The 60,044-nt window shown below is 38.3% G+C and overlaps 3 protein-coding genes, 1 non-coding gene and 1 pseudogene across 6 annotated transcripts; 3 read left to right on the top strand and 2 right to left on the bottom strand.

Annotated features, from left to right (window-relative positions):
- Window positions 1-18,854: 18,854 nt before the first annotated feature.
- On the top strand, window positions 18,855-23,369 carry LOC143605615 (zinc finger protein CONSTANS-LIKE 10-like). Of its 2 annotated transcripts, XM_077081667.1 has the most exons (5): window positions 18,855-19,196; window positions 19,861-20,453; window positions 20,632-20,805; window positions 22,314-22,624; window positions 23,103-23,369. In XM_077081667.1, exons 2-5 carry the CDS (start codon window positions 19,938-19,940, stop codon window positions 23,230-23,232), a joined length of 1,131 nt encoding a protein of 376 aa, XP_076937782.1. In that variant the 5' UTR covers window positions 18,855-19,196; window positions 19,861-19,937; the 3' UTR covers window positions 23,233-23,369. The 2 variants fall into 2 exon arrangements, with proteins under 2 accessions (XP_076937782.1, XP_076937781.1); XM_077081666.1 differs by lacking the exon at window positions 18,855-19,196 and having other exon boundaries at window positions 19,613-20,453.
- A 274-nt stretch (window positions 23,370-23,643) lies between these two features.
- On the bottom strand, window positions 23,644-26,703 carry LOC143605618 (uncharacterized). The gene is made up of 2 exons (XM_077081669.1): window positions 26,375-26,703; window positions 23,644-24,758 (listed from the first exon to the last, which is right to left on the bottom strand). The coding sequence occupies exons 1-2, from the start codon at window positions 26,701-26,703 to the stop codon at window positions 23,996-23,998; spliced, it is 1,092 nt and encodes a 363-aa protein (XP_076937784.1). The 3' UTR covers window positions 23,644-23,995.
- Window positions 26,704-26,836: 133 nt separating this feature from the next.
- LOC143605619 (U6 spliceosomal RNA) lies at window positions 26,837-26,941 on the top strand. Its single transcript, XR_013148580.1, has one exon. It is a non-coding gene; the product is annotated as a U6 spliceosomal RNA (small nuclear RNA).
- Window positions 26,942-29,561: 2,620 nt separating this feature from the next.
- On the bottom strand, window positions 29,562-39,942 carry LOC143605617 (uncharacterized; annotated as a pseudogene). Its single transcript, XR_013148579.1, has 11 exons — window positions 39,567-39,942; window positions 36,502-36,545; window positions 35,809-35,911; window positions 35,622-35,725; window positions 35,227-35,551; window positions 34,994-35,119; window positions 33,841-34,234; window positions 32,564-32,864; window positions 32,309-32,470; window positions 30,995-31,489; window positions 29,562-30,185 (listed from the first exon to the last, which is right to left on the bottom strand). The product of XR_013148579.1 is annotated as an uncharacterized LOC143605617 (transcript).
- Window positions 39,943-53,350: 13,408 nt separating this feature from the next.
- LOC143605616 (heterogeneous nuclear ribonucleoprotein 1-like) lies at window positions 53,351-56,160 on the top strand. Its single transcript, XM_077081668.1, has 6 exons — window positions 53,351-53,453; window positions 53,547-53,587; window positions 53,679-53,842; window positions 54,668-54,767; window positions 54,859-55,028; window positions 55,228-56,160. The coding sequence occupies exons 1-6, from the start codon at window positions 53,410-53,412 to the stop codon at window positions 55,816-55,818; spliced, it is 1,110 nt and encodes a 369-aa protein (XP_076937783.1). The 5' UTR covers window positions 53,351-53,409; the 3' UTR covers window positions 55,819-56,160.
- Window positions 56,161-60,044: the final 3,884 nt, after the last annotated feature.

Here is a 60,044-nt window from a genome sequence, read left to right as displayed (position 1 = left end):
ATAATCAACAAACCGACCCGCTTTAACCCGACCCGGATTTAAAACATTAAATCTTGTTATGCTAACTTTTGGACCACAAAAACTGGATTTTGTTACCTTTGATTTAGTCAATTCAGTGTGTTGAATGGGTTACTAGTGGCCTAGTGGGTTTGTTAACTTATCTACTAGTAACAAATGAGAGTTTTTGGCCAATTGAATATTTGTTTAGTTAGCTAATATTTGGTAATCATCTTTGCTTTCGACACTCTTACTAATTGTTTATTCAACTTGATAGTAATCTTTGTTTGCATTGTCATGTAAAGATATGAGGATTAGATTCTCATGATCCGGGATCTATCGCATAACTTTTAAATATCATTTTACTCATTCATATCTGTATTTGTATTTGTATTTATAATAGTAAGTGGTTCACCTAATTACTATAATGTTTTGATTTTATTTGATTTTGTGTTAATTTAAATAACATGTGAATCGTGGAATGTATCATTCCATCGATACGCTGAGTTCAAAATACCGAGAAATACAGACTAGAACGACCAAGTTTTACGGTATTTAGTATTTACAATAATAAATACAACGATCGTGAAAGTGGAAGAAAACGATTTTAACATCCAAAAACGAGGCGCTAAAAAATACCATGATGATCATGGGCAAGCTTTCAAACTCATATATCCGTATTGAACGTTCTTCGACATAGATGAAAGTGTGTGATGGTTCACGAAATGCTTCAACAAGCAAGTGGTTCAAAAAGGACCATGTCGAAGACACTTGATTACACGACTAGCATTTCAGATGCAGTCGTTTCGTGGGTCACAATGAGGATACAACGAAGCACCAAACAAACCATGACATCCGATTGGGAATGACAAGACAAAGAATCTTCATCAACATACGAGAAATTGGATTAGGTGTTGGCAAAGTTGGAAAGTTTTTACACCGCGTACGTGGACAGTGAAAGTAAAGAACTCTAATTATAAGAAAATGTTAATGGCCGAGAGAATTAAAAGTTATTAGCATTGAACACCAATCACCTTTGACAGGATAGGATTCCCTATAAAGGGGGTTCAAAAATGAAAAGTTATTAGTTTTCAAATGGCTCGATTTATAATTTCTTTATCTGTCAGTAGTTTTTTTATAAAATTAAGTCTATTTCAGTTAGTATAAAGTAATGTTTTTTATTAATATTTTATATATTTTTTAATTTAATTATTTATAAAACATAAAAGTGTGATATCATCATCATCATCATCGTCGTACTCAGTATATCCCACAATAGCAAAGCTATAGCAGGGTCTGAGGAGGGTAAGATGTAGACAGCCTTACCTCTACCCCATAAGGATAGAGAGGCTGCTTCCGGTGAGACCCCCGGCTCGATAGTAGTTTTGCATCAAGCCTTGGACATAAGGCACATAGCACTCAATCATCGGAACACCGGCTGATCGGTGCATGTACCCTTGTCTTTCGGCTATCAACGCCACTACATGATGCCTGATTAACCGTCCGTCACTTTTAACGTTATTTTCACGAGATTAGTAAAATAACGTCAAAAAGAAAATAATAACGTGATATGTACTTCAAAAAGAAAATAATAACGTGACAGTGAAAACTCAATAATAATAATAATTTAACTTTGATGTTTTCTCTTCAATTTTATTGATTTTATTTGATTATTTATGTATAATTCCAAAACGTGTGAATATCTAATTTGATTCACACTTTCTACTTTTAACTTTGAGAATTTGATAATAATTGTCAATTATAGATACACCGGCACACCGGCTTTTGACTTAATGTTTATTTCAAGTTTTCAACTTATAAAATAATATTATTAATTCTTCTATCAAAGAATGTGTTTCATAAAATAATATTTTATTTCTTTTAAGAAACTATGTTTGTTTTGTGTTCTCAAGCCGAAGGTGGATAAATTTAATTGACATATTTGAAGAAGTTTTTTCGTAATAGTTTTTTATCTTAATGCGCTATGAAGTAACTATAAATTAAATTAAATTAAAAAAAAAAACTAAAAGAAATGGATTGATGACTTTGGAGGTGGGCCCCACCTAACTTTTCGTGATCTTGGGTGTTAAAAGAAAAAAGGAAACAAGGATGGTGGCTCCCATATGGCTCCCCATTTGTTTGGAGCGACGTGATGTTTGGGGTGTTAACATGCATAGATGGTGTTGCTAGTTAGCTCACAACGGGCGGTCTAAATGTGTCTTAGGTGAGCGACCATACATGACGTAAAAGTGATTATAAGAGTTGGAAAGACCCTTTGCATGCTACATGCAAATCTGTAAGTTTAAGATTCGGCAGAACCGTTTTCGCTTTTCTCATTTCTCCTCCCATTTTTTTTATTTTATTTATTTATTTTTGCTTTTACGAATGAGAATCATAATGCACTTTCAAGGGTCTATCACAACATTAAATAAGGACATAATATTTCAACTACGTATTTTAATGAAAAATTAAAATTTACAAGACTTACATGCTAGACATCTTGCGTTTATATTTAATTAAAATACAATTAACTGTAATCATAGATACATTTTGTAATCAAATAAACTAACATATATATATTATAAATAGTTTATATCCCCCGTATTACGGGGGTTGTTTTATATTGTTTGTTTTAATATTTATTTATTTTTTGAATTTATATTTTTTTATTATATCAAAGTTAATAATATACTTATGGTTTGATGATAAATTGTTTCACATGAAATGTTATAACCCGTTTTGAAAGCTATATGCTTTTGATGAGACCCAAGACCCGTTTATTTTTTTACTATAAAATTGGTTATTTTTAATTATAAATAATATTTATGAAAGTTAATAATATACCTATGGTTTGATAAGACCCAAGACCCGTTTATTTTTTTACTATAAAATTGGTTTTTTAATTTAAATAATATATATCTTTTTTAAAATAAATAAGATATTAATTTTTAGTATATCTTATTTTATAGGATTTTTACATCAATAATTTGGTGAGAATAATTTTTTATTTAATGTGATGTTATAACCCGTTTAAGGAATATCTGGGTTTGGTAAGATCCATACCCATGAATTCGAGTCAAATGCATGAGAAGCCTCCATTTAAAAATCAAGCAAATCTTGTTACTCCAAAAAAAGAGGAAGCGACCACATCGCGACACTTAGGATTTTTGGATCTTCGTTTATATATATATAGATCTTTTAAATCTTGAGAGCCTAAGCAACTATAACTACTAAATACGAATATATACACGTCACATATAGTCATGATCACGTGGCTAATATAAATTAAAATAAATTAAAGCAATTCTTATTTGTTTAAAATTTTGATTGAGGCATATACTTTAATAAAACGATTTAAAAAATGAACAATGATACCAATGCATGAAACAAGCTTTTAAAATTTTTTACTTTTATAGTATACTTTTATCCAAAAAAATTAAAATTTGACACTGGGTTAACTGAGTTGGGGTTTTAATACGACTGGGCAAAATTGTAACTAAATTGAGTTAAATAACAAAATTTAATTAAACCATATTGTTATTCATTTTGAACCACAAAAACTCAATGGAATACTAATTCCAATTCAATAGGCTACATTTTGGTTCGTTTTCGGTTTAATTGGATTGAAACCGAACAGTGAAAAGAAGTAGCAAGTATTAATGGCATTAGGGGTAGACCTTGGAGTAAGAGTAATGTTATTGTCATACGACGTGGAGGGCACATGGTCAAGGTTGGAATCGTGAAAACAACATTTTGCTTAAATACATGATGAAGATATGTACATTAATTCCAAATTGGCTTGACATCTTCAAATCTTACGCATGCGAAAGCCTTACGAGTTTGCCCTTTAGATATTTAAATATTTTTAAACATTTAGTTCTATTATTATTACATTTATCAATTGGTAAACTCTCATTGTTCCAAATCTTTAATTAATAACTTGGACCGAAAGTAAAACAAAACCATAATTATTTAATAACTTGGACGACAAGTAAAAGAAAAACATGTGAACATAAAAATCAAAATGTTTGATGAAAATATTTATTAATAATTAATAATATTTGAATACATAATATATTTTTAATAGTTTTTATTATAAACCTTAGAACCTACTCGTTGGATTTTTCTCTAGAGCAATGTCGAATTATGACGAAAAACTTATAATGGCAACAAACCAACTTCAATTTTCTACAAAAATGGAAATAAAATATGTGTCAATCATATAAAATAATTTTTTAAAACAAGTGGGCCCCACTTAACTATAATTAAATAATCTTAAAGGAAAGAACTTTACAAGATGGTGGGTCCAAAAGGCACCAAAAAGAAAAGATTTTATTTCATTTTAACAATGTATAAAAAAAGTGAAATATACAAAGGATAAGATTCTTAAATCTTAATTGTATATTTTGGCAGATAGATTTTCAGCACTCACACAAAAAAAAATATTAAATTCATTTGTAGTTCTTCCACATAAAAAAAGTTACATTTTGGTCCATAAGTTTAAAAAAGGTGTTTTCTATATTAGGCTGAGGGGTGTGGAGCGTGAGAAAGGGCGCAAGAGGACAACCACTCGCGCCCCGGGGCGCGAGCACCACACCACCGAGGCGCGAGAGGGGCGTGAGAGGGGCGCGAGCGCGGAAAAAGAGGCAGGCGCCAGGGGGTTCGCGGGACAGGTTGAGCGTGAGGGGCATGGGGAGTGGTGAAAATAGCCGTTTGAAAGATAAAATGAGCCGTTGGCTCTTAATTTAAAAAAAAAAAAAAAATTTTCTACTACTATATATTACCCATTTTATACAACACTTTAACACAACTTCAAAAAACACCAAACTTACCCATTTCTTTAAATCAACCCATTTTTACCATATCAAACACAACTTCAATCTCCAAACAACCCATCGTCCCATTTTTTTTTAAAAATAATGTCGTCGTACTCGTCTGATTCCGACTCCTCCGAAGAGGATGATTTGCTTCTTCATGTAGGGGGAGTTTTGACCGCAGCCGTGGTAAATCTCTTACAAAATCAAGCCCATCAACCCCGACTCCCGAGGGTTAGAGCACCACCTCGTGATCGTGATCGATCGGGTGCTAACGATACTTTGATGAGGCATTATTTTAGCCCTCAACCGGTATACGCGGAGTCGGATTTTCGAACTCGTTTTCGAATGAGCAGGCAATTGTTCACGCGTATAGCGAGTGATTTAGAGGCACGGTATCCCTTTTTCCAACAAAGGGAGGATGCTAGGGGTCTTCCCGGTTTTACCCCTCTTCAAAAATGCACGGCTGCTATCCGTCAACTAGCGTACGGCATCTCGTCGGACGCTTTGGACGAGTATTTACAGATGTCGAAAAGGGTTGCACGTGAATCCCTTCATTTTTTCTGCCAAGGTAAAAAACATTAATTTTACTTTTTATTAAATATTTATTAAATTTTTTAATATATATTGTACGTAGGAGTCATATCGACTTACGCTCGGAGATATCTGCGTAAACCTACAACGTATGACATCCAACGCATATATGAGGTGCACGAGGAAAAACATGGTTTTCCTGGGATGCTAGGTAGCATCGATTGTACGCATGTTGGATGGGCTATGTGTCCAACGGCCTGGCGAGGTCAGTTCCACCGTGGTGATCATGAAGGGCCGACCCTCATACTTGAGGCGGCGGTGTCACAGGATCTTTGGTTTTGGCATGCTTTTTTTGGTGTTGCTGGGTCAAATAACGACCTTAATGTTATCGATCAGTCACATTTGATCAACGACCTTATCGACGGGGTTGAACCACCTCAATCTTTTGTTGCAAATGAAGAACTCTTCAAGTACGGGTACTATCTGGTCGATGGTATTTACAACGAATGGGCTGTGTTAGTTCAAGCTTTTACAGATCCAGTCGCCGACAAACGGAAGTATTTTACGAAGAAGCAAGAGTCTCCTAGAAAAGATATTGAAAAAGCTTTTGGAGCTATAAAAAAACAATATTATGTTCTGGCGAACCCGATACGTTATTGGACTCGGGAGAGGATAATGGACGTCGTCTACACGTGTCTTATCCTACACAACATGACGTTAGAAGACGAGGGCAAAGCTATATGCCAAAACTACCAAGGTGACATTCCGCCACAACCGTCCACAATCAGTGATCAACAAAAACTTCATAACATAGCAAATATCAAGAGCCGTGAGATACACGGGGATCTTCGACATGAGTTGGTTGAACATTTGTGGGCGAGGCGACCAGAGGATCTTGTGTTAGATTAGTTTTATTATTAAATATTATTGTTTGTTTAATTTTTAGTATGTTTTTTTTATTATATGAATTTTCAAAAAAATGTGTGTTTTTTTTAAATAATTTCTTGTTTTTTTAATAATACGTTTTTTTAATACATTTATAAAAAAATAAAAAAATAAACCGCTCGCAGCCCCCTCTCGCGCCCCTCCACATCATGGCCCGGGGCGCTATCACCACTACCAACACCCATCTTATCAAGTTTCTCTCTCTGCCACACGTCACAATATTATTGGCTGGCGCCCCTACTCACGCCCCCTCTCGCGCCCCCCACACCCCTCAGCCTTAGTGATTTCTATCAAATTATTATTTCATATTTTTGAAAGTCATTTCAACCTATAACCTAAAACAATGATAGGTTTAATCATTTAGTCACATCTAATAATGATAGGTTTAATTCACATCATTTTTCAACTTTAAACAAACATATGATTTCACACATTTCATTGTCTTCAACACGTGTAAAATATTATAGACGTATATCATTAAGAGATTTATTTATTAACAGACGTATAGAAAAAAATTAATTATGTGAAAATTTAAGCATGTAACCAAGTAGAGGTGTACAATAGTACAACTCAAACAAAAAGCTCGCCCTTTTAGAACAATGAAAAGAGTTGCTATTTTTTCTTTTTTTTCCGTCTCAATTGGGTTGGTCTTCCGAGTAACACAAATCCTAGTTCTAGTAGTACATGGTGGGTGCATGACTTGGGACCGCTAAAATGACTATGTCGGATGAGCCTAAAGGAGCTTCAATTAACCAAGCCACCAGGTTTGAGAATAAGGTACGCCTACAACCAAAAAGTGGATCCTAAAACCCGAGTGAAGAAACACTAACCAGACCCCGGGCAGATTACGGGTAACCTGGGGGTTAGATAGATGTTTCCCACTAGGGGTTAGACCCGGCAAAGATGGTTCTTCTGATAACCTGCAAAACAGACACCGTGAGCTTGTCACTGAGAAGGGGGGGGTTCCTCCTTGTGACCACCCTCCGGCGTGAGAATCAGACTAGATTTCTCTTTAAATATAAAAGTATATTAAGAGATTGCTAGAGCAGATATCAGGTATAATATGATGATAATATGATAAGATACGATAAGATGAGATGGTCATACCATTTGTGGTATTTATAGCCGAAGGTAGGTTTCCAAGGAGGTGTGGCCGGCTGCAACAGTATTCCTGTTCCACCAACAGTGGCCTACGCACGTGCCATGCTGGTAGTTGGTGGGTAGGCAGCGGCTGATAGTGACCAGGCCTGCTGTGTACTATTTCTTTTCCACCAACTGCCGGCTATGCACATGGTATGACAGGAGTTGGTGAGTAGGCAGCGGCTAATAGTGACATACAGTACAGGAGCATGCTGCTCGCCATACTGTTGTCAATAAGCTGTCGTATCTTTAGTCAGATCTTTTGCCCATACCTCATCAGGTACGGTACAGAAGATCTTCCCGTATCGTACGGACTGGCTTATGGGCGGGAGTATTCCCCCTCCCGCCTTTGTGCGGGATTGTCCCCGTCTTTGCTCATTCCTTCAGGTGACACTGAGTGATTGAGAGCTAAGTGCCTTGTGCGTGTAGCCTTGCTGCGCGGGTGGCCTTCCCTGATGGCTTGTATCCGAAACTGCGGGAACAGGCGGAGTCCTTCACCATTGGGAGGCATTTCCTGCGGGAACAGCTTGCATACTGCGCGTAAGGACGTCACGTCTCTGAGCATGGTTGGTCCTGCGGATCCAGTTGGTTTCTGCGCAGACGTCCCTTTTCAAGGTGAGTCTTGCGGGTCCAACTGGGCTCTGCTGGGACCTACCTCTTCAAGTCCCCCCAGTCCAATGTTCTTCTCATGAGTGTTTAATAAAGTGAGGTGAACTTTTGGACTTAAGCAAAGGGTTTTGAAAAGGGTTTTTTAAGGTTTTCCATGGGGATTCTTCCCGCGGAAGTCCTTGTCACTTGCAGGAATTCCCGAGTTTCCTGCTTGATCTTTGGGTATGATGCGGGTAGGTCTGTAACCTCCTCGCAAGTCAGGAGCGTTGAGTCCCACTTGTGTGGATTTTCCATGAGGTTTTGGTACTTTTGAACATAGTGATCAATTATGTTAAAACCACCAATTCCATCCTGGAGCTTCAAACAATGTAGTTCTCGACGTTCCCGCTATGCGGGGATGTTATTTCCGTTTCCGCAAGCATTGCCCAGAAGATCCTTCTTGGTTTCAATTCCCAGCGGAGCGCTAGGTATGTGAAGGGTTTTGCCTTAACACTGTACCCGCGCTCGTCTTACGGTTACTTTACTTCCAAGGTATTCCTGGCGTCAATTCCCTGCGGGTGCTAGGTATGTGAAGGGTTTTGCCTTAACACTGTACCCGCATCCGTCTTACGGTTACTTGGTTGCCAAGTAATTCTTGGCTTCAATTCCCTGCGGGTGCTTGGTATGTGAAGGGTTTTGCCTTAACACTGTACCCGCATCCGTCTTACGGTTACTTGGTTGCCAAGTTATTCTTGGCTTCAATTCCCTGCGGGTGCTAGGTATGTGAAGGGTTTTGCCTTAACACTGTACCCGCATCCGTCTTACGGTTACTTGGTTGCCAAGTTATTCTTGGCTTCAATTCCCTGCGGGTGCTAGGTATGTGAAGGGTTTTGCCTTAACACTGTACCCGCATCCGTCTTACGGTTACTTGGTTGCCAAGTAATTCTTGGCTTCAATTCCCTGTGGGTGCTTGGTATGTGAAGGGTTTTGCCTTAACACTGTACCCGCATCCGTCTTACGGTTACTTGGTTGCCAAGTTATTCTTGGCTTCAATTCCCTGCGGGTGCTAGGTATGTGAAGGGTTTTGCCTTAACACTGTACCCGCATCCGTCTTACGGTTACTTGGTTGCCAAGCTAAGGGGTATTTTCCCGCTTACTTTTGAATCTTTTTGAATTTTTTTGAAATTCGAAGAGTTGGTGAAAGGATAAGAACAGTCCAAACCTCTGAAACGTCGTGCGACGGTTTCTTCTGACTGTGTCAGGACGTGCAGGAAGTTATGGTGACGTGACAGTACATGGTCATTCCAGACGCTTTTTCAGGCGCGTGGGCGCTATTTTTCGGGCGCGTGGCCGCGAAATTAATGGTATGCGTCCTGTCAACAGCTGGTGCCAGCTTGCTCTCTGCCACGTGTCATAGTTTCATTGCACCTTCGATTTCTCTCTCCTCCGCATTAAATTCATCGCATTAATTGCGATTAGTATATAAAGGGGGAGAGGGTTCTTTGTAATCCACACTTTCACTCTTCTCTTCATCTTTAAAACGATTTCCGGCGAATACTCATCTTTCAGTCGAGCATTCTCTTGAAATCGTTTTCTTCTTTTGCAAGATGTCGTCTCGTGATCTTGAGTCTACAGCCGATGACAAGAGTACTGCTGGCGAGTGCCAGTGTGCTCTGCCCGGTGATCTGTATCAGTACATCGTCAGGAAGTTCATGCTCGAGTCTCTCGAGCCTGAGTTTCCTGAACCCCACCAGACGGTGTATGATGCCCCCAGAGGCAAGATCGGGGTTTATGCTGCATTCTTTGTTTATGGGAATCTTAGGTTCCCATTGACAAAGTTTGTTTTCCGTGTCCTGGAGAGGCACGGTGTGCACCTGACAGAGGTGCACCCGATGGCGATTGCCAAGATTCGGCACTTCGAGTGGGTGTGCCGGATTCTGGGCATTGAGCCCTATGTTGACCGCCTGATGACCTTCTACACTTGGAGGTGCATCCAGGGGTGGTACACGTTGATAACCCGGATCAAGGGCTTGAAGATTTGCGCAACCGAGCGCAGTCTTCGCGCGTGGAAGCGGGAGTTCTTCTTCATATCCGCTCGCGCCATCCCCCTTGCCATGAAGTTCAAAAATGGGCAAGCACTTCCTAGCCTTCACGCCTCCAACTACGAGGAGGCGGAATGGATTTCGAAGATTTCCCGGGTCCAATCTCCGGTTTACCGGTTTGCGGAGTCCGGGATGGTGATGCTGGGGATGAGCCGGGTGTGGAAGGAGGCGGATGCGCAAAAGGTCCCAATCGTCCTTGAATACGGTTCGAACTCTGTTCCTTACGGTATGCTTTGTTTCTTATTGTTGATTCTGAATTTCTTCTAACTTTTTTCCTGTTTATTTCAGAGGGGAACGACTTGCAGTCGCTCCTGAACCCGCGGGAGGCTGACGGTCCCGCTCGGATGGGTACTCGCGCTCTAGACGAGAACGAGTTGCCCATCCTAGAACAAACTGCGGATCGGTTCGTGGAGGTCTACCCGCTAGGCCACGAGATCCTGAGCGCCAGGCGGCCAGGTAAGGCGCTATTCAACCCTCGACCCCTCAATGTTGAAACCGCTTGCTGGAATTCCTCTAATCGTATGTTCTGATGAGGAATCCGCAGATGGTCCTCCGTTGGTGCGGAAGAAGAAGGGCTGCCGGCGGGAAGGGAAAGGAGAAGGTGGCCTCCACTGCCGATCCGGCGCCTCGGTCTGATTCGGAGACCGAGAGCGAAGAGGTGGCGGGGAATCCCGGTAGTGATAAGACCACCGCTCCGGAGGCTGCAACTGTCACCTCCGGAGAGCCCAAGAAGACGACGGTAACCGGCGCAAAGAGGCCGGCTCCATCGGGTTCGTCCCCGCCTCTCCGTACCTTTAGGCTCAAGAAAACCCGTAAGTACAAACTTTACCTTTTAACTTCATAGTTTAATATCGTTTAACACTTATCTTCTTTACGCAGGCGTGGATGTTGACGCATTCCAGGGTGGAGCGCAGAGGAGTACCTCTCCGCCAATGACGGTAGGCTTGGTCAGCCTACCTGAGGCGACGACCCAGGCGCCTGCGCCTGCCCCCGCTGGTTCAGTTGCTCACTCCTTTGAGTCGACTGTTCCAGCCGAGATGACGTCACCCGCCGGCTGTGAGTGCCATTTTTACGGCATCTTTCACCGAGCCGGCGTTTAGTTTTGCTGCGGATTCCGCGGCGGCGACCGCGGCGGCTGCTACCATGCCCCCGTCATCGGCAACGACGGCCGATCCATCAGGTACGCATGGGGTTTCACGCCAATCTCTGCCACCTTCCCATCTGCCTGACCTCTTGGATGGATTTTCCTTGGGTTCAGGTGATGGGTTCGGCGGCTATCGGCCTGTTATTGACCCTACAGGTGCGTAGGGTTCTTTTGGCCATTTTCATATATATTTTTTTTTATATCATCTTTTCCTAACTGCTTTATGTTTTTTGCAGTGTCGGATTCCAATGAAGTGTATGTTCCACGATGGAACATTCGCCGAGGAACAACCCTTCGCACCCCTGTGGAGTGCGTGGAATGGGCTCGTCACGCTGCTCCCAGTGGTGCGTTGGGGGAAGCCATGGCTAGCTACCAGGAGGGTAGGCTAACCAATGAGCTTCGGGTTCTCCTGGCCCGGATGCAGCCGCGCGTCGAGCTGCTTTGTCGTGAAAACGACAAGTTAAAAGCAGCTCGCCTTAAAGAAGTGGCTCAGGCGCGGGCTGTCCGGGAGGAGAACCAAAGGCTTTCCGCAGTGGCTGCGGAAAAGGAGAAGGCCTTCAAGGCCCTCGAGGTTGAAGTTCAGGCTCGACTCGAGGCCCGTTCCAAGGCTGCCCAAGCTGTTAATGAACAGCTTCGGCTGGCTAAGGAAACTGCGAGGAACGCAACCGAGAGGGCCACCAAGGCTGAAGCTGTTGCTGAGCCTCTACGCGTGGAGAATGAAGAGCTTAACGCCAAATTAGAGGCTCTCCAGCAGGCTCATGATGCCTTGGCGATGGAAGACGCAAAAAAGCTCCAGGAGATCTTGGACCAGAGGGGGGTGCTTGACCATACTGAGCGGAAGCTAAAGGGCGTCGAAGAGGCTGCGGCTAAAGAAGTGTTGCTTGCCAACCTCAACAAGAGTGAAGCCGAACGCGCCCGTAACGAAGCTCAAGCTGCCCTCCAAGAAGCTCTGGTTTCCAAGGAATGGCTTCTTCGAGAAGCGTTGTCTCAGGTACGCTTTTTATTTCTTTACGCTTTTCTTTGTAGATAGAAAAGGTTTTGATACTTGTATATTTTCTTGTAGGTTGTGCATCGGGTCTTCTCAGAGACCTCTTATGATGATGCTATGAGCGCAGCCCTCAACGCTTCTCACGAGGATGGGGAAAAGGCCGGCTTCCTGCTTGGTCTAGGGTTCGTTGAGAAAGGCATCCCACCTTCCAACTTCCCTTTGTACAATGTTGATACTAAAGCTGTTTACGACCAAGCAGTGAATCAGTACGCCGCCTTCCCGCATCCGGTGGTGGAGAAGGTGAATCAAGTTGCTGCTGCTGATGATGGGTTAGCTATCCTTAAAGCTTTCCTTGAACTGCCACGATCTACTGATGGTGCTGGTCCAAGTGGAAGTGGCCCTGAAGCTTGATCCTGAAGATCCCTTCCCACTGCTAGGATAGATTTATCTTGTATAGATTTATTTTCTTTTAGGCGGGTAGTTACCCGGCCATTCTTGTTATGAATCATTGTGAAATATAAATCTTTTTGCGGGTAAGACCGCTACTTTCATTGGATTCCTTGCTTTGTAAACGTTATATGACTTGCATACTTTAGTTTAAATTAGCAATTTTCCAAGTGTTTAGAATAAGTTAACCTTTGAACGTGGTAGATAATATGTTGAAGTTTTGCTTCCTCTTTCGTGATTGTGCGGGTAGGACCGTCACTTGCACTTAGTAGGATGGCTAAACTTTACCTATATCTGACCTGCGTGTAGGTTTTCCTCATCCTTAGAAATTTTCTTGAATAAGTTAACCGTTCGACGCGCGGTTGTCAATAGGTTAGTGTTCAGTTTCCTCTATCATGATTCATGCGGATAGATCGGCACTTTCATTCAGTGGGATAACTGAACTTTTCCCCATCAACTGACCTGCGTGAAGGTTTGCCGTTTTTTGGGTTTATGCGGGTTTTGCCGCCTTCCCCAGCCAGCGACTTTTCACGTAATTATGCGGTGAAAACCGGCATATTAGTGTTTAATAAATTAACCGTTCGACGCGCGGTTGTTAATAGGTTAGTGTTCAGTTTCCTCTATCATGATTCATGCGGATAGACCGGCACTTTCATTTAGTGGGATGACTGAACTTTTCCCCTTCAACTGACCTGCGTGAAGGTTTGCAGTTTTTTGGGTTTATGCGGGTTTTGCCGCCTTCCCCATGCAACGACTTTTCACGTAATTATGCGGTGAAAACCGGCATATTCGTGTTGGAAGTTTATAAAAGTATCAGCATCGATGTTCTAAGGAGAATCATTTCCATTAAGTGGCTCTTGGCCTTTTCTTTACAAATTTGGAATTGATTTACATGCAAACTGTGTAAATGAGCTCCCTTCCATGTTGCTGGGATGGGAGTGCCATCGAGCCGATACGCACCTGGTTCGGGATCTCGTTCTTTACGCAGCATGTAGTCTCCTCATTGAAGCTGGAATTTTTATTCATGTTTTCCCCAGCTGGGGTTCTACACGCATCCGCCTGCTCAGCGTTCATTGCGCCACGAGGTGCGCGAGCGTCCCATCTCTGACAAATGCTTCGACCATGTCTTTTACGTCTATGCATTCTTCGGTGTTGTGGCCTTTTGTCCTGTGAAAGTCACAGTATTTGCTCCGATCAGCATTGTGACGATGTCGGATTATTGGAGGCTTTGGCCATGGGAGCTCCTCAGTGGCGAATATCTCGGTGACGCTTTTGGTGAGCGGCGTCCATCTGGAGTTCTGGTTCGACCGTACATTATCCCTTCCGCCTAACCGATGTTGCAACCCGGATGAGGTGTCAAAGTTTACCCTCGACTGCCAAATGCCTAGCTTTCGCTTTTTGTTTAATCGGGCGGTAAGGACGTTGTCTTCCCTTGTTTTCTGGGTGTAGAGGTTTGTGCTCTGAGGGAGATCTCTACCCAGTTGCTTCTCCGTTTCCGCAAAGCGTTTAGCTGCTGTCATGATGGCATCCCATGTGCATGGCATGCCATCTTTACCCGTTAAGGTGCGGATGAGCTCCGGGTCGTTCGCACCCTGGATGAAAGCAGCGCGAACGAGATCTTCGCTAATGTTGCCCAGACTTAGCTTCTTCGAGTTGAAGCGAGTGATGAAGTCTAGCAAAGATTCATCTTCCTCTCGAATGCATTTGAGGATTGTCCATTGCTCCTCGGTATACTTTCTTTGCTGGCTGAAGTGTTGGCTAAACTTCTGTTGGAAGTCTGCCCAGTCGTAGATGTGGTTGACCGGTAGACGATCGAACCACGCTCTAGCAGCCCCAACAAGCGTCATTTGGAACATGTAACACCACGTAGGTTCCGTCCAACTACTGACGGTTGCCCCCGCTATGAACCTGTTCAAATGATCGTCTGGATCAGATATACCATCATACGTTCCCGCATTTGCAACGTTTGGTCTGAATGTTTTGGAGAAGTCACGTGGACTTCCACCTGTGTTTTTTGGTTTGAAGGCTTCTCCAAAATGCCTTCTCGGTTGGGAGTTCGTTTCCTTACGCTTCCCTTTCGCCCTATGGCGAGGGTTCGCGTCGGAGTCAGATTCCTCCGAGTCATCATCCGAGTATTCTTCGAATTCGTCAGCCTGTTGGACGGAACGCAAGCGTTCGTCCAACTCGGCTTGGAATTCCTTTTGACGTGCCTCCGCCCATGCCTTAACTTCATCGAGAGTTTGGCGGGGGAGTCTTGTTCGTTTCTCAAACTGGGTATCGGTGAATCCCAGTGAGCGATTATTTACTGCACTTGCCCCAGCTGGGGTAGTGTTCGTAAAATTTACTTCACTTGCCCCGGCTTGGGTAACCGGGGTAGTGTTTGTAAAAACTGTGTAGCCGGTATTCCCCTCAGTAGCTGGGGTTGTGGTTACCGGAGTTTCTTTAACCATCTTTCCAGAAGTTTGAAAAAGCTGGAGAAAAATGAAGTTCTAGCTTTATGCACGGATGGCGCCAATGAAGAAACACTAACCAGACCCCGGGCAGATTACGGGTAACCTGGGGGTTAGATAGATGTTTCCCACGAGGGGTTAGACCCGGCAAAGATGGTTCTTCTGATAACCTGCAAAACAGACGCCGTGAGCTTGTCACTGAGAAGGGGGGGGGGTTCCTCCTTGTGACCACCCTCCGGCGTGAGAATCAGACTAGATTGCTCTTTAAATATAAAAGTATATTAAGAGATTGCTAGAGCAGATATCAGGTATAATATGATGATAATATGATAAGATACGATAAGATGAGATGGTCATATCATTTGTGGTATTTATAGCCGAAGGTAGGTTTCCAAGGAGGTGTGGCCGGCTGCAACAGTATTCCTGTTCCACCAACAGTGGCCTACGCACGTGCCCTGCTGGTAGTTGGTGGGTAGGCAGCGGCTGATAGTGACCAGGCCTGCTGTGTACTATTCCTTTTCCACCAACTGCCGGCTATGCACATGGTATGACAGGAGTTGGTGAGTAGGCAGCGGCTAATAGTGACATACAGTACAGGAGCATGCTGCTCGCCATACTGTTGTCAATAAGCTGTCGTATCTTTAGTCAGATCTTTTGCCCATACCTCGTCAGGTACGGTACAGAAGATCTTCCCGTATCGTACGGACTGGCTTATGGGCGGGAGTATTCCCCCTCCCGCCTTTGTGCGGGATTGTCCCCGTCTTTGCTCATTCCTTCAGGTGACACTGAGTGATTGAGAGCTAAGTGCCTTGTGCGTGTAGCCTTGCTGCGCGGGTGGCCTTCCCTGATGGCTTGTATCCGAAACTGCGGGAACAGGCGGAGTCCTTCACCATTGGGAGGCATTTCCTGCGGGAACAGCTTGCGTACTGCGCGTAAGGACGTCACGTCTCTGAGCATGGTTGGTCCTGCGGATCCAGTTGGTTTCTGCGCAGACGTCCCTTTTCAAGGTGAGTCTTGCGGGTCCAACTGGGCTCTGCTGGGACCTACCTCTTCACCGAACACATAATACCATATCAATATATTGACGTAGGTTTTGTGTTAACTTAAAGAAGTTTCTTGGACTGAACCAAAATTTCTAGGATGATTATGTATATCTTATCTTTTACTAAAACAACATTGATTCATTAAAGAATTAACAAAACGATTACAAATTGATAAATATCATATAGAACAAAAAATTACTTTAATCTAGGTCTGTTCATGAGTTGAGCCCGAGTCGAGCCAGGGTGGTTTCGAGCTCGGTGTCACGATCCGCCTAAACACAAATCTTTTTATGTGAGTTCCGGACGCTTCCGGAACACTTTGGGTGCATCAAGGGCTGCCCGGAATTCTCCGGACCAGCCCCGAACTTTCTGGACCATGTTGCAACCCACGGAAGTCTCTAGAACAACCTTGAAAGGGCATGGAATGGACTGATGTGATGCTGGTCAAAATCTGCAGCCAAAGACCCATCTAGAAGCTAGATATTGTGATGGAATAATCTAGAAATCATCATGCATAATCATACTTAGAAATCTTTAGATTTAGAAGGGGCTAGACCAACCCCTCACTGGTATAAATAGGTGATAAGTAGGCACATTTCTAATCACCCAAAAACACATCACAAGTTATACACTTGCACTTGTACTAAAAGCCTTGTAATCTCTTCTTGTTATAATATAAAGTAGTCTTTGGTTTACTTAGCTTGCACAATCTGTTTAGCCATCAAGAATTGTTACAAGTGTTGGTCTAAAGGCTGATCTTAGACGGATCTAAGAGCCGCACGCGAGTCAGAGAAATCACTCCGTGACATCGGGCTTGAAATTAAACGAGGCATCTCAGCTAAGGCTCTAGCTTGATTTTGAAGCTAAACGAGATTTAAATCGAGCCAACGAGACGAGCCTAGGTCGAGCCGAGCTTGATTACAAAAATGAGCCAACTCAACTCAGTATGTTTCAAATCAAGTATTTTAGCTAGTTTTATTCGATCTTTTATCGAGCGAGCCACAAGCCCGAGCTTCGAGCCTCAAGCTTTTTGAACAGCCCTACTTTAATCACATTATAGATCGAAAATCATAACGCGCATAACATTCCCGATCCAATCCAAATATAACTTCGATTTTGTTTACTAGTTATACCAGTTTCACATACCCCCCAACCAAGATTTGACTACCGAAACATTCAAGAGCTTCGCGAGCTGTGGAGTTGATGAGCTATCTCCCGCATTTGCGGGACCCTCAATGCGAGCTCCTTTTGCTCTGCTAATGTATGGGAGTTGAAAAGTTGTTTGGTCTCAGAACATGCCAACCTGTGTATGTAGGGGAAACAGTTTCTGTGTTTGACAATGGCCTTCGGGGGGCGGTTGAGGACATCGTGGTTTGTGGTGGTCCCTTCTTTGGAGATTTTCAATGGAGGTTGGCATCACTTTCGACTCGTTTTGGAGGTTTGGGTTTATGTTCAGCTTCAGACGTTTCTACTTATGCGTTTGTGGCCTCGAGGGCGCAATCTTGGGAATTACAAGACCACATTCTTCGAGGTTGTGGTATTGATGGGTTTGACTCCGATTATGGGAGTGCGATAGATCGGTTGCACATTTCACTTCCCGATTTTGACATTAGTTGTTTCTCTAATAAAGACACCACCCCTCTAAAGCCCAACATGCTTTGGCGAGTGCCCTTTATAGTGGAATCATCAAGAGTTTGGAAATGAAGTTTGATTTATCCCCTCGTCAGAAAGCGGTGTTTGAGTGTCTTCGGGCTCCTCGGGCTCAAGATTCTCTTAAGTGTTCTCCCTATTGAAGGATTGGGCCAACATATATCGGCCTTGGAGTACCGGGCTATCCTGAAGTATCTGTTAATGGTCCCTTTGTTTCCGGTAGATGAGCCGTGCCCGGTTTGCCGTAAGGTTTGTTTGGATTCTTTTGGCGAGCATGCGGTTCACTACAAAGAGTTGTCTGGGTTTAAGTACAGGCATGATTTGGTGAGGGATGTTCTATGCGATGTTCTTAAACGAGCCAGAATTTCGGCTAAAAAGGAAGCCCCCGTAAACTTTCTTACGAATCCTCAAGAAGGAAGATCTACATTACGACCGGCTGATATACTTGTTTTTGGGTGGGTAGGGGGAAAACACGCTTGTGTCGACCTCACAGGAGTGTCCCCTCTTGTTGGGGTTAGGGACACTGGATTTGTAGCAGGCCAGGCAGCATTGAAGGTGGCATCGGGCAAGGTTGCTAAACACGAGAGAGCTTGTTTGGAGAATCAACACGTGTTTATCCCCTTCGCCTTTGACACTTTTGGTTTCTTAGCTCCGGATGCCGTGGACCTTTTGAATAGGGTTCAGAAAGTTGTGTATAGTAACGTATCAGCCCATAAGAATCAAAACTTTGTTTTTAGTCGGATTGGGTTTGCTATCCAAAAGGGGGTTGCGGCCCAGCTTGTTACCCGCTTACCTGCCACTTCATTGTAAATCGTTTGGATGTTTCTATGAAATATAAAAAGAGCTGATGTAATTGTAAAAATCTGATTACCCTATAGTGGATATCTCATGCTTAAATCTTGGCTTTCAACAATAATTTCTTAAATTTCTTAGTATAAGTTGTGTTTCATCTGATCCCATTAATTAACATCGTACTGGTTTCTTAACTTTCCCAGTATAGATAAGACTAAAACCATAGTACTCCCATATGAGAAAGGACTAAACTTGCAATTGACCCAAAGATTTAATAAAGAGGGCCTAATTTTTCAGTATCATGAAAATGACATGGGCCCGCCATTCCAACCCACCCATAGTTCTCTCTTCTTCTACTTTTCTCTCTCTCTCTACACTTTTTGCCAATTTCCTTTAGCAAATTTTGTGTTGTCAGATATCCAATCTAACACACACCAACAGTTAACAACAAATCCAGAACCAACCAACACTGGAAGCCCAGAAAGTTTGAACCTTTATCAGTTTTTTTGCAAAACCTTGCAACTAAATCACATGCACTTCATTTGGGTATTCAAGAAAACTAGTAAAGTAGTAAGCTTTCTGGGTTTTGATCCTTTTTTATTATTAAAAATGGGTTTCTTTTTGTTTTTCTTGATCTGTAAGTTATGGGTTTGATTCATTGATTTTAATTTAGTCTTTGTATTGCATAAAGTTTGAATCTTTGTCCAAATTTAAGCTGTCTTTGTAGATTTTCTTGATTGTTGTGTGTTGATCTTTGGTTTAGTATAGGGTTTATAATTTTCAATTTAAACTTTAGTATTTCAAGTTTGACTTTTTGTTTGACTTGTTGCACTTATGAAGCTTTTGTTGCCATTGATTTCAAGCTTTTGAATATGTTATGTATGTATGTGTGTATATGCACATATACACAATATTCACATGCATATGTTTTTTAAGTTTAAGATGCTAAAGAAATTGAAACCTTTTATAACTTTGCTCTAACATTCTACACATGAAGATACCAATCATGTTAAAAGAACAAAAGATATTCACTTTAATCATTACTGGCAAATATACTATACTATATTCGATCGTCCGATGTGTACATCGAATCCTACAATAAATTGTTCTTAAATTGCCCCTTTTTTGTACCTTAGAACATATTCTGAATCAATAAAGTGTATCCCTTTTCGGGTCAAAAAGGACCGAAATTCCATTTTCTTGATTAAGTTTCTCACTTATTGCAGGTTTCGTGTAAGAAATCGAACATTGAGCGAAAAGGGGTATAAAAAATCTCGTTTTGGGCCGATATTTGGTACAAAGAATGGGTTACCATTGTGATCATTGTGGGGATGCAAGATCAATGGTGTATTGTAGATCGGATGCAGCGTATTTATGTTTATCGTGTGATCGTGATGTTCATTCTGCAAACGCGTTATCTAAACGACATTCAAGAGCACTCGTGTGTGATAGGTGCAATTCACAGCCTGCATTGGTTAGATGTGTAGAAGAAAAAGTATCACTTTGTCAAAATTGTGATTGGATTGGTCATAACGGGGCGACGAAGCATACTAAACAAACATTAAATTGCTATTCGGGTTGCCCTTCGGCTGAAGAACTTTCTTCCATTTGGTCGTTTATGTCGGGCTCAGATTCGGGCTTTGTTAATGGGTCTGCTTGTGAGCAAGAAATGGGCTCAATGAGCATTGCTGATAATAATAATAATAATAACAATAACAGTCAAGATTTACTTGCAAGCGGAAATAATTCAAGCGTTTGGACGGGTCCCATGAGTGTTAATGTCGATACTAGGCCGCAAATAGTTCAACAAGTTGGGCCCGTATGTTCTTCTGCATCGAAGGTAAGTAAGACTAATCGGTTTATGTTAATTTAGTTAACAAATCCAAGATTATCTTATTCTGGTTATTAACCCCCCTCCCTATGATTATTTACATAGCTTTATGTAAACTTGTGTTGTTTGTATGTAGGTATCACATTCGGGGACAAAAGACCTTGAGCCCGTTGTTGGTGATGACGGGTTCTATGCTGACTTTAGTATGGATGAAGTCGACTTGAGCATTGAGAATTATGTAGAGCTCTTTGGTGTCGGGCATAATGATCCCAAACATCTTTTTGCGAAAGACGGTATTGATAGTTTGTTCGGTGGTGCTGAATCTTCATATGTCGGAAAGGTATTATGTCATTAACCAATTTTTATAAATATATCGTCGATATGATTAAATTTATCAATAAGTAGCATAAGTTTATTTACATATCACAATATAGTTAATATGTCAAATGTGTTGCATGTTTTGGCTAAACTATTGTATTCAAATTAAAACTAGTGTGCTTAATTGTCCGGGTCACCCCGTCGGGTTCATGTTGGGCCATCTTTGAGCTCGGTAGACGGACATGGTTCGTTGGGTATGCACATATAGAGGTGAATAAAGCCCAAATAGGACCCTTTGGGCTCAGTGGTTCCAAATTTACAACTCCTATTTTTCTAAATAAGTATCCGAATTTTCATTTTAAGTATTGAAATATATATTGTCAATTTGTATGTTTTATCACAGTATAGTCACAAAAATGCCTTTTATTAAATCAAGATATTACAATTTAATTTTGTAAAGAATATTTTTTTATTTAAAAAGTTAAAAACTATATCATAATTTTTTTGTAAGGCATAAAAATATACAAATTTCCATTTACATGTAAAAATAACACAACTAACAACAAAGAATGAATGGTATACAAAAGCTACTAGGTTACATATGTATTATATGAAAAAAAGAAAAAATCAATGTACCAGGCCCAAGAGATGAGACCTCTAGAGCTAGACATTGGGCCTGTAACTGGGCTTTGGACAAGGCCTAGATGTAAGTAGAGTCTTAGGACTGAAGTGCAACCAATGGGCTCAATGGGCCTAGGGCTGGGCCTGAGACCAAAATTGTAATGGTCTATAACATTATAAAATTACTATAACCCCCATATAAGAACAAAATAATGACATCACTATCAAGCTCCCAAGACTGCCAATCCATATACATATTTGCATGTACGGGAGAAGTTCATTACAAAATACTAAATTATTGCGATAACAAAAAAACAAACTTAAAATTGTTTATTTTTTTCCATCAATGGTGCGTATTTCTTACAACTTTTACTTCTTACATACAAATGTTTATGTTATGTACATGAAGAACCACTAAACTTATTTGTTCATATGTTCTTTTTCCTTTTTAAACTTCTACCTACATATGTGTAGGTTAGGTGTAAAAAATATAGTGATTTACACATGTATAGGTGTAGTTTATAAACAAATTTTGTTAACATATTTTTTTTAGAATGCTAAAAGTTTAATAAACACTGCATTACACCATTTCCTTGTATTTTTAAATTTTTTTAAATTGAAAAAAATGAACGGTTTTGTATTGTTCTTTTTGTATTCGCAAAAAGAATGTCTTCTACGTATAACCCTCCACTATATATACACGTATATTACATAAGACCCAATAACCTTAACAAGAGCTCAGACACGAGCCCTAATAAGCTCAAGCTCGACTAGTTATGTTACTTATGTATATCAAGTTTGTCTTTTTATGATCAAGCTCAAGCTTGACTTGCTGTTTTTCGCCTTTGTTTTCTTTTGTGGTTCAAAAAATATATGATTTTGTCTATTTACTTTTGTTTTTGTGATTAGGAATCATCAACAGGACATGCAAATCAAGCACAACCCGCATGCAGTAATGCAGCCTCTGCCGATTCATTAATGAGCTGCAAAACTGAACCTAACCATGGTTATGCAAGGCAACACTCGAATATCTCGTTCTCAAGTCTCACAGGGGAAAGCACTGCTAATGATTATCAAGACTGTGGAGCTTCCTCAATGTTCCTCTCAGGTGAGCCACCATGGTACAACTCGGGCCCAGGCCCGACCCTTGATCCCGCCACCCCTTCTGGTAGCAGAAATGATGCGGTCCAACGTTACAAGGAAAAAAAGAAAATGAGAAAGTAAGTATTTTTACTGCTCTAACTGGAAGTGCAACTTTTTACTAAGAGTGCTAAACGGGCCATGTTTGCGGGTTGGTGGGTCCAGTCCGACACTAACCCGAAATCTGACACGAACCCAAAAATTGTGTCAAGACTTATGAACTCGAACACGACACAAGTATTCGCGGGTTGAACCCTAAACTCATATGTCAGTTGCTCTGTTAAGTTTTAAATATTGCCATAAAATACCAAACAAATGTAATTTATAACATAAAACACATTTAAAAAACTAAATATGAAATAAGTGGAATCAATGGGTCAACCCACTAACCTGGTCCGTTTAGCTAAACGGGATTGCGGGTTCGACCCGCTTATAGTAAACTCAAACCCGCGACGTGTTCAGTTGGTCGTGTGTTTTGTTTCGTGTCATACATTGACACCCTTGCTTTTCACCTCAATACTTACTAACGGGTTGAGTCGTTTTCTTTATGATTTATAGATTTGACAAGAGAGTAACATATGCTACAAGAAAGGAATGTGCGGATGTAAGAAAGCGTGTGAAAGGGCGGTTTGTGAAGGTGGGTGACGCTTATGATTACGACCCGTTGAGTCAAACCCGAAGCTTTTAGGTTTAATATGTGTAACACCCAAAATCTAGAAATTTTAGTACTTTGGATTATAAATTTGGAGTGAAGTTATAATGTTAAATAATACAAATTAATTGTTGCCAAAATTTTTGTAGGGGTTAGGAAAAAATTAATAATTGTAAGCAATGACAAATAATTTATAAACAATTAAAATAAACTGAAACCAGTTATATTTATGTTCCAACAAGGTAAAAAGTAATGTTGAATTATAAATTATATGTTTATATGAACTTAGCCGGCTATCAATATTGCGATTAACACGTACATTGCAACTCTTAAGTCAAATCGTTTTTAAATCGATCGAAATTTTCACTTGTATAATTATCATTTAAAACTTATTACAAATGGATAGTTTTGAGCATTCAAATAACAAGTTACTCTTATACATAAGAAAACCATATGAATCTTAGTGCACCAAAAAACAAACTCTTAACAAATTTACAATTCAGTCCTCCAAGTTTGACTATTTACAAAAACACCCTTCCATTTTGCTTTTGGTGCACTTAAGATCCATACAGTGCTCATATTTCTCATGTATAAAGTTCAAATCATCATTAAAGTCATGCTAAACATTAGTAATAATCAAGTTACCCATCTGCATACTTACATGTAGAAGTAGCAAAACACGAGTCAGTCGAGTTGGTCAACGGCTCAAGTTGACCTTAAGTGAAAATGGGTCATCTTTAACTTCAAGCATGAGTCGAAACGGATAATCAAGTATTCAAGTCGGGCTGTGACTTTGACTTTAACTTGTGTTTCTTTGAACCAAATCTTGCAATAAACAATTTGCAACTTTTTCTGAACCATCAACCTTAACCGCAATATCATAAGCCATCTTCTCAACAACCATCGAACCTGGTTTCTTTTCGGGAGGCGAGTCCCTAAGTAAGTCTAAAAGGGTCCTAGCCATGTCCTGACCTTGATCTGTTCCATACGCGGTTAACCGTAACAAGCCAGGAATAGCACCTTGGTTCAGTATAAGCTCCCTGTATATACTTCTACAGCTTGAACACAATGTAAGTAACGAACTAACCGCATGTTCGGTGCTAATTAAAGATCCATCTTCAACCGTTTCCACTAATGTTAATATCCCATCTACTGTTTTTGCTATCGTTGATCTTCCTTCTTCGGTTTCTAAAACTACTTTGATTAAAAATGTTGTTTTTTCAGCAAATTTTGAGGATTTTTTGCATTCTTTAAGGAGGTTAATGAGAGGCGGGATTGCTTTTGCATCAGGAGTTATGGTTGGTTGTTGTTTTGAATTTGAGGTTGTTAGGTTATAAAGAGCGGTTACAGCATCAACGCGTCCTTGAACGGTCCCACAACTGAGGATTTGAACTAGTAACGGTGTGACACCCGAGTTTATTATGGTTTGTTTGTTGGACTGGGCGGTTGACAGAGTCAAGATTGCAGCAGTGGCTAACTCTCTCAAGGTAGTGTTGTTATGTGAGCTGAGAAGGTCCACGAGTGGAGGGATCGCGCCACATGTCACTATTTGTTCTTTGTTTCTGAAAGTTAATATAGAGGTTGAACTTGTTAGACCGATGATTAAGCTAATAGATTATGATCAACACAAATAAATTTCACAGGCAACAGATAATGAAGCTAAGTAGGTAACAGATTTAAGTTCTTTGATGTGTCATTCAAGTCAAAGAAATTAGTGTCAATATAAAAGCAAAGACAAAGCTGCAAGTTAAACACTAGCTTGAAGACGCAGCATCTATATTAGCAGATCTGTAAATGATCTCACCATACTAATTTAAACATGGATTGATCTTCTGTATAACAAACCTAGATATGAACTAGTAATTGGAGAGACAAAGCTCCTAATTACTCATTTTGTTAACTAAATTTAGCATGGATTGATACGATAAACCTAAGTCTGGACAAGTACTCTGAGAGTCAATATGTGTGATCTCAGGGTATTTGAACTTTGAAGTATAACTTGTTTTTTAACTCATGCAAGAAATGGGCTAAACTACATGACAAATTAGTGATGGTTGTTTTCACCTAATTGTGCAACATTAGCTTGATGCAACTTGTAATCTTTCATGCCCATACCCAGTATTGTAAAAACGTGATTCAGTTAATTGCTGACAAGTATGCTACCAATTCGATTTCACCTAATTGAACCAACAAATCGGTAGTTGGTCAAAAACGGTCCAAATCAACCCAAACAGTTCAAAATCGGTCAAAATATGTCAAATGTCGGTCAAAATATGTCAAAATTTCAAGTTTTGGTCAAAAACTGTCAGAATTGGTAAAACGTCGGTCGAAATCTGTCAAAATTGGTAAACTGTCGGTCAAAATCTGTCAAATTCCGGTGAAAAAAACTGTCAAAATTGGTAAAAATGTCTGTCAAAATCTGTCAAATTTTGGTCAAAAACTGTCAAAATTGGTCAAATTCCAGTCAAAATCTGTTATAATCAGTCAAAATTGGTGAAAATCTGAGGCAATTGAAAACTTATACTTATTAACCCAATCCGATTAATAAGTTTGATAAATTATATATAAAACTTTGAAAAATTTTGTATACATATAATTTTGAAAATTTCCTTATAAAATCTCGGTTCGAATAATCTCCTATTAATCGCTAGCCAGTAACACACCACTCGATTAATGCCTAGCTCGTTCTACAACACAACACTGACCATAGCCACAAGGCTTCATCCACTTAAGCTTCCTTGAAGCCCTAAATCTCATCACTATACACCAAACTATCACACATTCATATCAACTACAATTTAAGCTCTCAATAACAATTCACAACATTAAAAACGATAACATCCTATTCAAACTCTTCTAAAATCTTAACTACCTATCCGTACGGATAAACACAACAATTCGCAGTAATAATTGTATATATTTGTAATTATTTTTATGCATTCTTTTTAATTATAACTTTTTGTATAAAATAATATATATTATTTAGTTATTTTTATTTATTTTTTCATGACACTATATACATTAATAAATCACTTTAAATATATACGTTAAAAATTATATATATGTCAGGCTCGCGATCCAGCTCGAGCTCATTTATTAAACGAGCTCATTTTCAGGCTCCGGAGTTCTACGATTCACAATCACAAATCAACAAAACACACAAAAAACAACAACTAACCGTTGGTTTCTGGAAGCGAGATTAAGAACCGCGAGTAACGAAGCCTGACGAGCGTCATGGTTTCTGGAACAGAGCATGAGAACTAGCGGCTGAATAACACCTGCTTCACCGAATTTGGCGCGAATGTTATTATTATTATTATTATTATTATTATGAATTAAGGTTCGAATGTCTCTAGCGGCGTGGATTTTGGTGGTAATGTCTCCGGCGTGGATTAAGTTGCCGGAGATTTGATTGATTAGCGTTTGTTTATTATTATTATTATTATTATTATTATTGTTATGGTGGTTGTTGTAACTGAATTGTAACGAGGTTGGCTCGTCTACCATGGCTGTTTGTTAGTAAATGAATGAATGAACGAACGATTCACCAGCTGTTATTGTAACTGAATACATACACACACACATAATAATAATAATAATATTAATAAAGTTTAAAATACATATATATATATATATTAAATTAATTAATATATTAAATTTGGAAGTTGGAACGATACAGAGAATATTAGCATGGCCCCTACGCAAGAATGACACGCATCAATCAAGACATGGTCAGAAAATAATTAGTATATTAAAAAAGACATTTACAAGTTTTTTTAATCAATAAAGTTGGGTTACCTTGTGTAACTCAATGTTAAGGGGGATTTTATACGTCCGCGATCACGATAGCGTTGGGTAGTCTAGTCTAGCCCAACAGCTCTTGTTCTATGTGGTAAAAGCTGGTTGAGATTGGATTCGAATCTAAGACCTTGCGGTGTCTCTTGGCCTAAATCTTCACTTTCTTTCTAGTGACAGTTGAGATAAAGCTCACTAACAATACATCTAAAGTAAACTTATTTTTATTTTTATTTTTATTTTTTTTACTGAAGTCACATATTGAGCTAATCAATGAACCGAAAACGTTATATTTTTTAAGTTTATTTTTTATAGAGTTATAACATGCACGTTTGGTATTGCTGGTTTTGACGGTTCATGATAAAAGAAAATGAAACAAACATGTTTTAATACCTTTTTGATTATATTACGATTATATTTTTAGATTAATTTTTCTTTCGTTTACAATAACGAGTATATCAAAACCGAAAAAATTTTGGCTCAGTTTTATCTTGCTAGTTTATATCAGATTTAATATGGTATCCTGATTTATTTTCAGTTTTATTAAAAGAAACAAAAAAAATATCATAATTTGTTGTGTTATTATTAAATGATTAAAAACATGCATAAAATGACAAGAGCATGCAAGGGCAGTATATTACAAGCATTAGAATACAACAATTTCGGTTATACATATGGCTTGATATGAAGTGTTTAAAATATGTGGAATATTCCTTTTTCTTAACCATTAGATCACGTTACGGGATCACGCTAATAAATTGTTAATCAACGTGATCAGGTAAGTCGCAACTTATGTTTAGTTTGTGATCGATCTGTTATCACTTCAAATGGAATGGGGGTGTTAAGAGATAAAAAAGATATTTATCACATAATTTCATTATTGAATATTAAATATGTCATCTTGATTTATTTTATAATTTTATTAATAAGTTTATGTAACTAATTAAATTAATATTAAATGACTTAAAAAACATGTATAAAATGACAATAAAATAACAGACTAATTATAATAAAATATATTACAAACACTAAAATAGTAAAAATACAACAAGTACAGGTATATATACCTTTGTCCTAACATGAAGTGTTTGAATTTTAAAATAGGCATATAATAGTCTTTTAAAATGATAAAAATAATAAAATAATGAATATAATACTATTTTAGAGGGCATTGGTTATTCACACACCCTTTTTTAATATTCATACGCCCTTTTAACACATTTTTTTTTTCTTTTATTCACACACATTTTTTTTTCTTTTATGTCCCTTTTAGAATTTAGACACAAATCCATAAGAGGAAAATGAGATAATGGTGGGACCAGTGGTCAAAATTTAGGTTATGAAGTAAGGAAGGAATCATGTTCAAGAATCTAAACAAGGAACATAAAGCCATTTAAGATAAAGACAACACATGCATATGTACTTTAAACTTTAAAGTAGCAAACAACTTCATTGTGATTTCTTGTTACAATCATATGAATATATTAATAATGTTACATTTGTTTTATGTTTGTTGTTTGTAGTGAAACCAGTGGAGTAACTTTGGAGGATACTCGAAATCAACTTCTTAAAAGCCGGAATTCGGTAGAGTTAAATTCTAAATCAAATGTTATTTTATAAGCTAGTTTGTGCCCGAGTTTGATATGCCGAGCTTCATTAGACTCGTGAACCTAAATGAGTTTAAAACAAGTTTATGGTTGTATATAATGGAGTTAAGCACGATGAGTAATTATGAGTTAAAAAAGACGCTTTTAAAACGTAACATGTAAATTAGCAACAAGGTGTAAAGTTACAACCGTGTATTAATTTGCATTCATGCATAAAACATGCGTAAACTAGCACCTCGTGTGTAAGACGCGATGTGTAAATTGTTGCTAAATTGTAAAACATGAATTGTACGCACAGTCGTAAAACATCACTTGACAAATCTTAACATCTCAAAACCATGTGTAAATATGAATACATAATGTTCAAACAAACTCAATTTAATAAACTTTACCTAAAAGAGACGTGATCTTCACACACCAACCTCGTGTTAACTGTACAAGCCTATTCGACTCGTATACGCCTATACTGGGGTCGTATATACCACACATGACTGACAAACGTACGGAAGGGGCAACAAACAGCATGTATAGGGCCATACGAGTCGTATAAGTCTTCAACAACTCGTACGACCCATACGACCCATATAGGAAAAATGTGATGTGTTAAAATCCATGACACTACTATAATTTAAACATCTCAAAACCATGTGTAAATATGAATACATAATGTTCAAACAAACTCAATTTAATAAACTTTTAACTAAAATGCATTTTTTAAAACAAAATATAACACTACCCATATTAAAAACTATTAAAAAAACTATAAATTTATTATGTAATCAATGTTTATGGTTCCTTTATAGACATTTAGAAGTATATCTTTCTACCCAAATCTCATCATACATCTATTCACACAGATGCATAACTCTACAAAAGAATAACAATCTAACAAGCTCAAGCTTTTAACATGGTCGCAAATCGACTATGCTCTTTTAAACCTAGGCTCTTTTAAACCGCTAATATTAAAAGAAATCGATTTTAAATAACACCCGATACCAATCACAACAGCTCAAATACATCCTTTCTTGCTTTCATAGTTCACTTTACAAGCAACACCAAAAGGAAAGAATTTGTAAACCGGCCCAACTAACTTTTAAAAATTGGTCATTTAACGGTTACAAGAGGATTTCATCAAATTCTTTTTTTACATATATCCTCGAAAACGATAAATATATCGAAGATCCCAGCCTCCTACAAATGATTTACACGCGAATCCAGCCAATTATGTATGACCTTTAATCATCATTATAAACTAATTTTCTTCTCAAATCCATACCTTTTGTTAAAACTGGTGGTTGTTTAATTCCTGATATTTAGCTGGCTTCATTTGTTTGTGATCCTTTTTTAGTAGTTATTAGGCCAGTTGATTTGAGATGTGGGTCCCGCCATGTCAACGCCCGGTCCAGCCAGTGTTTGGGACTGTTGGAGAAGTGGGTGAACCGCGCTGGTGGTTACTGGTTGAGCCGGGTGGTGGTAGATACTGGCAGAGGTCCCGTGACCGCCTTGAGGCATATTATAGAAAGAATTAGCCTGCACACCAGACATGTCTCGGCCCGGTGCAGCCATCCATACACCCGAACCTTCACTCTGCAAATAAACACAAGATTAACAAACATGCTATTTTCGCTGGTTTATATTTGTTTAAGCTTTGTTCATTTACATATTAATTTAATTTTTTGACACATTACAATTTAGTCTTAAAGTTTTAAGAAATTAAAATATCATCCATTACAATTTAGTTGAGTTTCATTAATCATTTGGTGCAACATATCAATGTTCACGTTTACTTTTAGTTGGTGTTTGTTAAATTATGTTTGTTTACGTTCGTGAACCATTCGTTTATACCAAAAACAAAGATAAATCAACATGGATACGTTATTTTTATTAACGAACAAGCACGAACAAAAAAACCTTTTTCGTATGTCCGTGTTCAGTTGTTTGTTCCATTAAAGTTTAAACAAATACGAGCATTCCTTGTAACCAAAAAACGAACCACATAAAACTAAAGATTCCTATTTTATGTTTTTTGCTTCAGCTTCGGTTTTGCTGTCAACCAAAGACTGAAAAAACCAAACCAAACCAAAGAAACCAAAAATCAATAAACAGTACAGCCCAAAAATTTAAGATCTAAATTTGTAATAATCAATAAAACAATAATTAACAAAAAAAAAATGGGCCCAAAGTTTCATGCCCAAATTCATTATTTTGGGCCTTTTTCGGCTCAAATATTTCAAGCCTGGAGGTAAAACCAAAACCAAACCGGATTCATAATGCAAAACTGCAAACCGAAATCAAACGGTTTTCAAAATGTTAGGTTCGAGCCCAAAACCAACTCAAACCGATCCATGCGCAGCCCTAGTTTTAACTTATTATTAACTAGAACAAATGAAACTAACCTGCTGTCCGGTAATGTAGACATTACTTTCCTTGAACTGGTTCCCACCGAGATCTTCATCGGAGGCTGAATTGCCAGCTGTAGCAGCTGAACCAGAATTATACCTGGCTGGGTTTAAACCATACGTTCCATAGCTTCCGGGCATACCCATATTAACCTGGTTTCCAGTATTACCGCCCGTTTTGTATTGTGGGAGTGGGTATTTAGGGCTAGGTACTGGTGGGCCCGGGTACATGCTACCGGGTTGAGGTTGTTGAGGGAATGTGCTGTTGCTTAAAAATTGGTGAATGGCTGGTGGAGGTACATAAAATGGGGAGAAATATGGGGCGTATGGGATGTAATTTGGAGGGTAATGCGGTAAATGAACCCCTGGTGGTTGTCTGAAAACGGGTAGTGGTTGTTGGGTCACGGGTATGGAGGTTTGCATGAATCCGCCAGTTTGTGTGGTGGTGGTTGGTGTTGGACCAGCACCAGATAACATTAGTGAGTTCCCAACCTGCAGTTCAAATTTTAAATATTAGGACAGGTTATGTCTAATCATCTACCGTGCCAAATGAGTTAAATAATAAGATTTAGCTAAAGAAACACGGTTGACGAGATATCGGTTTGAAAGTTGCCCTAATTGTATTTTCAATGCATACAACCTCCTAAATCAGCTAATTCAAAACATTATATTATTACCATAGCAATATGTTTTCTGTACTCAAATTTAACACAAGTTATCCACAATAAAAAATAAAAAATTTGAAAGAAAAATGTTCACAGTCAAAATTTCCTACAGACCAGAACCTGTTTTTGACGGTGGTACATTACACGGTAAATCACTTTATTCAAAAATGTTAGATTATTATTCTAATATCATATATTTTCTGTAATCGCAGTTAACACACAAATTATTTATTAAAAAATTAAAATCTTAAGAAAAATTTTCGTTTTGACTTGTTACATAACAAATCACTATATTGAAAAAAGAAAAACAGATTACCACTGTCATACTTTTTGTAATCACATTTATTTACTGGTAAAAGAAAAACAAAATGTTAAGAGAAGACTATAAATGTTCCGAGTCAAAATTTCCCATTGACCCAAACCCATTTGAGGCTTACAATAATCACTTCATTGCAAAAAATAGTTTGTTACTGACTTACTGTATAATAATATACATTTTCACTATAATCACATTAGACACAAATATAAGAGTTCCTGGTCAAAAAAATTCATATTTAGACCTGAACCAGTTCTGGTTCATCACCTAACCTGTCCTGCCCGACCGCTCACTTCTAAAGACATAAATAAAACCTAAAGAAACACAAACCTCTTGAGAAGAATGAGAAGCCTGTGGAGATAACACAGGAACATTTGCATTAAACTTAGTTGGAATCCCGGGTGAATGAAAAGGTGATACGCGACCATCCACGTCAGCACCTGAACGATAAAACTGAGCATAATAGCTTGCTGGGTCAAATGGTTGCTGAACCTGGAAAAAAAAGAATTGTGCATAAAAACTTAAATCAAAATATTAAAATCCAAAGCCAAAATGAAAGATTTAACTATTTATTCATAGACTTACAACAAAGTTTGGGACTTGAGAACCATCATGGTTATGAGACTCGTTGGGTTCAAAAGATGTGACGTGGGTCCCAATCATTGGTGGAATGAAGCCAAAACTAAAGTTGGGAGATGTCTGAAGAATCGGGTATTGATGATTTGCTGTTGGGAGTGATGTCTCTTGTTTGGTTTCATGCTGATCGGGGCCCGGAATTGATGACATGTCACCTTCGGTTGATAGATTCTCGGTTATGTTATTGGACGATGATGGACGGTCAGGATGATTTTCAACTTCCACACTTGCCAAAGCATCATTTTGATTTCTGAACCAAAAAAAATCAGATGGTGTGAGAGGATATAAGTGGATGATTAGATACGCGTTTTGTAACTGATTTATCTTTAATTAGTTTTAAATAAAACCTTGGAAAAAACCAATTCTGCTACATGAGTGTGATTATTCAGGGGTCAAATAATTAACCTTGGATAATCAAAACTTAATGTCTATAGATAAACCATATTTACAAATACAGGATTACCTTTTTACCCCTTTAAACCTAATTTGTAAGAGTTTTACCCCTGTTTGGCCATAGCCATTACATCAACTAATTCCTTAAATAAACCCAGATTTGTCAAACAAGTCTTAAGACTTCAAACTCAACCGATTATCTGATTTTAATTATTTAATATCGCCTTCTTTTTAAACACTAGAGATGTAAACAAAACAAGCCGAGCCGGAGCTTGACTAATCTCAAGCTCGAATTGTTTTTAACTCATGAGAGCTCAAGCATAGCTCGTTTCGAGCTCTATTTCTAAAACTCGAACTCAGCTTGTGAATAGTTTTTCAGGCTCGTCCTCGACTCAGGCTCAACATGTTAATTATTTATTAGTTTAATAGTATTTAGACTTACCTTTATATATACTTATAATTATAATATTTTATAACATAATATATATTATTTAGTTATTTTGATTATAATTTTATACATAGTGATAACCGTTACTTAAATGTTTACTTAATACACTAAATAAGAATATATAAATAGTACACTCGTTTAGACTGGCGAGCCTACTCGAGCTCAATAGTGCAGCTCATACTAGGGCTTATTTATTAAACAAGATTAGTTTTAGGCTCAAACTCGTTTAAGCTCGACTCGATTCGAGCTTTAAACAAGCTGATATCATGTAACTCACGAGTGGCTTGGCTCTTAAACCCCTACAAAACACACAACACGCATCAAAACACCCACCAAACATCTAAATTAGCACAAATCACTCAATTGAACAGAAATTAACACAAACCTAAGCTGCTCGTCTATACTTTCATCAACCACCTCAGAAGCCTCAGAACTCTTGTCACTCACGAATTCGGGCTCAAGCCCAGGCCCATTTGAGGAGACTGGATTAAGACTGAAACTGGCATCAAAGCTTCCAAAGTAGAACCCGAGTTTTTCAGCTTCGGGAACATGAAGGTGATTTGGAATAATAACATGTTGATTATCTGAAATGTGTGATTCCTCTAACTTCTTCTCGAGCCCGTGGGTCGCGTCCTTTAAATCAAGATTACGGACTGCAAATGGGTTTGGAGTTTGACATTCAACTTGAACAACAGGCATCTTAGTTGACTCGGGTGACCCAGTTCCGTGAGCAAGAACTGGATTTGTTGGTTTTGGTTTCCATTCCATACTTGGACCAACTGTAGAAAATTATAAGGAACATTAGTGGACCATGAAATTGCAGTTTTTAAAAATCATATAGTTTTGGAATTTTAGGTTTTGTATTGTAAAATTCATAGCTTTGTGGAAAGTAAAATAGCATGTTTGCAATTAATAATTTATATTCGGTCATTCTAAGCTTTTATCTAAAATGGTCTTGCGTAAGAGAAGTTAGGCAATCACTACAAAATATAGCAAACTTAACCGTCTGTATTAATATATTATTCTGAGAAATGATGAAAGACAATAAATAAACTTTATGTACCATGTTTTCATTTAACTTATCAGGTAAACAATCATCACAAAAGGTACTGATAACATGAGAGGTTTGAACAATATTATATAATCATGAAAAAATCACATGAGAAGAGCATAGTAATCCATCCATTAAAGCCTTAACGTATATACACAAATTAAAACGTTCTAATTACTATTTCACAATTAAATCAAAATAGATTTTTAAGTGATATTGAGTCATATTTTAACTAAACAAACACGTGTGATGAATGAGTAAAACACACATCTCATTGATGTCACTATGTTATTGAAGTTCTACGAAAGTTCATTATAGAAGCTCATAAAGATTCTAGAAAACTACATTAATTTTTCATTTTTCTGAAGTTAGTTAACTAATCAAAAGATTGTAGAGTTCTATTTGGTTACAGCTTCAAAAAGATTTAAAGAAAAAACAACTCTTTTAAAATCTAACGAAGTAATTGAATATTATTTAAGCTTGATACCTTTTTGAGGCCCAATTGCTTGCTGCGGTCTATTGTTATAATTTGAAGACGGCCGGGACACGGTAAATGGGACATGAGATGACGAAGCCTTGGCTTGCATGGAAGAGTTTCCAACCTCGGAACTAGCTGCAATGGTGATCAAATCAATATTATACACAAATTTAAAAACAAAAACTACATAAAAATTATGCAACATAATGCCTGTTTTAATAAAATAAGAAAACGATACTCACATGCAATTGATTCAATCTCAAGGGGGATCTAATGAATTTGGTCAACCGAAGTTTGTTGACTCCCAACCTCACGTTTGATTGTACCCACGGGGAGTCGTGAATCTTGTGAAGGAATCAAAATAGGATCTTTAGCAGACAAATATAGCCCTTCTGAAGGTGATGGTGTCTTAGAAGCTGATGTGTCATTGAGGGGCCCACGTACAACCCCGCCAACAGCAGGGCCCTTACTTGCCTCAACAACGGGTACCACTTCAGATTTGTTTTCATCAGGTACAGAACGAGAAGAACTGCAAAAGATTACGTTTATATATTTTCAGAATTTAAACTGTGAGCCATATGACACATTATTAATAACTAAAACCAAAAAAAATCTGACGAATGAACTACCTTTTAACAGCTGCCTCTTTATTCTTTTGACCCTGATGAGTTGACTGTTTTTGACCATTATCTGCGCCTTTACTCATTCCATTTTCCTTTGCAGAATGTGATGCCCTGCCATCTGGAGTAAAACAGATATCAGAGATCGTTATTATGCAATATATAAGAAAGAATAAAAATTGCTATAATAATACGATAAATTACCATTAGAAGTGCGACGAGATGGGTAGTTCAACCTGCCACCCCTATTCCCCCTACCCTGCATCCCAGGTCTCCATTTGGGCTCTGTAGGTTCTTTATTCAGAGTCTGCAGAATAACAGAGTAGGTTAATTATAAGAACTGCAAAATATTACAGTAAAATTTGATAAAGATACACTTTAAAGCAGTTCTCTACTTAAAATGAGTTATGTAACGAACATCCCTCTATGTCTATATATCCATGAAGCCAATTAACTACAGCATTCATATATAATAATTCACGATCGCCAGCGCCTTGATTAATGATTTAGAAAATATATTTCCATTTTTACAACAAATAACCAACAATAATCATATATCATTAGTTCACAAAGAATCTTACTTACCTCCATTTACATGTTATCATATCAAAATAAAAAAACAAATACTTCTAAAATTACACAAAAAGTAGAAACTTTCCCTCCTTTTTATGTAACATTATTCACTGAATTAGTAACTAAGCAGTCCTTTTTATAACAAATTGCCTACATTAGTCATGCATCATTTATTCGCAAATTATGCTACTTACCTATGCACAACATCACTATAGAAGTATGTCTAACTAAATGTTAGTCCAATAGTAGTGCAATAGTACCATGTTATCATATCAAAATAAAGACAAAACACTTCCAAAAATACACAAAAAGTAGAAACTTTACCTCTTTCTTGCGGTCACGCTTCCTCTTAACCTCATGAAATGGATCTGTGACACAGATTTAAAATTGTTACAAAATGTAAAAAAAATTATACCAGTTAATTAACCCTGCTACCTATTATAAAGTGAGAAACTATAACAATACCAACTCTCACTATGTAATTGTAGCCCCTTCAAATCATTCTAACACCAGAGATCACAAGCTTAAAAGTTTTAACAAATTCAGCTTTTTAGATAAGTGAGTGAAAATAATAAACAAAATAAAAAAATTGACCTAAAAAGTACAACTACAAAACAAATCACTGAAATTCCACTATGTAATTCAAGTGCCTTCAAACCGAATTAACACTATAGATCACAGCAAGTCTAAATACTTAAAAAAATAAGTTTTTATACAAGCATTTAAACCAGCACATGAACACTAATCAATCTAATTAACAACCAAAATAAAAAAACTTGACCTAAATTTCACAATCACAAACCAAATCCCCAAAATCAACACCAACAGAAGCACACACAAATCAAACAACAAAATCAAAAAAATTGGCCTAAAACACAAGGATTAATTTCATATATACTTTTACAAACATTACAAATATCATATATATCCAAGCAAACCTTAAAATGTCATATATGCCCTTATAAAATAATTAAAATATCATATATGCCCTTACAAAAAAGTTAAAGTATCATATATACCCCCACTCATTAATAAAAATTTAATAAATGACCATTTTACCGTTATTTTTATAAAATTTTAACTTTTATATATGCCAATTTTTTAATGAATATACCATTCTACGTCTTTCCATCACATAATGTGTTTACACCCTATATTATTATTTTAATTTTGATCGATGTTTCTCGTCTTTGACAACAACCAAATTGTCTCTCGTCACTTCTTCAAAATTGCAAAACCTTTAAAGGTTGTCTACAATGTGAACTTTTTATCGCATCTAATCGAACCAGGGTAATATGGTGATTTTTTTTAACTTATTTTTAATGAATTGGGTATATATGATATATTAATAACTTTGTAATGGCATATATGATATTTTTAGTTTTGTGTGGGTATATATGATATTTTCAATATTTGTAAGGGTACATATGAAATTGTCCCAAAACACAATACATCACAAGTTTAAAAGTTTAAACAATTACAATCTAATTAACAAACAAAATCAAAAACTTTGTCCTAAAAAAATACATAGAATTGCAAAACAAAAACATTAAACTTTCACTATGTAATTCAAGCACCTTCAAACCGAATTGACACTATAGATCATAACAAGTCTGAAAGTCTAAACAAATTCATCATTCACATAAACATTCTAACCAACACATAAACCCTAATCAATCTAACTAACACAGTAGGGCTCAAAATAACTAACAAAGTAAAAAACATTTACCTAAAAAACACACAATTACAAAACAAATCATTAAACTTCTCGCGCCTTCAAACCGAATTAACACTATAATCACAAGTCTAAAACTTTAAACAAATTCATCTTTTCACATAAACGCTAATCCATCCAATCAACAACCAAAACCAAAAAACGTGACCTAAAATACACAATTACAAAACAAATCATTGACCTTCCACTATGTAACTAAAGCACCTTAAAACCAAATTTACACCATGGATCACAACAAGTTTAAAACTTTAAACAGATTCAGCTTTTTACATAAGCAATAAACCCTAATCAATCCAATCAACAACCAAAACCAAAAAACGTGACCTACAAACCACAATTACAAACCAAATCCCCAAAATCAACACCAACAGAAACACACACAAAATTACCTAGGATCACAACAAGTTTAAAAGTTTAAACAAATCATTAAACTTCCACTATGTAATTCAAGTGCCTTGAAACCAAATCAACAACAAGGATCCCAACAAGTTTTAAAATTTAAACAGAATAATCTTTTTAAATAAGCATTTAAACCAATAAATAAACACTAATCCATCCAATCAACAACCACAACCAAAAACCTTTGACCCAAAAACCACAGTCACACACCAAATCATTAAACTTCCGCTACGTAACTAAAACTCCTTCAAACCGAATTAACACGAGGATCATAAACAAATTCATCTTTTTCGCATAAACATTTAAACCAACACATAAACCCTAATCAATCAGATCAACAACCAAAATAAAAAAACTTGACCTAAAAACCACAATTACACACCAAATCATTAAACTTCCGCTACTTAATTCAAGTGCATTCAAACCGAATTAACACTATCTTAACCAACACATAAACCCTAATCCATCCAATCAACAACCAAAATAAAAAAAAATTATAAAATTAAAAATAAATAAATAAAAACTTCACTAACATCCCCAAAATCAAAATTATTTACCTAAAAAAACACAATTACAAAACAAATCATTAAACTTCCACTATGTAAGGATCACAATTACAAGTCTAAAATTTTAAACAAATTCATCTTAGCACACACATAAACCCTAATCAACCAAATCAACATCCAAATTCAAACAACTTAACCTAAAATCCACACTCACAAACCTAAACCCCCAAAATGAAACCAGATCGAAGAAGCAGAGTATGGTAATTATTAATTTATTATTATTATTATTATTACTACTACTACTATTATTGCGTAACTGAATCGCGTTCAACCCAAATTAACACTACAGATCATAACAAGTTTCAAAGTTTGAAAAACACATAAACCCTAATCAATCCAATCAACAACCAAAAATAATAATAATAATAATGACCTAAAATCCCCAAAATCAAAAAACTTTGACCTACAAAACACAATTACAAACCAAATCATTAAACTTCCACTTCGTAATTAAAGCGCCTTCAACCCGAATTAACACTACAGATCATAACAAGTTTCAAAGTTTGAAATACAGATAAACTGATAAACCCTAATCAATCTAATTAACACCAATCAACCAAATCAACATCCAAATTCAAACAACTTAACCTAAAATCCACACTCACAAACCTAAACCCCCAATATCAAACCAGATCGAAGAAACAGAGTATGATTATTAATATTATTATTATTATTATTATTATTAATACCTTGCAGTAATAGCTTCTGAGCAGTCTCGTTAGGATCCATGGAACAGTCCTTAAGCATTGCGTAAATGTCATCTTCAGTGTGATTATTACCTGTGATCTCCTTTATGTTCTGGATCGTCTTCCGTACATTGCTCGGTATTGAAGCCCTAGCTCCACTCATTCTTCTTCGTATGGAAGGTAATAATAATAATAATAATATGAGAAAGTAATTAATCAATTAATGATGATGTAACGCATGATTATGTATTGTATTGTATAGATTTAGATGCAGAACATAATAATAATGATTATTAATAATATAGAGAGATTATTGAGATGAATGAATGTTGTGATCTGAAGGAGGAGTTTGGGGTTTTGGAATTAGAGAGAGAGAAAGAAAGAGAAAGGGAGGGGAACTAATGTATGTATAATGTATGTATATGTTTGTATCTGTGTGTTTTGGATAATAAGAATAATCAAATAACAATAATATTTTATTAAATAAATATTACAAGAAAAAATAAAAAAAAAACTATTCGTCGTTGTCGTCGTCGTCTTCGCCCTCTTCGTCGTCGTCCTCGTCCTTCTCGTCCTCGTCCTCGTCCTCCTCATCGTCCTCATCGTCGTTTTTATCGTCGTCGTTGTCTTCATCATCGTCGCCGTCCTCGTCCTCCTCATCGTTTTCACCAGGCAGAGGCCGATACATCCAAAGATGTTGGACCAAATCCTCCTTTAGTGCGTTATGTATCTCTCTTGACCGCACGAAATCCGAGTTTTCGAGTCGTTGCTCCATACTTGCCGGAGTCCGTGGTGGATCCGGGTCCGGTATGAAAGTTGAACATATTGCTCTTCCCTCGTCCTCGATGATCATGTTATGCATTATGATACACGCATACATAGCACATCTCATTCTTTCTAAAGACCACAGACGACAGGGATTTTTAACATAATGTCATCGTTGTTGAAGAACACCAAAACACCTCTCGATATCCTTTCTCGCAGACTCTTGCACTTTCTTAAAATACTGTCTTTTTTCATCCATCGGGTCTCTGAATGTTTTAACAATTATCGCAAACTCTGGATATATTCCATCACCCAAATAGTACCCATGATCGTAGAAGTTATCGTTAGCCCAAAACGAAGCGACGGGAACGGTCCTGTGACAACTGCCCAATCCGACCCGACCCAGGTACCCGTTTTCGAATCCGATTCTTTTTATGATTTAAAATTTGATTATTAATCTTTGTAATTTCAACATTAAATAAATCATATATATATATATATATTTATATTACTTACTAATAATAATAGTTTCTTTTCCGCCGTCCCGCCTCCCTTTTTCTCTCTTGTCGCCGTCCCGCCCCTCTGCTTAACCCTTAAGCCTGGAACCCCCTTTTTTCTCTTAACTCTTTGCTTGTCCTTTGGTTCTTCCCGCCTAAGGATGTCTGCGCAGCTCCACGCGCCAGACTCCTTACAAGGAAGCCTGCGCGAAGACCAACTGTTCCTGCGATACGCGAGGCGAACTGTTCCCGCAGCGCGCTAAGAATTGTAGTTCTTCCCGCGACGCGCTAAGGATTGTAGTTCTTCCCGCGGCGCGCTAAGGATTATAGTTCTTCCCGCGGCGCGCTAAGAATTGTAGTTCTTCCCGCGACGCGCTAAGGATTGTAGTTCTTCCCGCGGCGCGCTAAGGATTGTTCTCTGTCTGCCTTCGCCCTCGCGCGCGCTCGAGTCTTCTCGCGCTAGACCTTAAGTCTTTTCTTCAGTTTATGTCAGCCTGTATGCTTTTGAAATATCTTATCTTTTGTATGAGCACTGTAGGTCAGTTCCGACATCTGTCCGAAAAGCCACTTTCGGCGCAGCATGCGCACCAATCCTATTGGTTGACAGAAAAAGTGACTGACATAATCTTTTGAAATCTTCTTTTGCATGTCTTGAACAGTGCTTTATCTGACACCTCCCATGCTTTGATCTGTAACCTGTCAGCTTTTCCCCATCCCCTGCAGCTGCCGGCATATCTTTTAATATCTTTTGCTTTTGGTTTTTTTTTTGTGCTTTTTGATATCTTTTGCTTGATTTGATAAGATCTTTTCCCCTTTTCAAGGGATTGTGTTCCCTTGGGTTTTCCCTATAAATAAAGCTAATTTCTTGTTTATTAACACTACATACACTACACTTAAACACTCCCCAAATCTCTCTCCCTTTGCTCTCTGCCGTAGTTCCTCAGCAACGCCACTCCTCTCTTTGCCTCCGTCTTCTCTTCTGTTCTGCCCAGAATCTCGGTAAATATAAATATATATATTTTGTTTTAATTTGTTTAACTAACAAAAATCGATACTTACTGCATATATTCAAGACATAAAAACCAATCGTTAAACCAATAACCTCTTATTTATAGGTTAACTTGTGCTTGTTTAAAAATTGGATTCTTGCATTATCTTTCAACGCACCGTTTACAAGTGAGTAATCTCGTACTTAATCCCCTTTTATTTTCAACGTTTTGGGATGTTCATGTGTTCGTACAACTTGAGTCTTAAACTTGTTTATGAAATTTATGTGCGCAAAACCCCATGTGTTATGGACGTTTACTTGGCTGTTTATTTGTATGTGTGAATCATTAACCGCTTTGTTCGGCCTATTCCGAAGTTTTCATGGATCCATTAGATGAACACGGGAGACCTATCGTTTACGGTTTTCTTGTTTTGTTTACACATGCACGTATGATTATTTGTTTTTGTGCTCGATTGGGAGCACGGATTGAACTATGAGCTATGATCTATTTAGGCTTGATCACAATCTGATTACACCCTATGTTAAACCCCAGTTAAGCACATGTTGCGCGCAGTGTTTGTTATTATCTATTTATATCTATTAAACTTGATTTCTCACCGACACGCAAGTGTTGACGTTTTATTTTAACACATGTTCAGGTTTGCTGTAGCTGCTTTTGGAAACTCGAGGACACGTAGGATGTTTTCTTTTTCTTTGGACCTAGATTAAAATGTAACAAGACAAATTTATGTATTTGAATATTTTGAGTTATGATATGTGATTTATGTTACTTTACGATTTGTGTTCTGCGCGTGCGCAATGAAAATGTATTTATTAAATATTGACACCCAAATAGTGTCACGAGTAATGAAACAATACGTGGCGCCCCGATGTATAATCCGCCATCGGTCGGGGTGTTACAGATTGGTATCAGAGCTCCGTGACTTTAGGATAGGTGGTTAGACGTAACGACCTAGAATACCTAAGAGTCCCTTCTCGCGCATGAGAAATATCTCATGTTTACGCGCTAATTGTTAATTACTCGATATTTATAAAATATGCTTGCGCATACGCAGCACATGATTTCGTGTTTTATCCGCGATCTTTCGATTTTTATTGTTAAATTTCAATTTATTTCTTTACTTACATATTCGTTTGTTGTTGGGATTTAGCATTGAAAATCCGAAAAGTCATGGTGATACATGAATAGTTGATTTTCAATCCCCATTAACTTTATGTTTTAAATTGAAGATTTGAAAAGTCATGGTGATACATGAATTGTCAATCTCCAATATTCATTTACTCGATGTTTTAAATTGAAGATTTGAAAAGTCATGGTGATGCATGAATTGTCGATTTTCAATTCATTACCTGTATTAAGTTTGCATTTAAATTCATATTTTACTTCAAAATTTGATAGCATTTAACTCCGCGAAACAAGCTTTACGACGATATACTTTGCGCTAAAACGATTTCCCATACCAAGATATTAACAAAAAATTAAAACTTTTATAGAATGCCTCCGCTATCAGCTCGTTATCAGAGGAGAGAGGCCGCGCGCAGACGTAGGCAGCAACGTTCCCAGGAAATGGCCGCCGCAATAGCCCAAGCCTTAAACCAAAATAATACCAACCCCTCCGGATACAATATTAAATCCTTTAATGCGGGTAACCCTCCGAAATTCACAGGGCTTGAAGGAGCCACCGTAATGCTCAAATGGCTCGAGAAAATTGAGAACACCTTCCTCCATACCCAATGCCCTCCAGACCGACGAACCCTATACGCCTCAAGTGTCCTAGAATCAAGGGCGTTTACTTGGTGGAACGGAGTAGCTCACGCGCGTGGCGCAGAGGCTGCTTCTAGCATGCTCTGGGAGGAATTCAAGGAACTTTTGACTAGAGAATTCTGCCCTCCCAACGAAATAAAGCGCCTTGAGGAGGAATTTTGGAACTTGAAGCAGTACAGTGGCGAAGCGCGCGAGTACGCTACGCGCTTCCACGAACTAAGTTTGCTTGTCCCGCACCTAGTTACCCCTTCCCGCCGAGCCATCGAGAAGTTTCTTGCGGGTCTCCCCATGGAAATTCAAGATTCTGTATGGGCCAGGAACCCAGTAACCCTCTCTGACGCCATCGAGTTGGCCGCTGTGCTCAGCGACAACCATGTCAGGGCAGGAACCCTGTTCCTGCGGGGAGCCGAGAAGACCAAACTCACCAAGACTGTCCCAGAACCAACAGAAACCAAGCCAGAACCCTCAAACCGTAACAACCTCAAGCGTAAGCGCAAACCCAATCATCAAGCCTACGCGCTTACCAACCCACTCGTTGTCCAGCAACCCGCCTACCAACCTCCAGTATACGCTCCTAACCCACTGTCAACCTACCCAACACCCCCTGTAGTCCATAACTATGCCTTAACCAATCCCGCACTCCCTGCCCCGTCAACTAAGAAACCTTACACAGGAAACCAACCCTTTTGCCCAACCTGTAGACTTCACCATCCAACTCAAGTCCCGTGTCGACAATGTAACCGATGTGGCCGTACTGGTCACACTGTTGAGAACTGTAAAGTCCTTCCCGCCAACCCAATCGCGCAAACACCACCAACTTACCCGCTAAACCCACAACCAACATACCCTAATCCACGACCCAGGTCGTGCTATAACTGCGGTGACCCCAGTCATTTCCGGAACGCGTGCCCGAGACTGCAAGTACAAATTACGCAAGCTAATCCGGTTAACCAAATTTCAAACCAAGTGACGCGCGGACGAGCTTTTAATATAACCGCGCACCAAGCGCAAGCGAATAATGACGTGGTTAATGGTACATTTTTACTTAACGGACATTATGCATCTATACTTTTTGATACTGGCGCCGATAGAAGTTTTATTTCTCGCGCATTTGAACAAAAACTTGCGCGACCGCGAAAGAACTTAAACGAAAACTTTTCAGTTGAATTGGCTAATGGTGAAACTATTTTAATAAACTCCGTGATCAAAGATTGCACGCTTAACCTTAATGAGCATGATTTTCTAATCGACTTCATTCCCATGCCTCTTGGAAGTTTTGATGTGATTATTGGAATGGACTGGCTCTCGCAAAATCGCGCCGAAGTAATCTGCGCCAAGAAGTTGATTCGCATTCCTCGGGAAAATGGTCAAGATCTTCATATCTACGGCGAGAAACCATCTAACGGTCTTAAACTTATGTCATGCACTGAAGCCCGAAGACTTTTGAGGAAGAAATGTGTCGCGTTCTTAGCTCATGTGGTCAAACCCGATGAAGGAAAGAAGAAACTTTCTGAAATCCCCATCGTGCGTGACTTTCCTGAAGTCTTCCCCGATGATCTTTCTGGTTTACCTCCCGCTCGGGAAGTCGAATTTCGTGTTGATCTTGTCCCTGGTGCATCCCCCGTAGCCAAATCTCCTTATCGACTTGCACCCGCTGAAATGCAAGAATTAGCAAGTCAACTTCAAGAGTTGACCGATAAAGGATTCATTCGCCCTAGCTCTTCGCCGTGGGGTGCTCCGGTGTTGTTCGTTAAAAAGAAAGACGGTTCGTTTCGCATGTGTATCGATTACCGCGAGCTGAACAAGCTCACCATTAAGAACCGGTACCCCTTACCGCGTATTGACGACCTCTTTGATCAACTCCAAGGTGCCTCTTGTTTCTCCAAAATCGATCTCCGTTCTGGCTATCACCAGTTGCGTATCTGCGAAGAAGATATTCCCAAAACTGCTTTTCGAACCCGCTACGGTCATTTTGAATTCTTGGTCATGCCCTTCGGTTTAACCAACGCACCCGCTGTTTTCATGGATCTAATGAACCGGGTGTGTAGATCTTTCTTGGACCGATTCGTGATCGTGTTTATCGATGACGTTCTGGTGTATTCCAAAACCAAGGCCGAGCATGAACAACATCTTCTGTTGGTGTTGCAAAAGCTTCGAACCGAACAACTCTATGCCAAACTCTCCAAGTGTGAGTTTTGGTCTGATGAAGTACAGTTTCTTGGTCATGTTGTAAACAAGATGGGTATTCATGTCGACCCATCCAAAATTGAAGCAATCAAGAACTGGATTGCACCGTCCACTCCTACCGAAATCCGTTCCTTTTTGGGCTTAGCTGGTTACTACCGACGATTCATTTCGAACTTCTCAAAAATCGCCTTGCCTTTAACAGCATTAACGCACAAAGGCAAACCGTATATTTGGGGCTCTAAGCAAGAAAAAGCCTTTCAAACGCTCAAGCAATTGTTGTGCGAAGCTCCTGTTCTAGCGTTACCTGAGGGTACTGACGACTTTGTCGTTTATTGTGATGCCTCCAACCAAGGTCTCGGTTGTGTACTTATGCAACGAGGCAAGGTTATCGCTTATGCGTCTAGGCAACTCAAAATTCATGAAAAGAATTATACGACTCACGACCTCGAACTTGGTGCAGTTGTATTTGCCTTAAAAATCTGGAGACACTACTTCTATGGGACTAAGTGCATCATTTACACAGACCATAAAAGCCTTCAGCACATTTTTGATCAAAAGGAACTTAACATGAGACAACGCCGATGGAACGAACTCATCAGCGATTACGATTGTGAGATCCGATATCACCCTGGAAAGGCTAATGTGGTAGCCGATGCGCTCAGCCGCAAACCCAGTCAACTCAACTGTATCTTGCCGCGCACGCAGCTTCATTTCGCGCCGATCCAAAACGATCTTGAATCGCGCATTCGCGACGCGCAGCGCGCATCGATCAGCGAAGGCAACCTACGCGCCGAGTTAGCGTGTGGTGCAGAAGCGCATCTAGTCCCTAACCTGAATGGAATTCTCTGTTATCTCAATCGCATCTGGATCCCCAATGATGAGAATCTTCGCTCTGTCATAGTGAGTGAAGCGCACAAAACTCGGTATTCCGTTCATCCTGGTGCTGACAAAATGTACAAAGATTTGCGCCTTTCTTATTGGTGGCCTGGTATGAAAAAGGATATTGCTGTGTTCGTAGCTAAATGCCTAACTTGTTCTAAGGTAAAAACTGAACATCAACGCCCATCTGGTTTGCTCGAACAACCAGAAATTCCTACGTGGAAATGGGAAAGTATAGCAATGGACTTTATCACCAAGTTACCCTTGACCGCAAGCAAACATGATAGCATTTGGGTAATAGTGGATCGATTGACCAAGTCTGCCCACTTTCTGCCCATTCGTGAAACCTACCGTGTTGAACAACTTGCGCATCTATATGTCAAAGAAATTGTCTGCCGTCATGGTACTCCCTTGAGCATCATATCCGATCGCGATGGCCGTTTTATATCTCGCTTTTGGAAATCTCTCCAAACTGCGTTAGGAACTCGTTTGGACATGAGTACTGCATATCATCCTCAGACTGACGGACAGTCTGAGCGAACCATCCAAACCCTTGAGGATATGCTTCGATCTTGTGTTCTTGATTTTGGAGGTAATTGGGATTCACACCTACCTCTGATCGAGTTCTCTTATAATAACAACTATCATTCCAGCATCGGTATGGCCCCATTTGAAGCACTTTACGGTCGAAAGTGCCGCTCACCGATTTGTTGGAACGAAGTGGGTGAAGTTCAAATCACAGGACCCGAACTAGTTCAAGAGACAACCGATAAAATCGCCAAGATCCGTGATCATCTGCTGACTGCCAGAAGCCGACAGAAGAGTTACGCAGATCGCAGGCGGAAGCCTCTCGAATTTCTAGTTGGTGATCTTGTTCTCCTCAAAGTGTCGCCCTGGAAGGGTGTTGTCCGCTTTGGGAAGAAAGGTAAGCTTGCACCTCGTTATGTTGGTCCGTTCAAGATTCTTGCGAGGGTGGGAAAAGTTGCCTACAAACTGGACCTGCCGCCCGCGCTCAGCAATGTGCATCCAACTTTCCATGTATCCAATCTCAAGAAATGTTTAGCTGACGAGAACCTCCACATACCACTTGATGAAGTTCAAGTTGATGAGTCTATGCATTTCGTTGAGAAGCCTGTTGAGATTATGGATCGCGAGGTAAAGCAAACCAAGCGCAGTCGCATCCCTATTGTCAAAGTTCGTTGGCAGTCCAAGCGCGGAGCCGAGTTCACTTGGGAAAGGGAAGATCAGATGAAGATCAAGTACCCGCACCTTTTCTCTGCGCATCCTACTTGGAGATAAATTTCGGGACGAAATTTCTTAAAGTAGTGGAGACTGTGACAACTGCCCAATCCGACCCGACCCAGGTACCCGTTTTCGAATCCGATTCTGTTTATGATTTAAAATTTGATTATTAATCTTTGTAATTTCAACATTAAATAAATCATATATATATATATATATATTTATATTACTTACTAATAATAATAGTTTCTTTTCGCCGTCCCGCCTCCCTTTTTCTCTCTTGTCGCCCTCCCGCCCATCTGCTTAACCCTTAAGCCTGGAACCCCCTTTTTTCTCTTAACTCTTTGCTTGTCCTTTGGTTCTTCCCGCCTAAGGATGTCTGCGCAGCTCCACGCGCCAGACTCCTTACAAGGAAGCCTGCGCGAAGACCAACTGTTCCTGCGATACGCGAGGCGAACTGTTCCCGCAGCGCGCTAAGAATTGTAATTCTTCCCGCGACGCGCTAAGGATTGTAGTTCTTCCCGCGGCGCGCTAAGGATTATAGTTCTTCCCGCGGCGCGCTAAGGATTGTAGTTCTTCCCGCGACGCGCTAAGGATTGTAGTTCTTCCCGCGGCGCGCTAAGGATTGTTCTCTGTCTGCCTTCGCCTTCGCGCGCGCTCGAGTCTTCTCGCGCTAGACCTTAAGTCTTTTCTTCAGTTTATGTCAGCCTGTATGCTTTTGAAATATCTTATCTTTTGTATGAGCACTGTAGGTCAGTTCCGACATCTGTCCGAAAAGCCACTTTCGGCGCAGCATGCGCACCAATCCTATTGGTTGACAGAAAAAGTGACTGACATAATCTTTTGAAATCTTCTTTTGCATGTCTTGAACAGTGCTTTATCTGACACCTCCCATGCTTTGATCTGTAACCTGTCAGCTTTTCCCCATCCCCTGCAGCTGCCGGCATATCTTTTAATATCTTTTGCTTTTGGTTTTTTTTTTGTGCTTTTTGATATCTTTTGCTTGATTTGATAAGATCTTTTCCCCTTTTCAAGGGATTGTGTTCCCTTGGGTTTTCCCTATAAATAAAGCTAATTTCTTGTTTATTAACACTACATACACTACACTTAAACACTCCCCAAATCTCTCTCCCTTTGCTCTCTGCCGTAGTTCCTCAGCAACGCCACTCCTCTCTTTGCCTCCGTCTTCTCTTCTGTTCTGCCCAGAATCTCGGTAAATATAAATATATATATTTTGTTTTAATTTGTTTAACTAACAAAAATCGATACTTACTGCATATATTCAAGACATAAAAACCAATCGTTAAACCAATAACCTCTTATTTATAGGTTAACTTGTGCTTGTTTAAAAATTGGATTCTTGCATTATCTTTCAACGCATCGTTTACAAGTGAGTAATCTCGTACTTAATCCCCTTTTATTTTCAACGTTTTGGGATGTTCATGTGTTCGTACAACTTGAGTCTTAAACTTGTTTATGAAATTTATGTGCGCAAAACCCCATGTGTTATGGACGTTTACTTGGCTGTTTATTTGTATGTGTGAATCATTAACCGCTTTGTTCGGCCTATTCCGAAGTTTTCATGGATCCATTAGATGAACACGGGAGACCTATCGTTTACGGTTTTCTTGTTTTGTTTACACATGCACGTATGATTATTTGTTTTTGTGCTCGATTGGGAGCACGGATTGAACTATGAGCTATGATCTATTTAGGCTTGATCACAATCTGATTACACCCTATGTTAAACCCCAGTTAAGCACATGTTGCGCGCAGTGTTTGTTATTATCTATTTATATCTATTAAACTTGATTTCTCACCGACACGCAAGTGTTGACGTTTTATTTTAACACATGTTCAGGTTTGCTGTAGCTGCTTTTGGAAACTCGAGGACACGTAGGATGTTTTCTTTTTCTTTGGACCTAGATTAAAATGTAACAAGACAAATTTATGTATTTGAATATTTTGAGTTATGATATGTGATTTATGTTACTTTATGATTTGTGTTCTGCGCGTGCGCAATGAAAATGTATTTATTAAATATTGACACCCAAATAGTGTCACGAGTAATGAAACAATACGTGGCGCCCCGATGTATAATCCGCCATCGGTCGGGGTGTTACAGGTCCCAGATATGTAACTCTCCATCACAGGAGACTGCTCTAAGACGGTTATGTCATTGTTGGAATCGGGAACACCAAAGAATGCCGACCAAATCCAAAGGTCGTATGAAGCGATCGCTTGAAGGCTGACCGTTGGTCCCTTTTGGTCACCTCGTGTAAATTGACCTCGCCATGCAGTTGGACAATTAGCCCATTCCCAATGCATGCAATCTACACTTCCTATCATGCTGGGGAAACCATGTACCCTTGTATGTGCCTCGTAAAGACATTGTAGATCGTTAACGTCGGGCTCTCTCAGATAATGTGGTCCATATAGTTTAAATATTCCTATATTTTACAAAATTTTTATAAATTAAATGATCACAGTAAACAAGTGATAAACTATTTAAAAAAAACAATACGTACCGTAACAAAAATACTCCAAGGTGTCCCGACTTGTTTTTTCGGCCATCTTTAAATACTCGTCGTTGATGTCGGTCGTGTTTCAGTAGGCGAGCACGCGCACGGCTGACGTAACCTTCTGAATAGCCGTGAATCCTAGCGTCCCTTGAGCGTCCAGCTTTTGCTTAAAGTAATCAAACTCACGCTCCAAATCATTGGTGATGCGCATAAATAAATTTTTAGACATCCGAAAACGACGCCTAAAGGTCTTCGGGTTCTTGTATCTCGGCGTGTCGTAGAAGTAATCCGCCATCAACCGGTTGTTGGCTTCGGCACGATCTCGTTCGATATATGTTCTTGTTGAAACGGGGGGTGGGGAGCTAATCGCACCCGTAACGGAACTCATATACTATGTCGCGAGCATAATCGCACTCGTAACCGCCCGTTCCTCCTCCACGTCCTCGGCTTGTTGGTCGGGCTCGAAAAACTGTTTATATATAGATGGAGGATCCATATATAGTGAATTTGGTGTAAAGGAATTTTTATAGAGTTAAAAGAGAATTTTTATAAATTTAATGAGGTTTGATTGGGGATGAAATGGTTTAATATATAGGAAATAATTTTTCTTTAAACTCCAACGGCTCATTCAACGGTAACATTTTTTATTCCCGTGCCCGTTGTAGCGTTTTAGACAAAACGCGGAAAAAAAAATTTAACATAACGCTGGGGGGGCGGTGTTCCCCCCGCGTTTTCGTCCTTCACGCAGCACATAACGCACCACTACAGGTGGTCTAAGTGTATGTTTGGTTACTACTAAGTTATTATTATTATTTTATTAAAAGTTACATTAGATAAGTTGACCTCTGTTTATGTTTTTTGCAATACTACATCTCTTTTATTTAGGGGTGTTTGGTTGAGTTTTGCATAATTGTTTGTTTGCTTATTTAAAGGTAAAAAGTTTGGTAAATTTCAGTTTAAAGCTTGAAAAGCTTTAAATTTGAGTTTTTCATAATTGATTTTGTTTTTTAAAAAGTAAATAAGCAAACAAGTAGTTTTAACTTTTAAAAAACTCAACAAACACTTAATGAGAATTAATTAGTTAACTCTTTAAATACAGGTTTGAGCTCGACTAGGGTCGATGATAATGGTTTGAACAAAATGATGCTTGATGAACATGTTTTTGGTGGATGTCTTGTTGGTATCCTAGTAGGCGCGAGTCCTTAAATTACGTAGGGAAATTTTCGTTTCTTGATTAGCTTGAATAACTGGTTAATACATATACTGTTGAAACCGGTCATTTTTAATTGGGTGACCCATATTTTATAAATAATAAATGTGTTAAACATAATTATATTTATTGTTCTTTTACAATCAGAATAAAGCGACATGATAACTTCTGCGCATAAAAATGCATTTTGGACAACATTTGACACATTTCATCATTTCCCTTCAAGCAAGACATTTGTTGTTATCTCTGATGCGTATGTTACTTTCGGGTAAACAATTTAGCCATATCCTTGGACTATCTCAACCATGTGACCTCCGTCCTAATTTTCTTTCGAAAATTATTTACTACACCATTTCTCTTCCCCCAAACCCGCACTCCTCTCAAATAGCTTTTACTTTTTTCCTAATAGGATGACCAGGGACTTTTGACTTCGTAACATGCGAAATCCTTGGTCTATCTCAACCATGTGATATGCGTCCCGATTGAGAACCCCGTAGACCATGGGATGTGGTCATGTGGAAAGTGACACGTAGACGTCATGTAATTTGTTCACCTCCACCTTATGGATAATTACACATCCACACTTTATGGGTGTGAGGAACTGCATTTCATAATGTGGTTCAATGCCAAGTAATCTCAAGAGACTTTCCACACCACCATACTACACAACCTTATAACAATTTTATTATAAATTGTTTTGCTAAATTACCAAAATCACTGATCTTTAAACTTACATCAGTGTAACTAATAAGTGGCTTTGTAAGGGGTGTCCATTTGTTTTGTTTTTAGTTTGAAGTTATTATTATCTAAGCCAAAAACCGATCAGACTGAATTCAGGTAGTTCAAAACCGAACTTATAATCGAACTTGAATTTTGTTGTTTTATTATTATTATTTAGGTTACACTTATCAAATAACCATTTTTGTTATTGAACTTGTTAGACTACAATTGTAACCACATGATTTAAGTTATAAAGAATGGATAACAATTGCGGTGAAAGAAATAATGAATTGAAAAAAAAAGAAGCAAGGCATAAGGATGGAATAGTTTTGATGTGTTTACATGGAATGAGATTCGTTGTGTAATAAACTAGGGCTGACATATCACCCATACACGATAAGACACAAACATGAAACATGTATACCTGTACACAACACGGAAATTTGTTAACACTAGGTATACGCAATAAGACATTATAAGAGCTATTTGGACACATACTTAAGATCATGTTTAGTGAAACATAAGCCGTCGAAAGTTCACAAAAGTTAACCCGATGCATATAACTATACTCAAATCAGAAAAAGGTTCGATTTGGTCACTTTGAGAGACAACTTGGTTGCAGGCGACGGCGTCTGATGGGGAGATCGACTGATCAGGTACTAATGGGTATCTAACATGTAAACAACGAAAATTAACAAGTTAATTAATGTCTACCTATTTAACACACGAAACATGTCAAGACTATACATGATACCCGCTTCATTCAAGTAAATTCGTTTCGTCTATTTATATACGTGTCTAAATTGTCCGTTCTAAACCAAACATACATTTATTTCATATTTTCACTGTTTTTTCTGCATACCAAACTCTACCGTAAAACATATAACTTATTCAAATACCAAAAGTAAAAAAAACCCTAACCCTTATATCCACCACATAACGCATTCCTATAAGATCCACCCACCCACCCAATTCTCAAAACCATCAAATTCACACACACATTCGAAACCCTAATTCCAAATTCTCACCCAATTCATTCAATTCACTTCAATGGCTTCCAAGCGATCCGATTTCGGCGATGGCGCCAGTCCTGGGTATGTCAATTTCACATATTATTATTATTATTATTATTATCCAAACCCTAACCCCAATTCCCCAAATCTTAAAAAAATTTAATTTTTTTACAGCAAGATATTCATAGGAGGCTTATCGAAGGAAACCCAGATCAGTTAGTAGATAAAAACACTAACTTTATTATTAATTTGATTGAATTTGTATTTGTATGATTGTATTTGATGTCTGTGGGTGTATATGTGTAGCTACGTTTGTCGAGTACTTTGGGAAGTACGGATCGATTACGGACTCGGTTATTATGAAAGATCGGTTGACGGGTCGGCCGAGGGGGTTCGGGTTTATTACTTATGCGGATCCTTCGGTTGTTGATACTATTATTAAGGAGACTCATGTTATTGATGGGAAACAGGTGAGTTAGGTGTAATAGTTGAGTTTGTGTTTATTGTTTTTATGTTGTTTGTGATGTGATAATATTAGGATTGAGCGTAAACCGGCAAGACCCACGAGACCTGAACCGATCAGACACGGTTATTTATGATAGTGTGATAGTGTCGGGTCTCGGGTCTTAAGAATACCATTAAACGGGTCCGGGTCTGGGTCGTGCTTTGCGGGTTTGAACATTTTCTGTTTATGTAAACAGGGTAAGACCCGCGAGATTTGAACCGATCAGACCTGATTATTTACATAAGGGTCGGGTCTCAGTTCTTGAGAATACCATTAAACGTGTCCGGGTCTGGGTCGGGGAACAGGGTTAGACCCGCAAGACTTGAACTGATTGGACCCGGTTATTTTCAGTAGGGTCGGTTTCTGGGTTTTAAGTATACCACTAAACGGGTTTGGGTTTGGGCCTGGGTCGGGTCGGTCTTGTGGGTCTGACTTGTTTGCACATTCCAATGTGATATTGCTTTAAAGATAACAACTTTTTTTTAAAGAAAATTAGTTTATTTGAATGGATAGGTATATAATAGGTATTGATTAGCAAATCTTGTTTTATTTGAATGTTTTAAGAAAGTTAAAGAAATCGAAAAAAATTATGACTTTGTATTATTTTAATGTCATTTTGCTTTTAAAGATAACAAATTTTTACAGAAAGTTAATTTATTTAAATGAATTGTATACATTTAGGTTGTTTGGTTATTTGATTGCTTAGTATTTTATTTGAATGTTTTACAAGTAACTGGAAATTGAAAAAAATAAGATTTTTTTAATTATTTTGTTGTTAAATATCTGACAGGTTGAACTCAAGAGAACTATCCCCAAAGGCTCTACCGGGCATAAAGATTTCAAAACTAAGAAGATATTCGTTGGTGGGATTCCAGCTGTAGTTACCGAAGGTTAGCATGTGAAATTAATTAAATTTATTTAAATGTTCATGTTTATTATGATTGTATTGGTGCTTATGATTGTTTTGTTTGCTTTGTTTAGAGGAGTTCAAAGAGTTCTTTTCAAAGTATGGACAAGTATCCGAGCATGAAATTATTAGAGATCATGTGACAAAACGCCCTCGAGGGTTTGGATTTATCGTGTTTGAAAGTGAGCAATCGGTTGATGACATTCTTGTCAATGGGAATATGATTGACATGAATGGTACACAGGTAAGTTTTTATTTTAAACGGCGCGTGTGGAATGGATGTAGGATACTCGCGTTATTATTATTATTATTATTTTTCATATAAAACTGTAAATGTAAAATTTGGTCAAAATTTGGTCAAAGGGTTATAAAAGTTTTACGGGTAAATGAAGTTGTTTTAAGTTTATAGAGAAGAAACAGGTTAACGTGTTTATTTGGTGTAGGTTGAGATCAAGAAGGCTGAACCAAAGAAGTCTTCGCAGTCAGGAATTAGCTCATACAGTAGGGAACCTAAGGGTCGAGGATATGCCGGCGGCGGCGGCGGCGGCGGTGGTTATGACGGGTTTGATGATTCGTATGGCGGTGGTTATGGTAGCGGTGGTGGTGGTGGAGGGTATGGTCCTCCGCCTTATAGGTCTTATGGAGGACCGCCAAGTAGGTTTGGTGATTACGGTCCGTACGGGCCCGGTGGAAGTGATTTCGGGGGCCGTTATGGTGGTGAATACGGCGGTGACTATGGTGGTTATAGGGGCGGTGAGCCGCCACTCAGTGGGTACTCTAGTCGGTTTAGTTCGTATGGTGGTGGTGGGTATGCTGGGGCGTATAGTGGAGGGTATGGAGCGGGTGGGTTAGGCGGGTACGGGCGAGGTGGCGGTGGTGGCGGTGATAGTGGCGGCTATGGTGGTTATGGTGGGCCGGGCGGTGGTGGTGGTGGGTATGAGCCGGGTGTGGGTTCGGGTTATGGAGCGGGTGGGCCGTACGGTAGTAGGGCAGGTTATAGCGGTGGTAGTCGTTACCATCCTTATGGCAGGTAGACACTTAGTGACCGTTGGATCAAGAGAATCGAATAGGCATTAAGAGCCCTTACAACACATCAAGAATCTAGAAGAAACTAGAAGATCCGAGTTGCATTTGCATTTAGCTAGTTAGCATGTTTTTTGTGAGACTTTAGAACAACTTTGTGTTATAATTATGTACTTTGTGTTTTAGGATTTATGTTTTAAGGATAATTGTTGGATTTAGGTTCCGTCTTTTAGTCTATATCTATGTTTAACGTCTTCATGTAGGTGGCGTTTCCAGGTACTCGATGTAGGATTCTTTATCCTAGTTAGCTAACTTTTGATCATGATTTATCTGTTAGTAATAATTATTATAAGTATGTTTGCATGCAGGTGGTTGTATACTTGTTTATACAAGTATATTATATTAATCATATATTAGTGTAATTAGTTTTTGGTATTTTAGTGGATATGCATACTAGTATATGTATGTTGGTATTGTAGTGCAATTATATATGCATATATGTGTGTGTTAGTACATATACATATATATATATATATATATATGTGCGTGTAAGTAAACGTTTCGTGCCAGTGCGCATGTTTATACTTTGTAAATTTATTTTTCGATTTTCAAGTTTCTTCACACTTCGTGACGAATTTTATACTACCTTTTCTTTTCAGTTTATTTTTCAAGTTTCGTTTCAATTTTATTGTTTCATAGATTTTTTTTGTTCATTGTAGCTTGATTTAGAAACATTTTAGCTTATTATGAAGTTGAGTTAGAACTTTGAATTAGTACTTATTGAACATAAGTTTTCTTTTAACTATTTTTTTAAATACTTTCCATGCTGGAAATTAATAGAAAACATTTGGAAGGTCAAATGAAAATTTAATTTTCTAAAAAGTGTAATTTGACTTACGTGACGGTAGATACATGAAGTTCTTGAATGATATGTTATGTGTGTATAAAGGCTGTTCCATTTTGGTCTTTTAGCTTGACCCTTTAGTTTAGGTGATTTGTATTTCGCGAACGCGGACTATTGTAATATGGAGTAGGAAGTTTATTGAAACTGTTAAGTTTAGGGGGTATTTGATTTCCTTCATATGATACCCACCCGTGAGCTACTTGAGATCACGTAGGTCTATCAACCGAAGGTTGTACCTTATACTAGAAATCATCGTCGGAATTTTAAATACCGAAAGTAATCTTGAAAGATGTGTTTCTTGGGATGTTTATGAAATATGTAAAGATTCACTTCATCAGCATATGTTGTAAAGACTGTTATCATATGTATGGTACTTTAAACTAATAAAAGCATGATGCATTTGTATTTGATTTAGAATTTCATATTACATGCAAAATTGTTCTAATTCACAGTTGTATATAAAAGAACCTGAATCATAAAGTTTTTTTTTTTCAGAATTAATGTAGAGCTAGTAAACAATCGTGTTTTTAGCGTTGTTAAGAGCACGCAATCTTTAGCTCACGTAAAGAGTGGGTGGGTCTGCGTCTGGTGTGGAGAGGATAGATGAGCGGTGTTGTTATGATATGCCAAAAAATGGGTTGTATGATGGGAATGAGCGAGGCGCTTTTAATGAGGTGAAAAGACCGGACGTGAGTTATTGGAGGCGTGTTCAGATTTTTTAATTTCTCATTGAAAGATAACTGATTTTCATAGAACAAAATTTTATATAATTATGAAACCACTGCTTTCATTTTACATCATACCATATCTAACACAAGGCATACCTTTCATTTTACATCATTATGAACCACTGCTTTAAATGATGAAACCGCGTTTATTTGAAGGTCATTGATACAATGCAATGCATTTAGCATGGCATCTGATTTCGAGGTGGCAATGACATTTTGGGATGATGCATTGATGCGGAAGTGCATTTGTAGGTGAGGACATTTGGGTGGTTGTGAGCGGGAAAGAGAGAAAATAAGGAGAGAGAGAGAGTTGTGCATCGTTCTAAGGTGCCGATGCGGAACGAACAACGCGATTGGTTTGTCAGATTCATCACTCCGTTTCAATTCCTCAATGTTAAAACAAATGCTCCTTGAATGTGTATATAAACACGACAAAACATTTAAAATAATACATCCAAGAAATTATGGAAATATATGTTTTGAACCAAAAATTTGCATGATTGACTCGTCATGAAAATATGTTTTGAACCATAGAATAATTACATTATTGATATATGATGTTATAACTTATATCATATAACGTGTAGTTATATTCCAAAAAATATATATAGTTCATATATACAAAAATAAATACATAATGCATAAATCAACCTCAGAGCTATAACTTATAAACATAAGGCACGAAATAAGTTGAAAATTCGAGTTGAACGTGTTATACTTGAGATTACTAATTACTCAAGTAATTACCCGTTTAAGGGCTATCTGGTTTTTTTTAAAAAAATATCGTACTAAATTATGGTTTATCTATGAGGCGGATAACCAAACCGTCCCAAAAGATCTATATTTGCAAAACAGCCCATAAAAACTAACAAAAGTGCCACAGAAGATGCTGAACCGCTCCAATTAGGTGTTTAGAAGCGATTATCAAACCTCTTCATAACAATAAAATTAAAGAAAAAATTACTAATGACTAAAACATGAGCTTTAATTGTAACTTGTAAGGTCCCAAATATGTTGACTTCGAGTTTGAGATTACTTACTTAATTTACACCCATTGCACGTCAAAGAGGACGCCATACACCATTACGCAACTACAAAAGGGGCGACAAAGGGCATGTTATCCGGGTTCAAATGAGTGAGGTCAACCTGTTTGTCAATCAATCACTTTACCTCACTCAATTAAAAAAAAAAGATTAAATAATAATTTTGTTGTTTTTTATATGAATGGCCAACAAACAGATAATTGTACGTGGTGACCCAATGGCAAAAGACCGCTGCCAGCTGGCCTAATCCAGCCGTACGGAGCCCTTAACTGTCTCCAAGTTATCTCCAGTTTCGGGAAGAACCCACTCGTCCGAAGACCCACTGGTGGTAAAACCCGGACGCTCTCAGGACCGAGCCGGAGATCACAAAGATCTCGGTCAACCTTCATTAAGCCACTCATACACTCCCCAAAGTCTGTCTCATGCATTTGACCCGAATTTATGAGTATAAGTCTCACTAAACCCAGATAACCCTTAAATGATGTCTAACATCTTATTAAATTAAAAATTAATCTTATCAAATATTTGGTATGAAAATCCTATAAAATAGGGATATACTAAAATTTATTATCTTTTTTATTATAACTAATAAACAATTTTATAGTAAAAAAAAATAAGTGGGTCATGGGTATCACCAAACCTAAATAGTTTTTAAACCGGGTTATGAAACAAATAATATAAAACAACCCCATAATACGAAGAATAAAAACTAGTTCTTTTAATATAAAAGCTAGTAAAAACTTTAAACTCCTTACCAACGTGACAATAACGTGACACTGTGTAATATTATTTTTGTTTGGTGAAACTTTATCGAACAGATCACACACTCATAATATTACACTTCTATTTATACCACTTTATTATTTTCTCTCTATACAGATCAAGTTCATATATTCATTCAATTTGCTTCTGTTTTTGCAGGTAATCTGTTCATTAATTCGACCGGTTTCGGTTATGAATTATCGTTAATTCTCCCGCGAATTTTCGCATTCTCGCCATCTTATTTTAATATTCTGTACGTAATGATCACTGACTGATATTATTATATCATTATTATTATTATTATTATTATTAAATGTTTACACATGCAAATGTTACCTTGTGATTATTAATATATTATGGGTATGATTATTTAGGTAATAGATGTGATCACAAACCTAAATGTTTTGTAGATGAATATGAGATCCATATTAGTTGATTCTACACATTTTGGCCGCGTTTAAATCTAGGGGTGTGCATGGTTCGGTTTTGGGCTAATTTTGGTTTTTGGATTTTTGATTTTTAATTTTTAATTTTGCCATTTGAGCTTAAAAATTTGGGCTAAAATATTTTTGATACTAAATAACTAATGGATTATTACACATTTGGGCTACTATGTATTAAATTCTTATGAATTACTTAAAACAATAAAAATCAAGAAAATAAAACTACAAATTCGGTTCGGCTTGGCCAGTCGAGCTTGAAAATTTTGGGCTGGAAAACTTTTTTTGGTCCAAAATAACAAATTTCGGCCTAAATCATTTTGTTAATTTATAACTAACTGTTACACATTTGGGCTAAAA

Source organism: Bidens hawaiensis, unplaced genomic scaffold (assembly GCF_021521415.1).
Source record: "Bidens hawaiensis isolate Kalapana, Puna unplaced genomic scaffold, B.hawaiensis_p1.1 tig00070401_1, whole genome shotgun sequence".
Classification (NCBI taxonomy): Eukaryota; Viridiplantae; Streptophyta; class Magnoliopsida; order Asterales; family Asteraceae; genus Bidens; species Bidens hawaiensis.
The sequence above is the reverse complement of the archived record's forward strand: the minus strand, read 5'-3'. Positions and strand labels throughout refer to the sequence as shown.

Bases quoted from the DNA above. Each gene is read 5' to 3' on its own strand.
- LOC143605615 (XM_077081667.1), top strand. From the start codon at position 19,938: ATGGGTTACCATTGTGATCATTGTGGGGATGCAAGATCAATGGTGTAT. The intron at 20,806-22,313 runs GTATTATGTCAT...TTTTGTGATTAG, and splicing joins AATCTTCATATGTCGGAAAG to GAATCATCAACAGGACATGC. The intron at 22,625-23,102 runs GTAAGTATTTTT...TATGATTTATAG, and splicing joins GAAAAAAAGAAAATGAGAAA to ATTTGACAAGAGAGTAACAT.
- LOC143605618 (XM_077081669.1), bottom strand. From the start codon at position 26,703: ATGGTAGACGAGCCAACCTCGTTACAATTCAGTTACAACAACCACCAT. The intron at 24,759-26,374 runs GTTAGTTGTTGT...ATTAACTTTCAG, and splicing joins CTCGCTTCCAGAAACCAACG to AAACAAAGAACAAATAGTGA.
- LOC143605616 (XM_077081668.1), top strand. From the start codon at position 53,410: ATGGCTTCCAAGCGATCCGATTTCGGCGATGGCGCCAGTCCTGG. The intron at 53,588-53,678 runs GTTAGTAGATAA...GTATATGTGTAG, and splicing joins ATCGAAGGAAACCCAGATCA to CTACGTTTGTCGAGTACTTT. The intron at 54,768-54,858 runs GTTAGCATGTGA...TGCTTTGTTTAG, and splicing joins TCCAGCTGTAGTTACCGAAG to AGGAGTTCAAAGAGTTCTTT.